Source organism: Ictidomys tridecemlineatus, chromosome 4 (genome assembly GCF_052094955.1).
Source record: "Ictidomys tridecemlineatus isolate mIctTri1 chromosome 4, mIctTri1.hap1, whole genome shotgun sequence".
Lineage (NCBI taxonomy): Eukaryota > Metazoa > Chordata > Mammalia > Rodentia > Sciuridae > Ictidomys > Ictidomys tridecemlineatus.
The window spans coordinates 43,475,083-43,547,171 of NC_135480.1; the positions used below are offsets into that span (position 1 = coordinate 43,475,083).

At 38.3% G+C, this 72,089-nt stretch overlaps 2 protein-coding genes and 1 pseudogene across 2 annotated transcripts; 2 read left to right on the forward strand and 1 right to left on the reverse strand.

The window, feature by feature from the left end:
- Positions 1-9,538: 9,538 nt before the first annotated feature.
- Positions 9,539-10,408, forward strand: LOC144376649 (mas-related G-protein coupled receptor member X1-like; annotated as a pseudogene).
- A 16,913-nt stretch (positions 10,409-27,321) lies between these two features.
- On the reverse strand, positions 27,322-28,317 carry LOC101965872 (mas-related G-protein coupled receptor member X2). Its single transcript, XM_005335970.3, has one exon. The coding sequence runs from the start codon at positions 28,267-28,269 to the stop codon at positions 27,322-27,324; it is 948 nt and encodes a 315-aa protein (XP_005336027.2). The 5' UTR covers positions 28,270-28,317.
- Positions 28,318-44,340: 16,023 nt separating this feature from the next.
- LOC144376650 (mas-related G-protein coupled receptor member X2-like) lies at positions 44,341-45,171 on the forward strand (the record flags this gene model as incomplete). Its single annotated transcript, XM_078044907.1, has 1 exon — positions 44,341-45,171. A coding segment is annotated over one exon (831 nt), but the record flags the coding sequence as incomplete, so codon positions are not given.
- Positions 45,172-72,089: the final 26,918 nt, after the last annotated feature.

Here is a 72,089-nt window from a genome sequence, read left to right on the forward strand (position 1 = left end):
CACCTCCCACACTTCCCAATTGTCAAGAGTCCTCATTTACCTTTGAAATCTCATCAGCTGAGTCTTTACTGTCCACAGTTTCCAGCTTTTTGGATTTCTGAGCCCTCAATCAGAATTGTCCATTAAGCAATTTTTAAAAAAGTATTTACTTTTTGTTGTAGTTGAACATAATACCTTTATTTTACTTATTTATTTTTATGTAATGCTGAAGATTGAACTCAGGGCCTCACAGTTGCTAGGCAAGAGCTGAGCCACACAACCCCAACCCCATTAAGAAATATTTACAGCATTGTAGTCTTGCTTTAACCAGCTCCTCCAAAGTCTTCCTGCAAACCAATTCCAAAGGCTCCTCCACATTGTTAGGTATAGAGTTACAGCAGCAACCCCACTTTTTGGTACCATTTCCTATGTTAGCCAGCCTTCAGTTATTTTAACAAAATAGCTAAGATGATCTATCTATATCTATATCTATATCTATCTATCTATCTATCTATCTATCTATCTATCTATCTATCTATATATATATATTTTTTTTTGTTCACAGTTTTGAAGTTCCAGTCATTGATCAATTGTCCCCATTGCTTTGGCCTGTGGTGAGGCAGGACATCATGGGGGGAGCATGTAGTTGAGGAAAAGAGGAACAAAAGAGAATTAGAGTCCCCAAATCCTCTTTAAGAATGAGGGCCCCCAATAATTTATAGATCTCCCACTAGGCTTCACTTCTTAAATGTTACCACCTCCAATAGGAATAGGAATAAGAATGGGAATAGGAATGGAAATAGGAATGGGAGTCCTTGTCAGAAATTCAAGATTCAAACAATTAGCACTAACACTGAATTGAAATTAGTCATATGAGATAGAAAAGCAACTGGAATTTTAGTCAATTAAACTGAGCCTTATTATCTATGCATATATGTGTACCTAGAAGATAAGTTCAGTATGCAATGAGATTTTAGACTTCCATGTTTATTTCCAAGGACAATGCCTGGCACAATGCCTGGCACAAAATTGGCATTTAATATCTGTTGAGTGAACTCATGCGATGGTTATAGAAAAAACTTCTCAACTAGGAAAACTAGAGCACTCTTTGTCACACACTTTTCATTCCTCTAATCCCCCCACAACTACATCTCATGTTCTCTGACAGCAGATCTGAATAACTGAGAGATGGGAGGACACAGGGAATCAGGAAGCAGTTACAAAAAGGAGCTGGATTTTCTAGTCAAATCAATCTGGCTGCAGGATTTCTTGACCATATAGCTGCTGGAAGCTTTCAACTGTACTAGGAAGGAAGTTCAGTGGGAAAGCACCAGCCCAATGTATTTGAAGTGCTGGACTTGATTTTCATCATCCCTTTGAGAGAAGAAAACAACCAATAATAACAACAACTTAAAAAAAACCATAGAGATATACAATAAAAACCTATTAGAAATACAATATCTACAACACCACTAATTTTGGAGAAGAGACAGAGATGATATAGTCTAGAATAAAAAGTTAAGCATTACTAAAAGTAATATTAATGATGAAAATGAAGGGTAAGAGGGGATATGAAAGAAGAAATAAAAAGAAAAAGAAAAAATGGGGGATGATAATAGAAAGAAGAAAAGAGAAAATAAAAACTAAGTATTCAAAAATACATGTTAAGCCAGGAGTGGTGGCACACGCCTGTAATCCCAGCAGCTCAGGAGGCTGAGGCAGGAGGATTGCAAATTCAAAGCCGGCCTTAGCAAAAACCAGGTGCAAAGCAACTCAGTGAGACCCTGTCTCTAAATAAAATACAAAATAGGGCTGGGGATGTGGCTTAGGGGTCGAGTGCCCCTGAGTTCAATCCCTGATACCAAAAAAACCCCCAAAACCCCAAAACATGTTAAAGTATGAAAAAATAATGAGGGAAAATAAAACAACACGGAACAAAACAAAACTACAACAAAAAGATAAAATTTATCCTTGATGAAGTATTTGAAATGGAGAAGCCTCTTTCTGGGAACTCCGATTTTGGAAGTTACCAGGTATGGGAATAGTAGGTCACAGCTGCCAACAAGTGTGTTCCTTCTCAGCTCCAGTCAAACAGGTCAAACAAGACAGGAAGTGTTATGGTTTGTATATGAGGTGTCCCCTCCCAAAAGCTTGTTAGACAATGCAGGAATGTTCAGAGGTGAAAATATTAGATTATAAAAGCTATAACCTAATTGATGGATTAATCATTTGATGGATTAATAATTTGAAAAGACTGTTATAAAGGGTGGTGACTATAGGCAGGCAGAGTATAGCTGGAGGAAGTTAGTCACTGCAAACATGCTTTGGGGGTTTATATTTTGTCTCAGGTACCTTGTGCTCTCTCTCTATGATTCCAATTTTCCTCCATCAGACCCTTTTGCCATAATGTTCTGCCTCCCTCAGGCATAGAACAATGGAATCAGTTGACCATGTGCTGAACCTTGGAAACTGTCAGCCCAACATCATCTTTTGCTTCTCTAAGTTGTTCTTGTCAGGTATTTTGGTCACAGTGATGAAACAGTGAATTACATAGGTGGCACGCAGGCTGAGTCCTGACTTACCTCGCCCACTGACACAGGCTAAGCAGAACTGTCTACAGTGGAGTTATATTCACTCTAGAGGCCTCTGCATGAGTACCTGTGCTCAGGAACATGGTGACAGTAGGAGATGTCTGTCAACCTCTTTTCTCACCTAGCTTGTGGATTGATTGGATTAATGCCTCCTTGATCCTGAGACCCTCAGCCATGCACCCAGGGCATGACAAATTCCTATCTCCTGAATGCCTCTGAGTGTTGAGATAGTGACTGAACCAAAGTGATCTACACTGGTGAAGGTATGTTTGTGGGAATGTCCATAGGAGCTGAGAATTCTGCCGACCCAATCCCAATGATCCTGGATCCAGTCCTTGCAGAAATATGCACTATGGTACCCCTCCTCATCCCAGAAGTATCATTTTTAAATGCAACCATGTTCTGTTTCCCTCCACCTTGCTATCTGGGTTTCCCACTGCCTGGCATTCTCAGAGATTTCTCTTATGGTTGCTTCCCTAGGCCCAAACTATCTCTAGGGGTAGGTGCCTGCTGAGCCAGTGAGGATAAAAGGCTGTTAGGTGTTGCAGATCTTAAAAATGCAGGGATTTCCAATCTTTTCCAATGAACACAGTAAGTTCATCTTTCTTAAGGGGGCTCCCAGTTATGGCACCAGATGAGTGTGATGGGAAGTGTAGGGATCATCTCCTGAACCAACTCACTATGCAGATCCCAGGTCTCCTGTCTCCTCAGACTGCATGTTTATCTGGTGCTGGCCTCTTACTCTTGAGGATCATTGGAAATTTCTCTTTTACTCCATTGTAGGGTACCGCCCCTTCCCTACTGAGCTGGAGGACACTAAGTGTCTGAGCTCTCTGTTTCTCCTATTATTTTCCAAGTTAACATTTCTGGGTTTCCTTTGGCCACTAAGTTTCTACTGTTGCACTTGAGTGCTTCACTAGGACCCCTACCTCCACATGCAGCTACACACTTGTTATTTAGGGTCAATCTTATGGAGCTCCAGGTCAGTGCTGACTGTCTCTAATCCATGATATTCCAAATCCAGACCTCATCGTCATGGACCCATTTCTCTTATGTGTTTAATCCAGAGATGAGCCTTTTTCAGCCACATTCTCTATTTGTGTTTCAGGGTTTTTTATTTTTAGCATTTCTTCTTTCTTAGAGTATCTAGCTCCCTCCTTATAGTATCCATTTACTCTTGCATATTGCCTACATTTGTATGTGAATCTTTAGCATATTATTCATAGTTATGTATATACCTTATTTATTTCAAATTATCTATAGCATCAAAAATCCCATTGGAGAGAATTGATGCTATATTAATACTGATGAACTGAAACAAAAATATAAATTTACTATTTAAATCTGAAATCATAACTAATATGAAATTTAAAACAACACTTAAACAAGTTATTCACTCCATGGAATAAAATCTAGGAAGAATTTTACCTTTGGTCTGGTGAACTTTAGTCTCAATTTGAAAGAACATATAAACAAACCTATAGCTGCTATGCTAACGAAAATTTGTTGACAAGGCCATGGAGGTCCTTAAACAATAAATTTTAAAAATTTAAATAAATTTTAAAAAGTGCTTCATTCTTGGTTACACAAGATCCAACTGGTTGCCATTGCTGGCCAGCTGGCAGCATGATGTTCCAAAACAGGGGTTGAGGTTTGGCTTAGAGGTAGAGTGGTTTCTTATCATGCTAAAGCTCCTGGGTTTGATCCTTAGGACCACTAAAGAAAGAGGTCAAAATCATTTGTATGGAAAGAGATCTGACTGGGTATATGCTCTACACTCTCGCTGGCTAGTAGGTTGGAGGACAGGAAACCACGAGGCTGCCCAGCATCTTGATAGGCTTCACTTGATCATCAGATTTTACTCTTGCAGTGACCTTTGCAGGGTTGAGAAGTACCCTGTAGAGACTTTCAACCCAGGCGGTTTTTCCCTCAGCACAGGACAGATTACCACCTCCAGTAAGAAGAATGGAGGAGAGATAGACTTTTTGAAGAGATTATTTTTAATGTCTCCATTGTATTTTTTTCTCTTAGTCCCAAACCACAACCTTTCACCTTGAGATGGAGCATCCAGAAACCACAGGGGCTCCAAGAGGAAGAAATAGGTGAATCCTCCTGGCAAATTTGGATGATAGCAGTCTTGTCTGTGGGATCTATGAGAGCTGTGAATGAAGAATGAATGTTCCTTCTTCCTTAATCTTCTCCCCAGCAGAAGTTTTATTCCAATTACTCAAATTGCTGACATGGTGGAAAATCTGCTTCACTCCTTAACTTAGGAAGCAAGATAGTGTACATGCATGTTCCCCCAAACAAAGTGCTGTGAAGACACCTCTCACCTGTTTTACTTGCTTTACAAAGTTTCCTTTCCTTGTGTATCTGTCAGTATGTCAGCATGAAATACCTGATCTAATACTTGGGTGAGTTTAGAGAAAATTACATGGGATGGTGTAATCCTCTCACTAGCAAGGAAAATAATGGTTTGGGTAGTTTAACATCATTAGGTTTTAAAAGACAATGGGAAGAAAACATTATCAGAATTCAGAGCTGGTTGAAACTGTAGCTATTGTTGTTTCTGTGGTTGTAGGAAATGGCCACTTGATGGATGGTATGTCCTGAGGTACAGTAATATTGTCATTGCCAACTTAGAGTATAGCAAGAGACAGAAAGGAAATTAAATGGCCCATTTGCTGTTCCATTGCTGTCCAATCTTCGGTCAATACATCCCTTTGGCCAGATGTAATCAGGAGGCAGAGCAAAAGAAATCTCATTGATGAGGCATAAATATATCTCTTCCCAGGATTCAGAAGAGGTGAGGAAGAGAAGACATGCAATGTTGCAGGAAAATGTGAAAGATCTATTTTCTCTGGTAGCCTCCCTACTATTTGTATTTTTCTAAGACCTTCTCTATCCCAATGTGATTGAATACATTTTCATTGCATCTCCTCCCAGTTTGCTTGACTCTTGTTTGTTCTAACCTCCTTATCTTGTATCATATCCTTTGAATAATCTCTCACTAAGATCATAAGACAATTAAGAATGGGAAGTAGTGAAAATAAAAGAGAAATCAGTGAAGAAGAGAAAGAGGGTTCAGGGGGAGGGAGGAGGGATGGGAAGGGAGGAGTGATGGAATGAAACTTTCTCATGGACGTATATAAACATACATAGTGAACTTCACCTTTACATATCTATTATGTACTAATGAAGAAAACTGTAAAGAAATACAATAAAGACAGGAGGAATAGAGGAAAAGGAATGGGGGAGGGAGGACAGAAGGGAAAGGGTAAGTATTGGAGACTAAACTAGAGAAAACTGTATTCCTTGCACTTATCATTGTCAAAATGAACCCCAATATTATATATAGCTACAATACACTAATAAAACAACATACAAATAAACTGAAACAAAACACAAAAGAATGGGATGCAGTTTTAAAAAGTAGAAGGTCCATAGGTATTTATAAATATTTTAAGTTTATTAAAATTGCTAGTATAAAGAGATACTAGTGATCATAGTTACTTAAACCAGAAAGTTTATTAGAGCAGGATTGGGTTTTTGAAGATGTTCAACACCAGAGATCTTTTCAGTTTGGTAACCTCATCATTCCCTAGAGATGTCCTTTCAACTTCTTGATCATACCTGGCTTCTAGCACTCTACATTGGAGGAAAAGTAGCAGGGACAGCACAATCCAAGAGTTGGGACACTTCTGCTCATCTTCCACTGGCCAGTGCCTAGTCATATAGGGCCAACATTATCAAAGAAGGTTGAGATTAGGGTCCTTTCTCTGATCTAAATCTATCCAATTTATATAATAAAGGAGAAATATAACTGGAGTAATAACAGTTTCTAAACCATGATTCTCCTTTGCATTTTATTTATTCTTTTTGTATCAGTGATTGAACTCAGGGGCACTCAGCCACTGAGCCACAACCCCAGCCCTATTTTGTATTTTATTTAGTGACAGGGTCTCACTGAGTTGCTTAGTGTCTCGCTTTTGCTGAGGCTGGCTTTGAACTCCTGATCCTCCCATCTAGGCCTCCCGAGCCACTGGGATTACAGGCATATGCCACTGCACCTGGCTTCTCCTTTGCATTTTAATATTCCATTATTCAAGAAATAGTTTCTTGGGAGTTCCTAACATAGTGAATAATGAGATAGGGAAGAGTGAGAAACAATTGGAGAGGGTTTGAGATCAGGGCTGGTATTGGACTTGGTCTTTACCATGTGATTAAAATATCTTTTGTGCTCATTATGTTTCAGGTCCTTCCTGTGATAAATGTGAAGATTACAATTGGTCTCTGAAAGACTTGTGCTATATGGTGGGGATACAAAAGTAAACAACAATGACAAAACCCAGCAAGTTTAGACATTTTGGAGATTTGAGTTTGATAAAGAAGACAAAAGAAAAAAATACAAATGGACTTAAAAATAGAGTTCAAATTGTGTTTAGTGCCATTGCCAAAAAGATAATGGAACACTGAGGAAATATGATAGAGGTTCTGTTTTTCATGGACTTGTTTTCCTTGTTGTTTCAAACTTTGCATATTCTATTATAAAAAAGTATAAATTGCTACTTCACAGTCTCTGAGAATACAAGCTTTTATCTTCCATTTCTTTCCCTATGTACCTCACATGACAGGAACTTCTGGGTTGGAGAGGGCAGCAACATTGGTGCAGATCTGGGGGCTCAAATCCAGGCTCTGTCACTGTTATGTATCAAACCTGGGGCAGAACACTCAACCTTCTTGTGCCTCTGCTTCCTCCAATGGAAGGAGGGAATAGTAATACATCATGTAGTTATTTACAGGATCAAAAGATACATCTCATTAATCAACCAGTTGCTACATTTTAACTACCCTGCGTAGTTCCTTGTTTTCCACCTGAATTGTGCATAAATATCTTTCTTTTCACCCAAAGTCCTACATCAGTGAGTCTTAAAAAATTCCCCCCTGAAAGAACTCTATCAAAAGAATACTTAACTTTAGAAAGAAAACTCTTTAGAATAAGTGGGGGAGGGTGTTTTGGGCCAGACTATATGGGCAATGAGCCTGAAACAGACTCCACTTTACCCTGAGATTCTATGACATATAAGAAATGTTTCTCCCAGGGGAACCCTCTGCCTCTATACCTATCAATAGTTGCTCAGAATAACATGTTTGGCAACACAAAATGGCAATTCTTATACAATGTAAAATTGTCCTCTCCTTGTTTCCTCCACTTTTTTTTTTTGACAATGTACCCTGTCAGAGTTTGATTTTCTAGACATTAGAACCATTCTCTAACTTGTACTCAATTAGGGTCATTTTGACCCACTTCCCTTCTGCTTGCTTGCTGCTATGCCAACCTGGAAAGTCTCATGGGAAATACCAATGTATTCCATTGTTCTGCTAACTGCTCAATTCAGCTTCATTACCCCTGCTTGCTTGCAGCTACCTCAACTTAGATGTGGTTTTTGCCTTTAAAGACCCTGAAATGCTCAGGCTCCATGCTGTTCCTTGCAGAGACAGGTATGGGTTCTGTGGGGGAACAGTTGCTGTTTGGCCAGTTTAATAAATACTCTCCAATTTGGACAAAATGGACTTGATATGTTTTCTGAGCGGTCTGCCCCATAAACAGAGGGTAATGAACAGGTTTTTTGTTACTCATCTCACAGCAAATCACTAACCCCTCTTAAATATTTTCATGACCAAACTCAGCCTCATTTCCAAATCTCTCCCTTTCTCTCTCTCTCTCTCTCTCTCTCTCTCTCTCTCTCTCTCTCTCTCTCTCTCTCTCTCTCTCTCTCTCTCTTTCTCAAACTTTCTTTTTACTTCTCAAAAGCACTAGAAGTTCAGTAGTTCATCCCTGAGTCTGTCTGTCTGTCTGTCTCTCTCTCTCCCGTTCCTCAAACTTTCTTTTTACTTCTCAAAAGCACTGGAAGTTCAGTTCATCCCTGAGTCAAGTCTCTAAACTCTTGCCTTAAATCCTTCTCCATGCTCAGTAAAGCCAGACATTAGTCTTCCTTGAGATGGAGACACCACAGTCACCATTATTACTCTTCTCTTTACATGGGGCATTCTTTCCAATACATCTATGTTTTACACAGAAGGGTTCATGAGGAATGCATTTGCTTCATTCAATTCTATATGTGTTTCCCAATGACTAATTCCACTTAAAAATTTGTGTTGCATTTAACCCAAATTTCAAGTATGCTTATGCTTCCTATTTGTTCATTCACTTGTGGATTACAGATGTCTTGACTACTCAACTGTGTCTTTCACAAGGAGCTGGGCACTGGGAAGCAGCATGGACAAGAATAAAGTGCTTCCTGTATTCATAAAACTGATTAATTGAAATATTTCTTTCTGAATAGACCTGACTGTTCCTACCTCCCCTTGTAAAATGTCACATTTCCTTCATGACTCTGAATGACATTCTTTATGCCTGGTAGAAGAACCACACTAAACCACTGTGGGTGGCCATTTGTCATTACTGAGGCCTCTGAATTCTTGCTTCTGAAAGGAAACCCCTGTGCAGAGAAATTCTGGGGGTTACCTCCATTTCTGTCCTACACAGTCTGTCCCAGCCTTTCTTCCTCCTGCTTTGGGGTCATGACATGGTCTAGGACATTCAGTGAGAGTGCTGGCATCATAGAACTTTCCCATGTCAGTAACAGACAGACCATGTTTTAGAATCAGAAAACACTGGGTTTTATCCAAGTTTCAGAACCCTCTGACTTCAATAAATTACTTAAGCTCTTCAAGCCTCTGTATCCTTCCCTGATACAGAGAGCCAGTATCTCCTATATAGTGGAGTGGTCCTTAGAATCCAAGTTCACGTGGCAGGTTCTGAAATCTTATTTGTGTTTTCAGGGGCACTGGTGGAGAGTTACTGAGCATGCATCCAACTCCCACAGCCTGTGGGACTGATTTCACAATAATCAATAAAAAAGATGAAGACAGTCCCTTATATTTTCTCAAGGAGACTCTTGACTATGAAGTTGCTGATGCTCATTATTACCCAGGTTGGGCTGGCAGGAAACGTGACAGTGCTTTGGTTTCTGGATTTCCGCTTGCGCAGGAACACCTTGTCTGTCTTCATCCTAAACCTGGCTGCTGCAGGACTTTCTTTTCTTTGCTGCCACATTATAGATACCCTGCTGTATTTTGCCATCATATTTTATTCTGTCTCTATCCACATCTATACCTTCTTTGTCATTCTGTGGATCTTTGTCTGCATTGCAGGCTTGAACATGCTCAGTGCCATTAGCACTGAGCACTGTCTGTCCCATGGCATGATAGCACTGCCACTGCCCTAGACACAGATCAGTTGTCATGTGTGCCCTACTCTGGGTCCTGTCCCTGGTGTTTAGCATCTTGGAAGGATACCACTGTGACTACTTGTTTAAGGAGTTTGATTGTGTTTGGTGTCAGGCATTTGATTTCTTCACGGTCACTTAGCTATTTTTTAAAATTTGTTGTTCTCTCTGGGTCTAACTTGGCCCTGCTGGTCAGGATGTTCTGTAGCTCCAGGCAAAGGCTGATGACCAGGCTGTATGTGACCATCCTGCTCACAGTGGTTGTCTTCTTTTTTTGTGGTCTTCCCTTAGGCATCCTGGGTTGGGACCATCATAGGTATGTTCTTATCATGTGTTCTTCCACTTCCATCTCTCCTGTTCTCTGTCAACAGCTCCACCAGCCCCATCATTTACTTCCTCATTGGCTCCTTTAGGCAGTGACTTCTGCCGTGGCAGACTCTCCAGCTGATTCTCCAGTGGCTTTGCAGGACTCTCCCAAGGAAGATGAATGTGGAGGCAGCATTCTCAGGAAGCCCTGGAGATGTCAGGCAGCAGAGGAGATGGTGATGAAGAGCCTCTGCTTTGATCAGACAGATTGGCTCTAAGACCCAACTTCTCCCATACCATGTTGGGATATTTTCTTAACTTCTCACATCCTTGACCTCTGATCTTAAAATAGTTAAGATAATCATCACCCTCGTGAGACTTAAGTGAGACAAGGTCTTTTAAACAAACATTGATTAGGATATCTTGAACTGCCTTAGGACTTTTACCCCATTAGCTTGGTGCCTTCACCAGGTCTGAGTCCAGGACTGCTTTACTTTTGTTGAATCCCTTCCTCAGAAGGAGACAGAAAGTAGAGCAAGAAAAGTCTAAATTTCTTTGGTTACTGTACTTGACAGAGACTAAATGAAGGTTATATTTTGGACAAGTTTCATTTTCTGTTCCTTGTCTGATTAAAATTAAGAACTTAAATTTCAGTTTAACCTCCAAAGAACAGTCTTCTTTAATTGTGGCAAGGCTTAGAAAATCTCTGTGGCTTGATTAGTGTTTATTGTATTAATGAAATAAATGACTGTATGAATGGATAGAAATGATGCATTTTTTATAATTGAAATTTTTTTGGTTAATTAGTAAGTAGAGTTTTCAATTTGTACCCAATTCTTAACACATAAACCCAAAGTCTTGCATTGAGATTCTTTTACAGTAGTTACTCTAGTGACTTTCCAGCTTCAAATATGGAGACTAATTTTCCTTTTGTCTCATTATCTTCTAGTGTTGATAAGTTGTAATAAAGTCCCAGTAGTGCACAATTTTATGTAATATATACTATATACTCAAATTTTTATTTGTAGCACATTAGCAAAATTATTAGAAAAACTTGACTACTGTGACCAAAGTTGTTATAGAGGCCACACAGTTCTGACAGGGCAAGGATCCAAAGAGTGGTCTTCTTTAGGAAAAAAATCTCCTAAAAATGATATGGAAATAGAAGTGACTTAAAATTTTCATAGCAAATGCCTAACTGTGACTCCAAATTGTCACAGTTTTGTATTGTAGGAATCAAAATTGACCCTTCTACCTGTGGAATGTTTGGATGACTCTCAAGACAGTCAAATCCTTCTGTAGTTCATATCCTCCCACAATGAATAACCAGTCAATGATTCCAACTCTTTAAAAAAAAATCATTTGCACTTAGGAAATGGGAAAAGACAATGTGGGATTCCTTCCTAAAAATATTGATAGAATCCACAATAGAAAGTTTATGGAACTAGCCCCTGATGCCCTTCCCTCAACAGATGAATGGTTCAAGAAAATGTGAGATATATATCATATAATATATGGAGTTTAACTCAATCACAAAGAATAATGAAATTATAGCATTTGCTGGTAAATCGATGGAACTGGAGAATATCATGGTAAAGAAAGAAGCCAGTGTCAGAAAGTCAAGGGTCTAATTTGTGTGTTTGTATGTGTGTGTGTGAAAACTAGAGTGAAGTAAGGAAAAGGTCAATGATTTCAACTCTTTAAAAAAAATCATTTGCACTTAGGAAATGGGACACACAGATCCCACAAAAACAGAGGAGGTCAGTGGAGTAGAGGAAGGGAATTGAGGGGAGAGGTAAGAGAGACAGGAAAAGGAAGAAAATGTGCAATGGAAGAGACAAAATTATGTACATATATGAATATATCATAGTGAATTCCACCTTATGTTTATCTCTAAAGCACTACTTTAAAAAATAAATAAATAGAAGGAAGACCAGTAGAATAGAGGAAGGAAATTTGGGGGAAGGAAGAGGGGAGAAAAAGAGAAAGCATTGGGGACTGAAAGGGAGCAAGTTATATTCCATGAATGTAAGATTATTTTAAAATGAACCCCTCTATTATGCCTAACTAAAATGCACTAATAGAAACATTTTAAAAAATATTGCTAAAGCTACAAAAACTTGCTTTTACAAAATATTTGATAAGATTATTTTAACAGATTGTTCAAGAAGGGAGAGAGGGAGCACTGATAAGAAATAGTACATGGTAGTTAGCAACTTGGCTTCTTTCTCTTTTGCTTGGTCAGAGGCTGGACTTTCCTTATTTTTAGTTTCTCTGTTTACTTCTTTTGTTTCTTGCTTACCCAATTCTGTCTGTTTTTCCTTCGCTACCCTTTTTCTTTGGTTGTACTCATTTTCTTAAAAGTGTATCCTTTCCTGCTGCCCTTTTTGGCTTCCTTTCTGACCTGGGCCAGTCCACCCCTCCTTAGGCAACCTGGTGGCCCCCAGCTCCTGGGAGGTCACCATATTGACGCCCAACTTAGTGCGGACACCCCATCGGCATAGCCCACTACAGCCAGAACTCCGGGACTCAAGCAATCCTCCCACCTCAGCCTCCCAAGTAGCTGGGACTACAGGGGCGCGCCACCGTGCCAGGCTGGCTTCCTTTCCATTTTTCAGAGGAATGTTCAGCTGACAACCTTGCTGATCTCTTCCTGGGCTCTCCCCACCTCGCCCCTTGACCTGACTTGTGCTTCCTTTTGCACATCTTTGTGGTGAGGAGGATATGTGCCAGCTATAGGCCACTATGTGCCGAGAGCCTTGGCAGAGCCACGCATGTGGCAGATGGGGCTCCTCCCACAGCTGAAGCTGGGACTTCTCAAGATACATTTAATGTCAATCCTGTGCTAAATCTCCACTTACCAGATTTGAATCATCATTGCATTTATAGTTTTTATTATTTTCTAGCCTTTCAAACATGAAATTAGGTTTGAAACACAGATGAATTAACATGCACACAAATTTCAGGTTTGAGGCAGGGGGTCTTGCTGTGGTTTCCTTTCACATGTCTTCCATTAGAATCCCAGGTGCATCCCTTCCTATTCCTTCCCTTGCTTTTAGAAATTCTTCACAGATTCTCCCTCTTTGGAGTATTCTAATCCCTTGTGAAAGGTTTCTGAAGGGACTTACCAGATTCTGTGTTCTTGAAACCTATGTCAAGTTTACCTTTTATTCCAAAGAACTTATAACTTTTGTTTTACTAATTTTATTATGCATAAATATTTTCCACCTTTTATAAAAGGTGGAAAACATTAATTTTAAAATAAACATTAATTTAAAATATCTAATTCTATAAGAAATTGCTAAACTACTTTCCAAGATAATTGTATTATTTCATGTCCCCACCAATAAATTATAAAAATCCAGCTGCTGCATATGGACCCAAGAAACATGGTATTGTCAGTGTTTTGAATTATAATCTTTGTAAATTAATATTTCCTTGTGTTTTAGTCTGTATTTCCCTAATGACTTATGAAACTGAGCATCTTTTTATGCACTCACTGGCTACTAATAATTATTTTATAAGTGTCTTCTTACATTTTTATTATTTCCCTTTTCCATTATTGATTAGTAGTTCAGTGCTGATTATAAGACCTTTGGTAGCTATATTCAGTATAAATTTATCCTTTGTTGGTTTGCCAATTCTTTTCATTATTTTCACAGCACTTTTATGTCTACAGAAAAAGAGCCTAGAGAGTATCCCTCCTCCTCCTCCTAGCCTCACTCATACAAAATTTCTTCTATTATTGACATTTTTGATTTTCATAAAGGTGATAGTTAGTAGTGTATGCTTTGGATTGGTTGGTTTACACACAAAAGGCATATTCCTGGGATTCGTTTGCTATATCTAAGAGCCAGCCATGCCTGGTAGGGACAGTATTTCCTAGGTCAGCAAGGTTTCTAGATGATAGAGAATCATAAAACACTGAAAGTATAAAATATGATCAATACAAGAGCAAATGTACCCTGGTGTGGGGGCCACATGCTAATTGGTGTGAAACTAGATGCTCTTCTACTGAAGTCTAGTTTTCATATTATGATAATGCTGGCCTCACAGAATGTGTTAGAAAGTAAGTGTTCACTGCTTTTAGTTTCTGGAGGAGATTGTAGAGAATATCACTATGTGGGCCTGATGCCTTCTGTTCAGGAAGATTGTTAATTCTTGAGTCAGTGTGAATAGGTATAGGTGTGGTCAGATTATCCATATCATGGTCAATGTTTTGCTAAAAATTGGCACACTTTGTCTACCAAATTTGGGGGCATAGATTTGTTTCTAATACTCCTTGATCATTCTGTCAATGTTCATGGGCTCTGTAGCAACATCTCCTTTCACTTCTGATATGAGTCATTCATGTGATATCTCTCTCTCTCTCTCTCTCTCTCTCTCTCTCTCTCTCTCTCTCTCTCTCTTCAAATTTTGTTTTTATGGATCTCTTCAAAGAACTGTGTTTTGAGGGCCCCTCTTCTCTCTCCATTTTCATTATAGTAACTTGTGTCTTCTTTTTTCTTAGCTTGATGAGAGATTTATCATTTTTTTTTCATATTTTCCTTTTCATCCACTAAATTTATTTATTATTTGTTTTTTATTTAGATATACAAAACAGTAGAGTGAGTTTTGATATATTATACATACACAGAGAATAACTTATCCTAATTAGGATCTCATTTTTGTGGTTGTACATGATGTGGAGCATCATGGGTCATGTATTCTTACTGAACATAGGAAAGTTATGTCCAATCCATTCTACTTTCTTTCCTAATCCTATCCTCTCTCCTTTCCCTTTATTGCCCTTTGTCTAATTCAATGAACTTCTATTGCTCCTCCCTTATTTTGTGTTAGTATCCACATATCAGAGAGAACATTTTGCCTGTGTGGTTTTTGGGACTGGCTTATTTCATTTAGCATGATAGTCTCTAGATATATCCTTTTATGAGCAAATGAAATAATTTTATTTTTATTCATGGCTGAGTAATATTCTATTTTGTACAGAATATTATATGTATACCACATTTTCCTTTTTTAAATTTGTTTTAATTAGTTACACATGACAGTATAATGATCCCACATTTTCTTTAGAAAAAAATTCAACATCTCTAGCAATTATAGAAATGCAAAACTAAAACTACACTGAGATTCCATCTCATTCCAGTCAGAATGGCAATTGTCAAGTATACAAGTAACAATAAATGTTGATGAGGATGTGGGGAATAAAGTATACTCATACATTGCTGGTGGGACTGTAACTTGGTGCAACCACTGTGGAAAGCAGAATGGAGTTTCCTTAGAAAACTTGGAATGGAGCCAACATTTAACACAGTTTTACCACTCCTGGGTATATACCCAAAGACTTAAAATCAGCATACTACAGTGACACAGTCATATCAATGTTCATACCAGCTGAATTCACAATTTTGTTATTTTTTTCAAAAAAAGTACTTTTGGTTTTATTAGTTTTCCTCCACTAATTTTCTGTTCTCAATTTAGTGATATCTGATATCTTTTATTATTTTTTTCTTATGCTTTTTGGATTTAATTTGTTCTTTTTTATGAGTTTACTTAGAAGTATAAATTATTGATTTTAGATCTGCTTTCCCTACAGTGTGCATTCCATGTCATAGATTATCTCCATTTCCATCCATTTTTCTGCCAATGATATGATTTCTTTTTTTTTGTTGCTGAATAATACTATATTGTGCCAATTGTGCCAATAACTACATTTTCTTTATCCTTTTAGCCACTGAAGAGCACCTAGGCTGATTCTTGGCTATGGTGAACAGTGCTGTGATAACCATGGGCATGGGGCATCTCTGTAGTATGCTGACTTGATTCCTTCAGAAACACTCAGGAGTGGTATAATTGGATCACATGGTAATTTCTTCATCCTGCCTCCAGGGATCATGACATGGCCTTACATAGTGTGTCAGGTTGTTGGGACCGTGGAATTTTTCTAGGTCAGTAACAGACCTGTGCTGAAGTAGAGATCAGGCCTTAGAGTCACAGAGTACTGGATGTTATCCAGGTTTCAAAATTCTCCATTTTTGATACATTAATTATATCTGACAGACTGTTTCCTCTGCTATTATACAGGGACAGTACTTCCTACATAGCCCTGTTGTCCTAAGAATGAGATCTCATGCAGCAGGTGCTTACATCTTGTGTCAGGAGCATAGGTAGAGGGTTTCTGAGCATGGAACCAGCCATTCCATCCTGGGGTACTGATTTCATAACAGTGAATAGAAACGAGGAGGACATATCTCATATTTTGACAAGGATATCCTTATCTGTATCCACTGAACTCACCATTGCCCTGGTTGGACTGGCAGAAGGCATGATTGTGCTTTGTCCCCAGGGCTCCCTCATGTGCAGAAATGCCTTCTCCATCTTCATCCTCAATGTGGCTGCAGTGGAATTTCTCCTCCTTCACTGCCACATTATAAATACCTTATTAAATCTCTTCACCTTCCATTTTATCTATATCTACAGGCACAACTTCTTCAATATGGTGTTGACCTTCGCTTACATTGCAGGCCTGAGCATGCTTCATGCCATTAGCAACAAACAAGATATATCTGTTCTGTTGTGCATTTGGTATCACAGCGCCACTGGAGACACATGTCAGCTCTCATATGTGTCTTTCTCTGGACCCTGTCCCGCCTGCTGAGCATCCCACTAGAGAACTCTTGTAACTTCCTGTAAGAGCATTTTGACTGTGATTCTTGTCAGACATTTGATTTTATCACAGTCATGTGGGTGAGTCTTTTGTTTGTTTCTTTATGATTCTCTCAGGGTCCAGCCTGGTCCCACTGGTCAGGATCCTCTGTATTTCCTAGTAAATGCTACTGAGTGGGCTATGGTACATGGGGCTCATACTGCTAGGCTTCCTCATCTGTGGTCTGCCCTCAGGCGTCCAAAGGTTCTTGTTACTCTGGATTTAGACTCATATAGACACATTGTCTTGGCACATTTTCCACTTCTACATATCCTGCCCTGTGAACATCGGCACCAACCAGTGGCTTCAAGGGCAGCAGAACCTCCTACTTCTGCAGAGGGCTCTGCAGGACACTCCAGAAGAGGATCAATGTGGAAATCCTCCTCAGGAAACCTTGGCAGGCAACAGATTGGGACAGTGATGAGCTTTTGCTTTGATCAGACAGATTTGCTTTGACAGCCAAATTCTCTCATAATCAGATTTGGAGATTTTCTTAACTGATTTAATTCCTAGCCTCTTATCTTTAAACAGTTAGATAATAATCATCCTCATGAGGACTGAGACAGGATTGTTAAACAAATGGTGATTTCATGTCTCTGAAATGGCTTTACTCAGAGTCTTTACCCCATCAATGTGAATTTCGACAATGTTGGGGTTCAGATCATTCCCACATTGACCAATCTGTCTTCGATCAGAAGTCTGTGAGCAATGCAGGAAAACTCTGCATTTCTTTGACCACTGCACCTGAAAGAGATGAACGTTACATTTTTAATCATTTCTTTTCATATATATCTGCATATGTCTTAAAACTAAAAGAATTAAATTTCAATCTGGGCTTAAAAGGACACTATTCTTTAATTTTGGCAGGCTTAGAATATCTCCCCAACCTAATAAGTTTTTATTTTATAAGTACCTTAAGGAATAAATAAATAAACTGGAGACTTTTAAATTCAAACCTGTGCTAAATCTCTACTCACTGGAATTGAATACTTCATCCTTAAATGTATTGCTTTCACCATTTTTAAATTTTCTTGTACATGAAGATGTGCATTATGAACAGATAACCAACACCCTTGCATATGTACATTTTGAGGTAGACTCTCTTCCCATGGCTTCTTTTCACATATCCTGCATCAGCATCCCAGGTACCTTTCCTTTTTGCCTTTAGAGATTCTCTCTCTGGGGGCTAGGGCTATAGCTCAGTGGTAAAGTGCTTGCCTTGAAAGTGTGAGGCACTGGGTTCGATCCTCAGCAACATATAAAAGTAAATAAAGATACTGTATGTTCATCTACAACTAAATAAATATTAAAATTTTTTTTTTTAAAAAGAGATTCTCTAGGTTGGTTCCACAGTCTTGCTTTTGTGAATTGTGCTGCTATGAACATCTATGTAGCAGTGTCCCTGTAGCATGCTCTTTTTAGGTCTTTAGGGAATAGACCGAGGAGGGGAATAGCTGGGTCAAATGGTGGATCCATTCCCAGCTTTCCAAGAAATCTCCATACTGCTTTCCAAATTGGCTGCACCAATTTGCAGTCCCACCAACAATGTACAAGTGTACCCTTTTCCCCACATCCTCGCCAGCACTTATTGTTGTTTGACTTCATAATGGCTGCCAATCTTACTGGAGTGAGATGGTATCTTAGTGTGGTTTTGATTTGCATTTCTCTGACTGCTAGAGATGGTGAGCATTTTTCCATGTACTTGTTGATTGATTGTATGTCCTCCTCTGAGAAGTGTCTGTTCAGGTCCTTGGCCCATTTGTTGATTGGGTTATTTGTTATCTTATTGTCTAATTTTTTGAGTTCTTTATATACTCTGGATATTAGGGCTCTATCTGAAGTGTGAGGAGTAAAGATTTGTTCCCATGATGTAGGCTTCCTATTTACCTCTCTTATTGTTTCTTTTGCTGAGAAAAAACTTTTTAGTTTGAGTAAGTCCCATTTGTTGATTCTATATGTTAACTCTTGTGCTATGGGTGTCCTATTGAGGAATTTGGAGCCCGACCCCACAGTATATAGGTCATAGCCAACTTTTTCTTCTATCAGATGCCGTGTCTCTGATTTGATATCAAGCTCCTTGATCCATTTTGAGTTAACTTTTGTGCATGGCGAGAGAAAGGGATTCAATTTCATTCAATAGATGAATGGATAAAAAAAATGTGGCATCTATACACAATGGAGTATTACTCTGCATTAAAAAATGACAAAATCATAGAATTTGGAGGGAAATGGATGGCATTAGAGCAGATTATGCTAAGTGAAGCTAGCCAAGCCCTAAAAAAACAAATGCTAAATGTCTGCTTTGATATAAGGAGAGTAACTAAAAACAGACTAGGGAAGAAGAGCACGAGAAGAAGACCAACATTAAACAAGGATTAGAGGTGGGAGGGAAAGGGAGAGAGAAGGGAAATTGTATGGAAATGGAAGGAAACCCTCAGGGTTATACAAAATTACATACAAGAGGAAGTGAGGGGAAAGGGAAAAATAATACAAGGGGGGGGAATGAATTACAGTAGTGGGGGTAGAGAGAGAAGAGGGGAGGGGAGGGGAGGGGAGGGGGGATAGTAGAGGATAGGAAAGGCAGCAGAATACAACAGACATGAGTATATCAATATGTCAATCAATGGAAGTGTAACTGATGTGATTCTGCAAGCTATATACAGGGTAAAATGGGAGTTCATAACCCACTTGAATCAAAATGTGAAATATGATATATCAGAACTATGTAATGTTTTGAACAACCAACAATAAAAAATAAATAAATCAAATCAATTACCTCTGCTCTAAAACAAAAAAACAGAAAAACAACAACAACAAAAAAGAGATTCTTTCTCTGGGAGCTCTCTAATCCCTTATGGTGGGCTTTTGAAGGGATTTACCAGATTAATTATTCTTGGAGGACAGGGTTCATGTCAAATTTGTCTTTGATTCCAAAAAGATCCCTATATATACTTCATTAATTAATTAATTTTAATTAAATCCAGTTTTCTCCATGTTCTATAAAAATAATACATTAATTTTTAAAGTTTCTTTATTTAATGCTCTTTTGTTATTTTTCCGATGGCAAAATTATAATAGAGTGATGAGTAAATATCACAATTATATAGTTGATGTTTTTTGGTAGAAAAATACACCCAGATGACCTGAAACACATTCAAGACACAAAACATTTTTATACCTCTGAAAGTTGCTTTGTTACCACATGCCCATTATCTGAGGCCACCATTATTCCTATTTTTATCACCAAATATCAGTTTTGCCCATCTTTAACTTTATTTATTTAAAAATATACTGTGGACATTTTTTATTCCTAGCTTCCTTCACTCATTATTACATTTTTTGGGTTGATTTTTTTCATTTGATTCCTTATATCATCAATATAAAACTGAGTTCAGAAGTACCACTGTTTAACCATTTTCATATTAATTGCTCTGGGTCATCTTCAGTTTTCAAGTGTTAGAAGTAAAGCTGCTGTGTACATTCTTATTCAAGGATTTTTGTGGACATATGATCTCATTTTCTTGGATTAAAAAACAGAGCAAAATTGCTGGATCATAAGATAAGTCTAAATAAGAAACTGTTCAACTGCTTTTCAAGTCACTCTACTATTTCACATTCTCATCAGCAGAGTATGGGAATCCACTTGCTGCACATGCACCTGATGAACATGGTATTGTCATGTCAGTCCTTTGAATTCTGGTCATTATAGTGAGTGTAAAGTAGCATTTTATTGTTTTAATTTGCATTTCCCTAATAATTTATGAAATTAAACATCATTTTATTCCCACAGTGGCTACTCATAATTGTTTTAAGTTTACATTTTTTATTATTTCCTCTTTTCCCTGTTAATTTTTAGGGATTTATACCAGATGCTGAATATAAGTCCTTTGGAAGTTGTGTATTACAAATATGTATCCATTTGATAGTTTACTAATTTTTTATGATTTTGAGAGCACTTTTTAGGTTTACAGAATAATAGCACAGAAAGTATGGAGGGTTTCCATATATCTGCTCTTCTCAGCTTTACCCCTATACAGTTTTTATTGCTATTGATTTTTTTCATGGTGTGGTATACTTATTAAAATTGATAAACCTATCTGATACTTTATTATAAACTGAAGGCCATAGTTACCACTAGGGTTCATTCCTTGCATTATACTGTTCAATACACTTAGATAAAAGCAGAATTATATATATTTACTATTTCAGTGCCATACGGAGTATTTTAATGCCCTAAAAATGTCTTGTGCTTCACCAACTTCCCTCTCTTTCCCCAGATCCTCAGGATATCACTGAGCTTTTTATTACATAGTTTTACCATCCTTAGAATTCTATTTAGTTGTAATCACACAGTGTGTGGCTCTTTTCAGACTAACTTCTTACACTTAGCAATATACATTTAAGGTTCTTTCATGTTTTTTATAGACTGATAGCTCATTTTTTTAATTGATGAATAAGACTTTATTTTTGGGGAGGTTCACATTTTGATAATCAGAATATCTTGGTTGCTTCCAATTTTTTTAAATGATGATGAAAGATGGTATAAATATATGTGCAGACTTTTGTGTGAACCTAAGTTTGCCACTCACTTGTGTAAATAACTAGAAACATGACTGCTGGGTCTTAGGATAAGTCAATATTTGTTAGTTTTAGAAACTTGAAGACTGTCTTCTAAAATATTGTGCCATTTTTATTCCCATCAATGTGTAAGAATTCCTGTTGCTCCATATTCTCTTCAGAACTTAATGTTGCCAGTGATTAGATTTTAGTCATTCTTAAACATATGTAGCAGGATATAATTTTTAATACATAATTCTCAAACACATATCATATACATATTTTTCTCATGCAGATTTTCCATCTATATATTTTCTTTGGCAAGAATTAAGAATTTCCTTTATTTTGTAATTTTGCTGGTTATTTTCTTATTGAGTTTAAAGGGGCATTTTTCAATTTAGATATTCATACCTTTCAGAAATGTTTCACAAACATCATAAAATTTAAGAAGGAAAATATGACCAATAAGATAGCTAATATCATCCTTAATGGTGAGGAACTATATGATATTCGTACTAAAGTTCTTGTCTAGTTTTGATATTAGGGTAATTTTGGCCTCATAGAATGAGATGAAAAATGTTCCCCCTGATTCTATTTTTCTGGAAGATACTGTAGAGTATTGTGTCTTTTCTTCTTTCCATATTTTCTATAATTCATCAGTAAAACCATCTGACACTAAACCTTTTTTGCTTAGTATGGTTAATAATTGTTGGGTCAATGTCTTCAATAGATACAGGTGTATTCAGTTATATCTTACTATTTGAGTTTTGGTAGATGTATTATTAAAAATTCAGTACATATCATCCACATTATTAACATTGGGGGCATAGAATTGTTCCTAATATTAGCTTACAAGCCTTTCAATGACAGCATGATTGTAGTGATATCAATTTTCTTTTTTTTTCTTTGGCGGGGGGACTAATGGTGATTGAACTCAGGGGCATTTGATCCCTGAGCCACATTCCCAGCCCTATTCTGTATTTTATTTAGAGACAGGGTTTCCCTGAGTTTCTTTGCACCTCAGTTTTTCTGAGGCCGGCTTTGAACTTGTGATCATTTCTGTTATTAGTAATTTGCATCATATCTTTTATTCCCTAGCCTTACTAGAGGCATATTTATTTTGTTATTCTCTTCAAAGAACTAAGTTTTGCATATATATATATATATATATATATATATATCAGAAAGTATATACATATTTATATTTTACTGATTTGTTGTATTTAATAGAACTTCTGAATGGACATGTTGTAGAATCATATTGGTCATGCGGTCACATATATACCTAAAGTAATAATGTCTGTTTCATTCTACTATCTTTCCTATCCTCACATCTCCTCCTCTTTCCTCCCATCACTTCCCTCTATCTAATCTAAGGTAATGCTATTCTTCTCCAGTCCCCCACCTCCCCATCACCTTATTGTGAATTAGCATCTGAATATTAGAGAAATCATTTGGCCTTTGTTTTTTCAGATTGGCTTATTTCACTTAGCATGATATTCTCCTACTCCATTCTTTTACTGGGAAATGCCATAATTTTACTCTTCTTTAAAGCTGAGTAATATTCCTTTGAGCATATATATCACATTATCTTTATCCACTCATCTATTAAAGAACACTTAGGTTTGTTCTATAGTTTAGGTATTGTGAATTGAGCTGCACTGATGTGGCTGCATTACTGTCATATGCTAATTTTAAGTCCCTTGGGTATAATTCAAGGAGTAGGATAGCTGGGACAATTGGTGGTTCCATTCCAAGTTTTATGAGGAATCTCTATAGTAATTTCCATAGTGGTTGTAACAATTTCCAGTTCCATCAGCAATGTATGAGTGTACCTTTTCCCTCACATCCTTGCCAACATTTATTGTTGTCTGTATTCTTGATGATTGCCATTCTAACAGGAGTGAGATGAAATCTTGGAGTAGTTTTGATTTGCATTTCATTGCTAGAGGTGTTGAACACTTTTTCATATATTTGTTGATTAGTTGTATTTCTTCTTCTATGAAGTGTCTGTTCACTTTCTTAGCCCATTAATTGATTGGTTATTTGCTTTTGTGTGTGTGTGTGTGTGTGTGTGTGTGTGTGTGTGTGTATGTGTTTGAGTTCTTTATTTTTCCTAGAGATTAATCCTTTATCAGAGGTGCATGTGGTAAAGATTTTCTCCCAATCTGTAGGCTCTCTGCTCACATTATTGATTGTTTCCTTTGCTGAGAAGAAGCTTTTTAATTAGAGTCCATCCCATTTATTGATTCTTGATTTTACTTCTTGCACTGTAGGAGTCTTGTTAAGGAAGTCAGTTTCCAGACAGATGTAGTGAAGAATTGGGCCTAATTTTTTTCTATTAGGCACAGGGTTTCTGTTCTAGTTTCTAAGTCTTTGATACATTTTGAATTGTGCAGGGTGAGAGATCAAGGTTTAATTTCATTTTGCTATATATGGATTTCCAGTTTTTCCAGCACCATTTGTTGAATAGGCTATCTTTTTTCCAGTGAATGTTTTTAGCACCTTGTCTAGTATGACATAACTATTTATGTGGGTTTGTTTCTGTGTCCTCTATTCTATACCATTGGTCTACAAGTCTATTTTGGTGCCAATATCATGCTGTTTTTATTACTATAGCTCTGTAGTGTAGTTTAAGGTCTGGTATTGTGATGCCTCCTGCTTCACTTTTCTTGCTAAGGATTGTTTTAGGTTTTCTGGGTCTCTTATTTTTTCCAATAAATTTTATGATTGCTTTTTCTATTTCTATGAAGAATGTCATTGGGATTTTAATAGGAATTGCATTAAATCTGTATAATACTTTTGGTAGTATGGCCATTTTTATAATATTAATTCTCCCTATCCAGGAGCTGAGAGATCTTTCCATCTTCTGGGGTTTTCTTCAATTTCTTTCTTTAATGTTCTTAGTTTTCATTGTAGAGGTCTTTTACCTCTTTTGTTAAATTGAGTTCTGGGTATTTTATTTTTTTGAGGCTATTGTTAATGGGGTAGTTTTCCTAATTTCTCTGTCAGTGGATTCATCACTGATGTATAGGAATGTGCTTGATTTTGGGGTGTTGATTTTATATTCTGCTACTTTGCTGAATTTATTATTAGTTCCAGAAGTTTTCTTGTGGAATTTTTGTTTTTTGGATTTTCTAGATTCAGAATCATGGCATCAGCAAATAATGAAACTTTAAGTTCTTCTTTATCTATTTGTATCCCTTTAATTTCTTTCTTTTCCCTAATTGATCTGGCTGGATTTTCAAGTATGATGTTGAATAGAAGTGGTGAAAGAGGACATTCTTGTTTTATTCCAGTTTTTAGAGGGAATGCTTTCAATTTTTTTCATTTAGAATACTGCTGGCCTTGAGTTTAGCATATATAGCTTTTAAGATGTTGAGTTATGTTCCTATTATCACTAATTTTTCTAGTGTTTTGAAATGAAAGTGTGTTGTATTTTGTCAAATGGTCTTTCTGCATCTATTGAGATGATCATATGATTCTTGTTTTTAAGTCTCTTAATATGATAAATTATGTTTATTGATCATCTTAAGAGATGCAAAAAACCTTTTGTATGTCTGAACTGGTTTTTAATAAACCTAATAAATCGTATAGCACCTATACTATTTTAAATATAAGGCTAGGAAAATTAGAGATTCAGCAGAAGCTACAAATAAGTAAAACTGTTATAAACATTATATTTTCTTTTATAAAATAATTTTCTTAAAGCATGGTGTTGCAGTTTACATTTTTTGAGTTATTTTTTCTTTTTGTTTTAATCTTGCAAATCTTGTAATAGTTTCCACATATGGTTGAATATAAGTAATGATTTGTTGTGATTTGGAAAGGATAGCACATGATAGCCACAGGGAGCTTTTGGACACCTGATTCAAATTTTTTTAATATTTTTAAATTTTTTTTTGCCCCAGACCAGGGTGGCCTCTGAACATCATACATAAAGCCATACCATAAAAGTATTTATTACTATGACATTAGTATTTGTGTCTGATAACTCTGTAAATGACTTTTCATTTAAACAAAGAATTAGTTTAGGTTTACTTTTAGTAATTGATAAACATGTTTCAATAACAGTAGAGTTAAACTTTGTATTTTCCCTTTCATTTAAAGTTTGTTGAGCTGAAACATAGGGAATTATAATCAGTTGAGCAATAGAGGATTTTTGGGTGGAGGTTGGAAAAATGGATTCCCCCTCCTTTTGCCCTGGGTTGGTAGGTTGTAATTTTTTTGAAATACAGCAAAAGGTAACTGTTCATATTTTGGTTGGTTAGTAGAATTTACAGCTAACATATGAGACTACCCTTCCTCAACAGCTTGTCCCAAACACTCAATTAAGTCAACTCTAGCTGGGGGCAGGGTGGTTGCCAATAGCCAACCACAGTGGCACTGGCAGTGAATTAGTTAAAAGAGCGTACTGGAAAGGCTCCAGAAGAGCTAGGGACAGCATGTTGCTGTTGGAGCTGCACTGATTTTAAAGAGGCCACATGTCTGGGCACAGAGGGAAAAGAGTAGGCAGATTGAGAAACAGAAGTCTTATCCATAGTGTCATGACAAAGAAACCAGGCTTGAAGCAAAGGAACAGAAGATTGTGCCTCCTCATGAAACATTTCACCTATCTTTTCCAAATCTTTTAAATTTAGTAATGCACTTTTTGGATAAAAAGGACAACAAGAGCTTATCTCTGTCAGCAAAACAGCAAGATCAGCATTATTGCGGTATGTCCAGCCTTGCTAACTAAGTAGGAGAAAAAGCTTGGCTCAATGATGTCGTTGAGGCATCAGAAAATTACCCATAGCTGACTGATTAGGGATCTGTGCCAGCAGATGAAAGACATGCATGAAAAGCCTTTTTCAGGTATAAGTAATCTACTCTCTTTCTCGGTTACCTGTCAATATCCAGAAAGGTCTCTATTAGAGCAGATTTTGTTGTCTCAAACTCTCTGTGGACTGGGAGGCTGTTTGGGGAGAGAACTCTTCTCATGCCCCAGTGTTGGTCACCAGTTGTAAGGAATAATAATAAGGGGAGACTCAGAGACAAGGAGCAGAGGCAGGAAAGTGGCTGTTTGTCCAAGCAACCATGTTTATTTATACCAATAGGTTACATTAGGTCATTTGTACCATAACCACATTATTGTTTAGAGTATTAGTAAGGTTACTTAGTCTGCAGTTTCATTTCAGTTTCAATACACAATGTCAGGAGCTTTGTGCAGCTCTTAAGAAAATCCATTGTCTAAAGTTACTGTTAAGCAGGCAGATCCAGGAGCACCAAAGCTTGGTGAAGCTTTGTAGTTATCTAGCAAGCAAGTTCCTTTATTCCCAGAAGTTATGTGCTAAGATCAAAGTCAAAACTGATAAAACTCTCAACACAGAGCTTCCTCAAGAAAAACATTACTAGTGTGGCCAGGCATCCCATGTCTTTTACACAGAAGTTTCCCACCAGCCAGGCATTCTGTACCTTTGCACAGACATTTCCTAGCACCCAGGCATTCTGTGCCTATGAACAGAAACTTCCTAGCCACCAAGCATGCCACAATCATGCTTATGGCATGCTAATCAATTATTAGAGACCCCAATCCCAAACACAGAAGCCCTACACTAAATAGAATTTATGATTGTGATAATTTCATACACATACTAGCAAGAATAAATTAATGAGTATTTTAGTTTTTGCAGCCACTTGATTTCTGTTACAATGTATTTATCTCTGCTGTTGTCATGTGAAAGCAGCCACAGATAACACATCAATAAATGGCATCTCTATTTCTATATCTCTCTCTACATATATCTATATCAATGTAAAGTTTTCACCTAATACAATCATCTATTTATCTTCCAGAGTTAATATTTCTTTGAAACAATACTTTACTTGAACTTGCATAATCACTACATTAAGGGACAACTGGACTCTCTATTGTTTCCTGAGGAAGGCTTTCTCCACTCTTCTTAACCTCGGGTATGTCCTGGAAGGCCTTCTCCAGAACCAACTTGAGCGATGGTTGCTGCCGCCAAAGGTTTTGTCCCCGCCTACAGGAGCCAACAAATATGTAAATGATGGGTTTGGCGCTGCTGTTAATACAGGACAGAAATAAAGCAGTCCTCTCAGAAAAATGCAGAATCACATCATTATTATGAATCCACAATGACAGAAAACTTAGGATGCTTATAGGCAGGCCACAAATGAGGAAGACTAGAACTATGAGCCCAATAGTTACATACAGCCTGGTCAGTGGCACCCTCCGAGAGCCACAGAGGATTCTGACGAGTAGGGTGAGGCTAGATATAGAAAGAACCATAAATAAAATTATTAGCCATGCAGCTATGATGAAACTAAATGTCTGACACCAATAGTTGAAATTCATAGATAAGAAGAAACAGTAGTACAAATCCAGGATTCTCAGTAGCAGGGACAGGGCCCAGAGTATGGCACATATGACAGCTGACGTGTGAATCAGGCGGTGGCAGCTGTACCAGATGGGACACAGGATGGACAGGCAGCGCTCAGCACTAATGGCGCTCAACATGCTCAGGCCTGTAAGGTAGGAACAGATCATTACAATGGGTAAATACTTGAGGATGAAGTCGAGAAAGAAAAGGAAAGTGAGGTTGAGTTTGTTCAGAGAAACTATAACATGAAAACAGAGAAAAAGGAAGTCGGCTCCCGCCAGGTTGAGGATGTAGACTGAGAGGGCGTTCTTATGCATGCGGAAGCCCAGAAGCCAGAGCACAACTGCATTTCCCACCAGCCCAATCTGTGCAGTGATGAGAGTTGGCAAGCCCTCGATTGAGGTCCAAAAGTTGACAGGTTGAAGATAATTCCAGATACTTCTGATAATCATTGTGAATTCTGTCCCCTCGGCTGGGGTGGTTGGACTTATGCTCAGAACCCCTCCACTGGAGCTGCTAAGAACAAAAAGAAAGTCATGAGTTCCTGCTGCATAACCTCTGAGTCCCAGGACCACCCTGCTGTGTGGGAATTACTGTCCCTATGTCACAGGGGAGGACACAGATGCTTGTAAAAATTATTTTAAAAAAGCCCAGGGAGTCTGGGGTCCTGGACTCAAACCCAGTTCATGTCGACTGTAAACGCTGTGCTGGCTGCTACTGCGCGGGTTCATCTACTGACAGGAATATTCTATGGTCCAATCATGCACACGGACCCCCTCCTGTTCCTGCCAGAGTTTATGCCATGTCTCCAGAATTTCTTGAGGAAGGAAAAGTCTGGGATAGGATCTGAGATAGCAGGAAAGAACTGTGGACAAAGGCATTAGCCTCTCCTGGGCCAGAATTTTTCTCTCAGGTTCAGAATTTTTAAGAGGCAAAGATGATTCCAGACCATACTCACAAGTAAAAATGCTGTATATAGGAGAACAAAGACTGCTTTGTGGATCTGATATGAATGAGACCTCTTGGTAGGGCAGGTATGAGGGTGATTGGGCCTGGTAGGCTAGAAATGGCTAAGTGTGTCATAGAAATGTCTCAGTGTATCAGCCACAGAGGACAGCCACACTATGTTTATCCCTTTGTCGAGATTTGGTGCTACACACTGTATTCTTAGTGGTTATTCAGTGAATGGATGCATGGATAAGGAGACTAATGGTAGCAGAAGACTTGGGTTAAATGGAAAAATAAAAATGAAATACAATTAAATGAATTAGAACATTCAGGTAAAATTAGGTGAAGAAAATTTCATTCATCATTATTCTTTTTGTGGACAACTGAGTGTGTTTAGAAGACTTACTTATGTCTATCCAAATAACTGCAATGGAAACTGATGGGCCACAAAATCAAGTAACAAAAATGGCTTTGCTGGGTACTTTGTAACAATTTGGTGCAGAATATGGGGTTAGGATGTGAGTTTGAACTGAATTGCCCAGCAGTTTGTAGGACAGAGAAATAAGAGATAAGTTCTGAGTGCTAAAAAGGTTTTTGAAATATGAAAACATCTAAAGTAAAGCTATTAAGTGATGTGCTGTAAAGTGTATAGTATAAATATTTTCCATTTTCTCTCCCAATAGAGTTTGCTTTGCAGGTAGAAGTTTGTGTGAGGGTAATCTATGAGGAGAAGTAAAAAGTTAAGGGGTTGGAATGAAAAGAGATGCTTGTATATATTTTAACTAGGGAAAGTGAACTAGCTCATAGCTGGGTGAATGATAATAGACAATGGAGAATTTATAAAGTATTTTCTCTTTGAATTCCTTTAGAGACCTCTGAGGAGAAAATTTGTAGTATTTCTATTATACAGAGAATAAAATTAGATCACAGAAAAGATGAATGCATTCTCCTGGTCTAATACTGTGGATGAACTCAGGAGTGCTGCTTCAGGGCCCACTCTTTGTCCCTACTGACCCAGCACCACAGAACTGGTGATTACATCTACATAGGTGTGGGGCAGCAGATGAATAATTCCCAAGATAAATCCAAGTTGGTTGTCAAAATTGTGTATTTCAGAAAGTCTAGTATAAACAAACTTCAGAAATTAGAGGAAGGGAAGCAAGTGAAATAAGGCAATAATGAGGTGCTTTGGAAGCCAGTCAGGAACAGATGAGAATATAGAAGCTCTCCCCTGTTTTGCAAGGGAAGCCAGGTCTTGCAGGCCAGAGAACTCACATGGACCCTCAAATGAAAAAAACAACACATGCAGAGAGGCATCAGAAGTGAATGCATCCAACTGAGGTCTTGTAGATATAAAATCTCCCACAACTTTGGTTGACCAGAAGGGGATATGGGAGGAAATCTACAACCTCTGTTATCCTCACTCTGGGAACCTCAGTTGGTACATGTGGGAGTTTCTTCCAGGAGACTAAAGGGCAAGAAGAGAGGGATTTGAATGTTTCAACTCCTGGCTCTCTTCCTGTGAGGTTGTGAGTTGCAATGACAGTGCTTTTCCTCCTACTTGGTTGTCCCCTGCTACTGCTACAACTAGTTGTTGTTCTTTCTCTCTCTCTCTCTCTTGTCTGTATAATGCTTTATTATTGCTCGCCTTAAGCTACTTTACCATATCATGTAAATTTTTCTTAACTCTACCTTTATAAACGGTCAGCTAAAGAAATTAATCACTTCATTTTGGGGTTGCCTTTTTTCTTCTTAAATATGCAAAGAAGAACAATGTTGAAAAGCAAGTAACATAATGAAAACCTTGGAGCTGGGTGTCCTGGCACACGTCTATAATCCCAGTGGCTCAGGAGGCTGAGGCGGGAGGATTACGGGTTCAAAGCCAGCCTCAGCAAAAGCAAGGAGCTAAGCAACTCAATGAGACCATCTCTAGATAAAATACAAAATAGGGCTGTTGATGCGGCTTAGTGGTCGAGTGCCCCTGAGTTCATTCCCCAGTACCCCTCACCCCCTAAAAAATAAACAAAATAAAATCTGGGTTTATGGCAGCTAAGCTCTGGGATATAATTCCTGCATGTAACTGTGATCCGCAAATGAATGTAAGTAGCAGTGTTCTCCCTATGATAATAGATTTGAATGGTCAGATAAAGGAGAGAATATGGGGGGATGGATCATAAGGGAGAATAGTGTGAAGAAGCCCTCTGAGTACATTCACTGTCAAGGATGCCAGCACCCAGTGTTCACAAAAAGGCATCATCTCTTCTACCTTTCCCTGAAGGAAGCCCATGACCCCCTGCTTGTAGCATCACAAGGTAGAAACATAGAGATATGAACTCAGTACAAAATATTAGCAATCACTGGAAACAGGAAAGCATTTAGAATATATCCTTACCTTTCTTCATTCTCTATCCACAGGAGGGGAGCTGATCTGTGCTAAGTGGAGAGTTTTTCTCGGATTAAGGGACACCAGAGAACCCTTCTCTGTCTTCTAAATCAGGAGATGCATACAGGAGCTAGAGGAAAAGGCAGTGAATAAGAAAAGCTATCAAGATGCTAAATGGCCCTTCCTTTGATTTTCTGCAAAGGATTGTGGGCAAATGAGAAACCAGAGCAGTTTAAGATGTGACCCACAGAGAAATCTTTCTGGGCATCTTCCCAATTGCCACTCATGTTCAGCCTCTCCCTTCCCACCTTCTCTTATTTACCTCTAAGTAACTGCTATTGTGGCCCTTTAATTTCCGACTGTGAAAAACAATTCAATGACAATTAGGTAGAGAAGACTCTAGGAAGCAGAGAAGGAGATTTGAGGGATAGTGTCATTTGCCAAAATAATTTTCCTTTCTTCCTTCTCTGTTTGGTTTGGCATATCAAGAGGAAGGTGTCTGTGACACTTATGAGTCACTTATTTTCATCCAACTTTCTGGTTGAATAGAGTCACAAGAATACCCCTCCCAGGAGAGGAGAGGACAGGAGGAAAGGAACTTGGGTTTTACATCTCCTGGCTCTCTGTCTGAGTCTGTGTTGGCCGAGATAGTGCCTCTCCATCTTTTTGCTCATTTTCTCCCACCTCTGCAACTGCCCTGTCTCCTCAGTGTTCCTTCCCTTGTTCTTTCCCTGTTTCACCATGCACTTGTCACTTTTCCTTAACCTGCCCATCTTTGTAAATACTTCTATCATGATGTGCTCTTCAAAAATTCCAATATGTGTCAACAGTTTCTACTTGAGATAGTAAAAACAAATAACGTTATAAAGCAAATGAAACGCGAGACCTGGGTCTTCAGCAGTTCAGCTCTGGGATAATATGCCTGCATATCAATAAATGAATGCAAGACAGCAGATTTGAATGATTGGAATAAAGGACAGGATATGGGGAGATGGATCAGAAGGGAGAATGGTCTGGTTGATCCCTTTGGTAACTCCCAGTTTTGAGGCTGCTAGCACCCAGTTTTCAGAGGGAAGCTTCTGTCTCTTGTATTTTCTTAAGGAATCAGCATGACTTCCTGCATGTAGCACCCCAAAGTAGAAACACAGGGATGCGAACAGAGACTGAAGACTGTAACTGGAAGTAGGAAAATTCTTGGTGTGTCTTCCACGCCTTCCCTCCACGCTTTTGTTTGGAGGTAAAGAATTGTTCAGTTTTGAGGGAGAAGATCCTTTCTGACTTTGAGAAATGCCAGAGGACCCTTGCTTGTCCTCAATTTGTGAAATGTCTTCAGGGAAAATGGAGTGAAACCTGGTGGCCATGGGTACCTATCAAGTTACTGGACCACCCAGTGATTTCCTGTACAGGACTTCAAGAACCTCAGAGATCCAAGCTGTTGACACAATTCCACCCCGAGGTGTTTCTTGGCATCTACCCCATTTTCACTCACAGTTCACCATCTTCCAATCCACCTCATATTCAGTACTTTTATTCTGGAGCCTTTATTTTCCATTTAGCATTGTTAGTAATTAGTATAAGTAATCCCTGCAAGTAATGGTATTTTGGAGCCTAGATAGGAATATCAAGCAATGTAAGTTTTCATTATGGGGCTTTCTAACAAATAATAAAGTACAATATAAGGCCATTCAAGGATGGCTTTTCTTTTATTTCTTTCATGTTTTCTTGGCACAGCAGTAATGCATCCATATGCACACTTTCACTCCAGATGGCAGAGAAGGGACTACATGATAAATTTCTTCTGCCATTTCCATCTATCCTCATCCAATTTTCCCCTTGACTACTCAAAGTGATGATTGGACTGATAATAGGGTACTTGCATGGTAAGTTGGAGTCATCTGTTCAAATTCCAGTTATTTGAAGGAGCTTTATCTTCTCAGAGCTGCATGTACACTCTGAGATCTCCCCCTTCTCTACTCCCTTTTCTGTGTTTGTCAATATTATCAATATGAAAGACATATGTAAGAGGATCTTTTCTTCCATACTCCACTGTAATCTCCTAGAGACCAGAAAGCAAATCTCATTAATAATAATAGCCAGCATTTATGTATTAAAGATACTGATGCACGATATATGCCATGCCATCTTCCAGAAAGAGCATCACAGCCACCCCTCTCAGTTGTAGGTAGATGCTAATAGGCCATTAGAAAATTCAACATAGTGAATTTTAATATTTCATCAGTTGGAAACTATTTGCTGAAGTTGTTTCCCATTATGAGGAATCACTTAGTGGACAGTCTCTCAGTTCTCTGAACCATGTGTTCACTCTATCTGGAAGGGTGGGTGTAATATTCTCCTCATCTTGGAAAAAAAAACAAGTTAGAACTTTTAGATCAGTCCCTCCTGTGAACACCCTTGCACACCCCCAGACATCTCTATGATTGCATGTGTCACATTGTATGGCAGTCTTTATTAGACTAGACTCCTTTATTTCATGGACTATGAACTCTCTGACAGTGGGTTCATTGTCTTTGTATCTGCAGTGCCAGGCATGAGGGTTGGAACATGGAGGATGCTATATAAGTCTTATAGAATAAACGGAGCAACTAAGTGATATTGCAGTAGGAAGCCTACTTAATGACACTTTGAGGACCACAGCTCTGTAGGTTAATTGCAAATGTACATGTAATAATTGTAAGATAAATTTGTAACATAAATATTTTAATTTTTATCCGAATTAATTCAACAAAAATGAAGAAGAGTGAATGACTTCTTTTGAGCAGGGTTCAGCAAATAGATTTCTAGCCTCTCTCTCTTTCAGGACTCATATTCCTGAAGCATTTTCTATTATTTGAAGTTCAGATTATTTAAAGTAGAGATCTTATCATTATAGAGAGAGAGCAGTGTGCACAAAGATATTTTTAAATGTTCAGAATTTTTTCATCAGAATATAGTTTTCAGACTTACAGCTATTTTACTAAGAATATTTTTGAATCTACCTTTTAGTTTTTTAACATTTACATTAGCTTTTGTTGTACTGCTACTTTGTTGATTTACATTGTGTTATGATAAAATAGGCAGCAATATTGGCAAATTCAACCAGCATAAGCATTATTGGAAATAGGTATGTATATATATATATGTGTACACACACACACACACACACACACACACACACACATCAGAGAACTCAGTGCATTAAGGGTAGAGCAAGGCACACTAAGTTCAGTCAAAGGATGTGAGAACTCAGCATTTCCAGGAATCAATCAGTGTATTTCCTAGATAGAATGTAGAGTCTACTAGACAGATGTTTATTTAAAATGTGTTTGTTATGCATGGAATTAGCAGAGTGCTTGATCAACTAGGTTTAAGTATTCATTTAATTCATGCATAAACTTCCAAGAGTAACAGCTCACACAATGTGCTATGAAGGACTCTCATATCTTTTCCTTCTTTCTAGAGAAAACTTGGTATCCTCTATGCTATACCTCAAGGTGTAACTAAGAAGAAAATCCACCACTGGTATTGAAATAAAGGAGATTCTTGGATAAGCTTTTGCTTCCCTCCATTCTTCTCCCCAGGAGAAGCCAGTAAGGCTAAATGAGGGCAAAAAGCAAGGCTTTCCTCAGGTTGGTCTGCTGCAGAGGGAATCCTCCGGTCCTTTGAGTGGTGGTGCCTGCAGGACTCCAGTGAAACCAGATGCATGAGCCACTCTTTTCAAAGTGCCCCACAACTGTGATTTTTTCAAGCAGGAGCTTCTTGAGAAACATAGATGCTGAACATCTTCCAAGTTCCAGAAACAATTTCATGCCCCAGAAATTAAAATGCATGCCCTGTGTTTTTGTCATCTTTCTCATCACTGTGACCAAAATACCTGATAAGAACAAATTAGAGGATGAAAAGATGATTTTGGATCATGGTTTCAGAGGTTTCGTCCACGGTCAGCTGACTCCATAACTCTGGGCCCAAGATCTGACAGAACATCATGGTGGAAGATTGTGTCAGAGGAATGCTGCTCAACTCACTACAGCCAGGGAGCAGGGAGCAACTCCATCCATCAAGGCAAAATATTAACCGTATAGGCATGGCCCCAGTGTCTTACTTCCTCTAGTCCCCGCCGACAACCACACCTGTCTATAGTTACCATTCAGGTTAATCCATACCAGTGGATTAATACACTAATCACATTACAGCTCTCATAATCTAATCATTTTATGTCTGAACACTTTCACATTGTCTCCCACGTGAGCTTTCGGGGACACCACCTATCTAAACCGTAAATAATATCTAATAGTCTTTTGATGGAGTGTTTAGGTATTTCCCTATAAAATTGTATCATCTGCAAGCCTACAATTTGACTTTCTGCCTTCCTATTTGTATGCCTTCAATTTCTTTCTTTTTCCTAGTTACTATCTGGCTAAGACTTCCAATAGCATATTGAATAAGAGTGAGCAGAGTACACAGCATTTTCTGGTTTCAGACATTAGAGGAAATGCTTTCAGGTTTTTCTCCATTAAGCATGATGTTTATATTGACTTTATTATATTGAGCCTCATTCCTCTTACATCTAACTCATTCAGAGTTTATAACATGAAGAGCTGTTCAATTTGATCAAATTCCTTCTCTGTATTCTATTCAGATAATGATAAAATTTTATCCTTATTCTTTTTATGTGATATATTCCATTTTTGATTTGCAATTTGAACCATCCTTTCATTCCTTGGCTAACCAACTTGATAATGATGGGTGATTTTTTTTGTATGTGTTGTTTGGTTTAATTTTCTAGTATTTGACTGAGAAATTTGAACCTATGCTCATTAGGAATATTGATCTATATTTTTCTTTGTTTTTTACTTGTTTGATTTTGCTTCATGGTGTGTGATGACTTCATAAAATAAGTTTGGAAGAGTTTCCTTCTTTTCAAGTTTTTTGAAGTGTTTGAAAAGAAATTGTATTCTTCCTTAATAGTTGCTGGAATTCAGGAGTGTAGCCACCTAATTCTGGCTTTTCTTTTTTGGGAGACTTGTTATTAATGATACAATCTCCTTACGTGTTCAGACTTTCTATGTTTTGAAGATTCAATTTTGGTAAGTTATATGCGTCCAGATTCAGCCATTTCTAGTCAATTCATCCAATTTTAGTTTATGGTTTGGTAGGCTACTTTCATGAGGATCCCAGTTGAACACCACAATGTATTTTTATTATCGTGTCTCCTTCTGTAATCACTGGCATCAGCATTGGGAGTATGGGGTAATAATTTACAGTTGTGGCAGTGGCATGCTGGTCCCAGTGAGAAGGCTGCAGCAATGGGGCTGCTGAAGTGCCATTGTGGAGTCCCAGTGGGCACATATACATTTCAGGGTAATCCCACAATTCTCTGGGAGGTGGTGGGTAAAAGGAGGATAAGGGAGAATGGGGACCAAATGTAAATTGGGTAAGTTTCCACATCATGGCTTCTACAGTGCTGGAGGCAGCACCTTTCCTGAAGCACTTGTCTCCTATAATGTAGGGCACTGCATAGGCTAGGGTGCTGGGTTGCAGTTCTACTTCTAAGTCTAGTTGCATTTGTGAGGCTACATTCATTTTTGCTAGTGTGATAGAATGTTTGTGAAACCCCAGGGTTGGGGATGTGGTCTCCTATACCCAAGAGCAGTGCAAACTCTTTCTCAAGATGGTATTACACTACCACAGACTGTCCTCTGGGAGTGTGGGGAGACAATGTAAGTTCCTTCTCTGTAGCAAAAATACCATGGCAACCCTATGGAGTTCCCCTTACTGGGCTCTAAGCCTGTTACAAATGTAGAAACCACATGTGAATAGGACTGCCAAGTAGCCAGAATGGATGGAGATAGAGTCTACTGGGATTCTTCCAATTACCCTTTCCATTAGCTATGGTCTGTGGCCACACTGGCTGATGTGCTTGTTTGTCTATGTTGACACCTTAGGTCTCTGTGGACTGCAACATTCCCACATCTCAGTTACTGAGTTTCAGTGTTCTTCCTTGGGCACTCACCTTGAAATGAATTTTTTTTTCTTTTCTTTTCTTTTTTTTCTTTTCTTTTCTTTTCTTTTCTTTTCCTTTCCTTTCCTTTCCTTTACCTTTCCTTCCTTCCTTCCTTCTTTCTTTCTTTTCCTCTTTCTTTCTTTCTTTCTTTCTTTCTTTCTTTCTTTCTTTCTTTCTTTCTTTCTTTCTTCCTTCCTTCCTTCCTTCCTTCCTTCCTTCCTTCCTTTCTTCTCTCCCTTCCTTCCTTCCTTCCTTCCTTCCTTCCTTCCTTCCTTCCTTCCTTCCTTCCTTCCTTCCTTCCTTCCTTCCTTCCTTCCTGTTGTTGATTTGGTTTTCTGTGGAGAAGGAGGCAAGTGCTATGCCTTCAAAGATATGTATTAAAATATCTTTGTCTTTTTCTTTGCTACTGTGTGCAAAGACATGATTCTATGGGATAATTTCCTTCTAAGGATTACTTTATGTCATCCCACAATTTTTATAATTTAAAAGTAATTTTTCATTTAGTTGAAATAATTTCAATTTCTCTTGAAACTTCTTTACTCTTGTGATCCACAGAACTTTTTCATTTAACCTCTAAATATTTTGGGTGTTTCCAGTTATCTTTCTGTTACTGATCTCTCAATTACTATTATCTGAAAGCATATACACTGTATGGTTTCTGTTTTCGAAATTTGTTGCCTAGCTTGTGGTTGTTCTTGATGAATGCTTCTTGTGAACTTGAGTAGTTGTATTATACTCATTAGATAAAACTTTTGAATGTCAATCAGATACAATTGATTAAAGATGGTCTTCAATTCCAACTATTCAGTTCCTACTAATTTTTGCCTGCTGGATTTGCCAATTATTGAGCGAGGGGTGAGAAAACTTTCAAATCTAAGAGTAGATTAATTTATTTCTTCATTTAATTTTTATTAGAATTTGTCTCAGACATTTTATCATTCTGTTTTTATGTTTATACGATTGTGCTATGAACTATGCTTCCTCTGGTGTCTTTCATGATTTTCTTTGTCTTTCATGTTCTGTAGTTGAATCCAACATGATTAGACAGAGATTTTTATTTTGTTTTTTGTTGCATTTATCCTGCTTGGTGTTTTCTTTGCTTTGCATTTGTGGTTTGCTGTCAGACAATCATGTGAAAAATCTCAACCTGTATTATTTCAAATATTTTCCCTTCTTTTTCTCTCATTTTATTCTGTTATTCTGAATATAAATATGTTAACAATTTTAATGGATCCAAACTTGTGAATATTCTATTTTTATTTTTATTCAAGTCTTTGTTTTATAATCTTTGTTTTTCTGATTTAGAAGTTTTTATCATCTTCCTTCAATGAGCCTATAGTTAAATGTTCATTGTATCTTTTTCTAGATCGTGCACATAATAGTGATGAGAGTTCTTCAGTGGCATTTTTCATTTCTGTTAGAGTGATTTTTACTTCTATCATTTCCCCTTAGAGTTTCCTCTCAGTGGGTCATATCCACCTGATTTTACAAACTATCCACATTTTCCATGAGAGTCTTTAGAATATTAATCACAGCTATTTTACATCCCCAGTCACTTTAAAATTCTCTACCATATCGAAAATCTTTTGTATCTTTCATGGAAATCAATTGATACTATCATTAATACAGATGACTTGATAGAAAATATACAAAATTTAACTTTATTATTTAAATTTGTAACCACAACTAACAAAAATTTAGAAGAATAAGTAAGTGAAGATATTGATTCTGAATAGGATTGAGAAAGATGGTCCCTTTCTGTGTGATGCACTTCAGTATTCAAAAAGAACATGTAAGCCAGCATGTGTGACTGCTATGACAATGAAGAAGAGTGGGCCAGGACATGGAGGGCCACAGATGGCAAGTAATTAAAATGAGATTTAGTTTTAGTTATGTAGCCTTTCAGTTCAAGCTCACATTACTTGGAATTTATGGTCTGTATGCAGCAAGAAGTCCCAAAACAAAATTAATTCCACAGAAGGAGACCTGATTGGGTGAGGATGGGCAGAGATTGAGACATGGGATTAGAGTTTGACCAAATGTCAAGAAGCATCTTGTGAGGTACATGACTCAGCAGACTCCACACTTCCATTTGTCAGCAGGGCTGTACAAGAAGCCACAGGGCTTTCTGGCATCTTGATGGTCACTGGAGCACCAGGCCTCACTCAGATTCTGCAGTCACTTCTCCAGGGCAGAGAAGTATCTTTGAGTGACAGTCAAAGGTACAGGAGGCTCTTCCTTTCAGCAGGACTTGTCACTGCTGGCAAGAGAATTGAAGAAAGGTAAGAATTTAGCAAGAACTTATTTTCAAATCATTTTTCTTTTTTTCCTTCTAGTTCATATACAAATGAGGAATAATTCACTTTACTTTGCTGTTAGGTATGAAAGGATCCACAAGGGCTGTAGCTGGAAAAGTCAGGAGATATGAAGCTCCCTCTTTATAACTTCGGTGCTCACGGTTGATTGTGGGAGAAATGAAATCTGTAAACTTGGACTACCCTGTTTTTATAACATCTGATCATTTCTCTATTCATTACAACTGTCCAAATTTACTTTAATAATGGAAAATCTTCTGCTTTTCTTAACCAAGGAAGTAGAGTGGGATATACATATGCTTTTCCAGAATAAATCCTGTGAATAAATTTATCACTTGTTTTTTCTCCTTTATAAATGTTTCTCTGTTTTATGTTTCTTTCAGCATCTCTGTAGGAAACCAATGACCTAAAAGAGATAATTGAGAAGTCTCATAAAGGAAAATTTATTAATATGGACAGATTTGGAAAATTTGCAAGGGATGGTGAGTTTCACTCCATAACCACCAAGCAACATGATATGAAGGAGCTTGAAATCAACAGTTTAAAAACAATCAAAAGGAGAAGTCACTGGGACTCAGAGATGGCTGAATAAGTAGCTGTTTTGTTTTTTAAATGTGGTCACAGGAAATGTACTACATAGAATCTGTGTCCTTAGTAACACAGTAGCACTGCCACTGCCAACTCACCACCTAGCCTAAAGAACCAGGAAATTAAAAATCACCAAATTACTCTCCTTCTGCCTTTAAATCTCCTCTCAATACATATTTTTGGGCAAGTGCAACCAGAAGTCAGAGCAAAAGGATTCCCTTAGTGGCACATAGAAATGTCTCCTTCTAGGATGCACAAGGAGGTAGAGAAGGTTGAACATGACATTCTGACAGCAAATGCGAAAGAATCCATCTCTTTGTATAGCCTTTTCATGTTTTGCATTTTGGGGGGAATTTTTCTCTCACAAAGTGATAGATACATTTTCTCATTTATCTCTTCCCAGTTTGTTTGAATGTTTATTTGTATCTCCCTGTATGGTAGCTTTTAAAAAAGTAATCTCTCACTACCATCATAAATGAACTGGGAATGGTATATAGTGAAGAAACGTGTTTCTAAGTATTTTAAGCTATGATATTTGATACAGCAAAGAGGAACCAGTTAGAGTAGTAATTTAACAAGAGGGTGTTGATCAGACCCAGAACTGGCAGCTCCATTATGGCAGGCACCACGTTACCGTGCAGTATCTACTTCCCTCTGTCTAGAGAGGTGCCCTCATCCTCATGGACCTTCATGGCCTTCAAATACATCATCATTCCATCCTGGAGGGAAAGGGAAGGAATGGCAGAACCCAGGAGTTTCCCACATCACTTCTGCCCACGTCCCATTTACCAATGCTCAGTGATATGTTGCCTTCAACAGTGAGGGAGGCTTGGACTACAGTCCTTGTTCTGGTCTATCACTCTCAGTATTGTTATGTGAGAAAGGAGGAGTATGGCTGTTTGGATCCATTTGTGGATTCCACATCTCTGATTCTTTCTCACTGTCCAGAAAGCAAGATTTTTCTCTGGAGCTCCCCTCATAATGAAACATGTGACAAAGAACAGTGACAAAACCTTGTACAGTGTTCCAGGAGACTTGAATTTCTTTTGTATTTTATCTTCATTCTGTTATGCTGAAATACGTTTTGCATTCATTTGGTCTCAGATTCTTCCTGATAAATGAGGATATTATAATAAAAGGTATGTGAAGGACCTGTACTAGAAAGCAGAAACATAGTAGTGACCAACAAAGACAGCACTGAGAACCAAGCAGGTATAGGTATTAGAGAGCATTGAGTATAATGTGAGGGACCAAAAGGGAAAATAAGACTTATACTTTGATAACATAAATGTGAACTCTGTTCAGTGGCACGAATATGTCATGAGGGAGAACACCAGAGACCCTCATCACTCATAATCTCCTAGGTCAACCAGGTCTATAGGAACTATGAGAACGTGAGAAGGATGGATATAGTCCTTGATACTCTGAAGATCCTGCCATCTCCCATTAGGATCCTTCTGTTCTATGTGAGTCTTGGAGAATCTGTACAAATGGGGGCCTTTTCAGAGTCACAGAGGGATTCCTATACACTGAGATCTCTGCTCTGTTGTCCTCTACCCAGCTCCTGTGTTTTTCATATGTCCTGGTTGTTCTTCCTGGCTGATTCCAAAATGTTCCCATTTATTTTAATAAGACAAATATGACAATTGCTGTGGGGACAAGTGCATGGAGTACTGCATACAGGGCATATATTAAGGGTGTCTGAGTAGCAAACCACTCCCCCATGCTAGGCCTGTGGGCAGCAAACCACTTACCCCATAGGGACAAACCCTGCACGTGAGGCCACATGTTGCAGTCCCTGTGCTTGCTCCACAGCCTGCTCCTTGATTGGTCACTGCAAGGATAGTTGGCCAGAAATTGTATTGGTGGCTTCCTGTATTGACTATATATACATGGTAACTGTGCAATTAAATCAGACCTGCTACTTGCTTGCTCTCTGGAGGTCTTGAATAGCAACTCCGCAGCCATACTCTCCTCTACCCTGTTCCATGGACCTCCTTGAGCGAGAGCCCAGGCAAATTGCCATTTCTGAATTTCTAGAAAACAGTGGTTTCATTCTCTATCTATGTTGCATGCTTAGTCAGCAGATCACCCTGAAAGTGGGGCTGTGGGGCTGGTGAAATTTGAACTGTGGGTCACATTCACATTCTACCACCTTTCGGAGTAAGACAAAGATCAAATTTCACAACTACCTTTTATCTCCACTTTCTCATATGTATGATGGGAACATGAATAATAATTTGCCTCATGTGACTGCTCAGAAAATAAAAAGATTAATTAATCACTTGGCCAACTGCTAATACTATTCACTTCCTTGTGAGTTGTTCCAACCTAAATTGTGCATGATTTTCTCTTATTACTGAAAGATTGTCACAAATGAGATTTAAAAAAAATGCTAGCAGAAGATGCTCTTAGAAAAATACTTTAAACTACAAAGAATACAACTCAATTTTCATGAGAGAGGGAGTGTGTGTTTTATACCACATGCCTTGTAGCAAGTTTTTTACTAACTCCCCTTTAGATACCTCCATGTCTTGATTCCTTCTATTCAGCCCCATTGCCACTTCTCTTTTGTTTCCCAAACTTGCTTTATACAACTCAAAAGTGCAAGAAATTGAGTTCATCTCTGAATCACTTCCCTAAGCAATGGGCTTATACTCTGCTAAAGGTGCTCTGTAAAGACATGTACTGACCCTCTCAGGGTTGGAGACATGACAGTGACTGTGATTAGCCTCCTTTGCAGGCATAAAGAATTTCTTAAAATGCACCAGAGCTTTCAACAGAAGGAATCATGAAGAATTACAGCTTCATTCTCTACATGCATATTTTATGTTGATTAATATCACTTAAAAATGTCTGTGTTCCCCATTTATGTATGCTATGTCAAAGTGCATAAATGTACTACTGTCATGTATAACTAATTAAAACAAATTTTAAAACATTTGAAAAGAAATGAGAAACACAAAAAGATAAAATGGTTTCAGCAAGTAATTTACATAATTCTCTAATTAAAATAGGCATTTTAGGAAAATTATTGATTATATTATTAGTAAACAGTGGTATGCCTAATATATTATTTTCTTTTGTGTTTGTTCTTTTCACATATATGTGACAATGGAGTCTATTTTGACATTATACATACATGGAGTTAGCTTATTTTAATTAGGATCCTATACTTGTGGTTTTGCACGATAATAATATTTAACACCTGGAACAAATATTTTTTTATGTTCCTTCTTCTATATGACTAGATCATGTTCAATTACTAGTCATGAAATAAAATAATAATGGCCAGAAAAGCAGTAGAGATATTGTTCTACTTTCTCACAGACCTTTGTATTTAATTTCAACCAGGTTTGAAATCATTTATGAAATTCAATGTCATTTTTTGTCCTTATAGCCACAGTCTATAGCCAAAATAAAATAATTATTAAAATATATGTTATATTACCCCAAATTTTAGTTGCCCTTAGTCTCCCAGTCTCCCATTTTACTCATTCATTCATCCACTTGTTCAATACAAATTTATTGACCACATTTTGTGATTCTCTAATAGACCTGGGTGCTAAGGACATAGAAATAGGCAAGGGAAAATTCAATCTTGTCTTCATAAAGCTGACCCACTGTGCCATATCTGGCACAAGAGGACTGGCCATCCACACACCAGTTCCAACAAGATGCCACATTTCCTTTGTGATCTTTAATCATAACTTCCTCTCTCTCCTTCTGTCAGTCACTGAAGGTGGCCATGGTTCATGCCTGAGGCTTCAAGTTTCTTATCCACCAAGTTGTGTCTTAGTGCAGAAGGATTTCTCATTTTAGAGCTCTCTTGCTGTCCCGTGGCATGTACCTGGCTTTTCTCCTCCTGCCCCCTGTGGTCATGACATAGCCTAGGACAGTGAGTGGGGACATTGGAATCAGAATTTTCCCATGTCAGAAGAGGACCTGTCTTGTACTAGAGAGACAGTCTCAGGCTAGCCCAGCAAGTTGCAGCAAGAACTGAATTTGAAGCCAAATCTGTAGGAATTCCCAGTCTTTGATGAATCACTTAATCTCTGCAAGCTTCTGTTTCACTCTTTGTGACACAAGGACAGTAGTTCCCACCTAGTAGGGTGGTATTGAGAATTAGAGCTCCTGCTGCAGTTGCTGCTCACATCTTGTTTATGTTCTCAGGGATACCAGAGGAGGGTTTTGAGCCTTGTGGACTGAAATTACAACAATGATTGGAAGTGACCCAGCTGTTCCTCCACAATGTGGCAAGGAGAAACTTATCTTGTGATTGCTGACTTTCATCATTGCCACGGTTGGGCTAGCAGGAAATGCGGTTGTTATCTGGCTTCTGGGATTATGCATACGCAGGAATGTCTTCTCCATCTACATTCTCAACCTGGCTGGGGCTGACTTCTTCTTCCTTTGCTGCCACCTTATAGGATTTCTGGTGACATTCATCAACTTCTTTCATTTAAACTCAGTCTCCATCCCAGAGTTCTTAAACACCGTGATGATCTTTTATTACATTGCAGGCATGAGCATGCTCAGCTCCATTAGCACTGAGCGCTGTCTTTCCATCTTGTGCCCCATCTGGTATCGCTTCCATCGACCAAGACACATGTCAACTATCATATGTGCTGTGCTCTGGCCCTGCCTCTGGCTGTTGAGCATACTGGAAGGGAACTATTGTGGTTTCCTGTTGAAGGATTCTGACACTGATAGGTGTCAGGCATTGGATTTCACCTGTGCTGCATGGCTGATCATTTTAGTTGTGATTTTGCTGGTCCTGATAGTCAGAATCCTCTGTAGCTCTAGGCCAATGCTGCTAAGTAGGCTGTATGTGACCATCCTGCTCCCTGAACCTGTCTCCATCCTCCTTGCTGTGTCCCTAGGAATTTACTGGTTCCTATTATATTGGTTTTATAATGATATTAATTCATTACCTTGTAGGTTTCTCCTGGTGGCCCTTGTCATGTCCTGTGTTAATAGCTCTGCCAACCCCCTCATTTACTTTTTCGGTGGCTCCTTTAGGCAGTGGCAGAGGCAGCCCCTCAAGGTGGTTCTCCAGAGGGCTCTGCAGGACACTCCTACAGCTGTCCTCAGCAATCCCTGGAGAGTCAGGAAGTAGCATCATGTAGCAATAGAGAGCCTCTGCCTTATCAGATAGACATGACTTTGAGAGGCCCCTTTTCACCATCTCTTTCTGTCAGGTCCCTGATGTCCAAATCGTTAAGATAGTAATCATTCTTGTGAGGACTGGGACAGGATCTGTCACACAGAGAATGTTGCATTGCCGTTGGAACTCACACTGAGGCATTATCCCATCCCCATGTGAGTTTTTAAGTTCTGGGGTCCAGGACTGTTCCCACTTTTGAGTAGTCTCTCCTTCAGCAGAAGGCTGAAAGTAATCTAAATTTCTAAATGTCTAAATTTCTTTGGTCACTGTATTTGATAGAGACTAAATGAATGTTTTGGTTTTGATAAGTTTCTTTTTTGGTTCTCTACAATTTATGTCTCATTAAAACTGGAATAATTTAATTCCAAACTAGCCTGCAAAAGAGCAATGTTCCTTAATCTTGGCAGGTACGTTAGGTTTTCAAACTAAATGATGACAAAGAAAACAAAGGTGGGATAGGATCTCCTATAAATCAAAGGGACTAAGGAGTGGGAAGTTGGGGGGGATGTTGGACAAAATTATAATGCTATATTGTGTGAATGTACAAACATGTAACAATAAATCCCATCAATAAGTACAAATGTAATGCACCAATAAAAATGAGAGTGAAAAAGAAGAAACCTTCATTGTATGTGTGTTTCACAGTTGAAGTATATTTGGTTGTTTCCAAGTTTTTGTCAATTAAGACATATGCTGCTATGGATATTGGTTAACATCTACTAAATTTGGATCGTTTTTTCTTGTTTTCTAGTTCCTTCAGATGCCTAATTATGTTCTTTACCTGAGATATTTCTACATTTTGATGTAGACATTTGTTGGTGTAAACTGCCCATTTACTGTTCCTTTGTGCATATTCCCTATCTATGTTTTTATTTATTGGTGCTGGGGATTGAACCCAGGGACTTGTGCATGCAAGGCAAGCACTCTTCCAACTGAGCTAGATCCCTAACTGCATATTGCCTAGCCCTTGATCTGTAGTTTTTCTATTTTCATTTTTCTTTAGAAATATTTTATTTTTTCTTTAGTTTGATCATTGATTCATTGGAGATTCAGGAGCATGTTGTTTAATTTCCAGTTGTTTATATAGTTTAAAGAATTTCTTCTCTTGTTGATTTTGTTTCATTCCATTGTGGACTAAAAAGATTCCTGATATGATTTTTGACTTTTAAAAAAATTGTTAAGACCCTTTTGTGGCCTAATAAAATCAATACTGGGGAAGTTCCATGTGCAGTTGAGAGCAATGTATATTTAATTAATAAATAAAGGAAAGAAATTGATCACTAAATACAGAAACATGACAAAGTTATAGTAAGTAAAACTGGTATTTTCACGAATTAGGATGTGGGACATTTGAAGCTATGAGACATTTCTAGGGGTATGAAAATAGTAGATGCTTTCAGAAAAAAATATTTGATAGCTTCTTGTAAATGTAAACATAGAGTAACATATGACTCAGCAATTCTATTCTGGCATTTTCTCAAGATAATTAAAAAATGTCTATCTATATAAAACCTTGCTTGTGAAAATTTATGCTAGATTTATTCATAATAACAACAAGGTGGAAATAATCCTAGTGATCAGAAACTAAGTAATCAAAGTATACTATATCCATGTAATGGAATACTAATGAGTGATTTAAAAAAAACTGTTATACACAAAACAGCATTTCAAAAGCACCTTGCTAAGTGACAGAAGACACAATTCTCATACGGTATTTTCAAAGTAAAAAATCTATGGTGGTGGAAAATATCAACGGTTTTCAGGAGAGATGATGAAGAAATAGGATTGACTCTGTAAGGGCACGAGGGAAGTTTCAGAATGACGGAAATATTTTATACCTGAATGGTAGTAGTGGTCATCTCTACTGCATATGATGGCCAAAACATCTATAAGAAGGAATTTTACTGATCAAAATTTATGTATCAATAAACTTAAAACACACACACACACACACACACACACACACACACACATGATTCCTACCACAGCTAGCATACTTAGTGGACAGAAACTGAATGCTCTGTTGTCTTTTTCTGGTCTCAGTATTTTAATAATGCTTGCTTCATGTTATGAATAGAATGTTTCCCTCTGTTTACAGTTTATGAAAGAGATAATAAAATATAGTAGTTTATGAAAGAGATAGCTATCATTTCTTCTTTCAGCTTCACTTTTTTGAAATTTAAAGCATGGTGAATTCGCTGCCCTTGTGCCTGCTCAAACACAGGGCATGTTAATATTTGAGATCCTGTCTCAGGATCCCAACTATCAACTGTGGGGGTTGGGAGCCTCCCAGCATACGGAGGTGGTGCTGTTGGTTGGACACTTACGCCCTCTGGTGATAGAAAGGTATTAGTAGCAGTCTCCTGTTGTAACTTTTTCCCTGATGGCTTTTTCTGCTCTAAACTTTCTTCCTCTGTCTGACTAGCTCGAGAGACCTTCTCTTTTACTTGAATCTTTTCCTCTGTCTAACTTGAGAGACCTTCTCTTTTACTTGAATCAATATGTCTTCTGTCTTCTCCTTCCTCTACCATTGTCTGAACTGAAGGCTTTGGACTAAGCAGACAAGATACGAACGTCCACAATGGCAATGTGCCAACTGGCAGAGTCCCTGGGCTTTTCTTTTCTATTCCTTTTAAATCTTCACCATGATGGTTCCATTGTGATATATTTAACAACTCCTCCTTAAAAAGCCATGGGCTACATTTTTGTATTGTATCAACGTATGTCCTGACTGCTCTTCATTTTACTGGGATGCCTCCTTCCTCTAACAATTTACTTAACAGCCTTTCAGTTTGTTTTTTACTAATTTCTGATCCCATATTTCTACTATAATACAACCCAACAAGATGACGCCAAACAAAGCCGAGACAGAATGAAACAAAAATGGAACAACACAAAATCATTATAGCCTTTCTATCCTCCTGAAATGTCCATCCGTTCTTTCTCCCTATCTGTTCCTCAGACGCAAATAGTTTTTCCTCAGATGTGAGCGGTTTTTCTTTCATCTCACTCATCTCCAGGGACAGGCAATTTAAAACAAAACCGAAACAAAACAAAAGAAGAATCTTAAAATGGCTACCCATCCTCTCGCCCTGCCCTCAGGGGTGAGCAGTTTACCTTATCACTTACCCTCAGTTCCCCGTGCGGCCCACCAAATACCACAGTCTGGCTGGGCACAATTCAGGAGCCACTTGTCAAAAGAAACGAACTTTATTTTTAGAACCACACACGCCAAACAAAACAGCTCTTCAGGAAAACCTTCAGAACCCAACTGCCACTACTGGCTTCCCACAAGTCTCTCAACCTCCCCCACTCCTCCTTCTCTTGAGGCCGATTGGCTGGGTCATGTGGGTGGAGTCAAAAAAAGTCCCCCAATGAGCAGCTCCATGGTCTGAAAGGGCGGGGAAACAGCCCAATGAACATCACCGCAGAGGAGCCAATCAGTTGGCAGCTAGAAGTTGCTGGGGCCACTGTGAGCCAATCATCAGCTGTCAGCTGGAAGTTTGCTGGGGCCTCTTAGGCTGTGGCTCTAAACAATGAAAGAAATAGCTATCATTTCTTCTTTCAAGATTTGGTAAAATTCACCCATAAAAATATCCTGGCCTGGTGCTTTCTGCTTTGGAAAGTTGTTAATCATTAATTCAATTTATTTAATAGGTATAGGACTATTCAGATTATCATTTTCTCCTTGTGTGAGTTTTGGTAAATGAAACTATCAGAAACTAGCATTTTCAGAACTCTAAAATACAGTTAAATGTTTATAGCCACCAAGAGTATGTGTCATGAAGAAAAAGGAAACAAGGAAATGGCAGGATAGTTTTATGGCATTTTTATTCATCCTTACCCAACCCTCTCCCCATCACAGCACAATTGGATCCTACAGAGGAGCCAAGCCCTGGTGTCAAAGAAACAGAAAAAGAAAGGTTGGGGTAAGGGGGAGAGCGAGTACAGTATAGACAGTATTTGAAAATCAATGACTATCTAGTCTTACTTGAAAGAATGTAGCAGGATACTCAACTCTGTTTTGCCTCCTATAAAATCAATTTAGAAAAGCGGTGAACATTGATGGACAATGCTGCCAGATGACTTTATAAACTGAGGAGAACAGGGGAAAAGATTATGGGTGAGATGGGCAATAAATCGCCTACAGTCCAAAATGAAGAGCTGAGGAAGCTTATTTGGAAAATTAGGATATTCAAAAGCACCCAAATTTATAAGAAAATGTAGAATGCCATCCTCATATTCAGGGCAACATTCAAGGTCAGGAATAAATGGCAGGAGATGCTGAGATTCTACCTCAGGGTAGATGGTTGGCTCTGCAAATTTTACAAGTGTTGAAGGAGAACCCAGAACAGAACCAATCTGCAAAGATTTAAAGAACTGTTGGCCCTTGCTTCCTCCCTCCTTCCCTCCCTACCTTCTTCCTCTCTCTCTCTCTCTCTCTCTCTCTCTCTCTCTCTCTCTCTCTCTCTCTCTCTCTCTCTCTTTTACTGTTTCCATCCCATCTGAATTTTTCTTTACTTTCTGTATACAGGACAATCTCTCTCAAAAGTTTTACTACTGTATCTTGAAATAACACAAGCTATGGGAGGGAGAGTCACCTTTTCCCCAATTAATATAATTATTCAAATGCCTGATTTCATCATTCGGAAGTCATTAGAGTAATAATTCAAGCAAGAAGAATCAATGTTTGCTAACACTGATAGGCTAAAAAATGATATGAGGTATGAAATTTAATAATATATTCTCTGTTTTCTCAAAATATTTGTTTTACTAAGATGGGAAAAGTATATAATAGAGGAATATGAGGGATATCATTTAGATCAGCTTTTCTGACCTGAGTTCAACAGTAGCCAGTGATCAAATTAATGCCACCACTGACGGGAAAAAAATTCACATCTCATAGGATGCAACCAGAAGAACAGAGCATCACTTCTCAAGGATTCTGACCCAAACAACCTAGGTCTAAATATGAAGAAATATTGTTCAAATCCAAGTTAATGGACATTTCAGAAGTGACTGGTCTATAGTAGCCCCAAAGTGTCCACATCATGACAGTCAGGAAAAGGCTCAGAGCTGTGCAGTTTAAAGGAAACCATTCCAACAGGACAAGGAAATATAATATGTGCATCTCATATAGACCCTTTGCCTTTGTAGGATCCTTGATAAAAATTCACTGAGGGTTCTTGAGAGAAGATATGCAAGATTTTTTATACTATTCTTACAATTTTAGTGTGACTTTGTGTCAAATTAAGTAGCAAATACCCCAAAATATCTACATTCTGATTTTTGGGAAAAAAGGAAGCCTACATCCCCTTGCAGAAGGGTCCTGAAATACAACAGTAAATGTGCATAGTAGTGATTCTTTTAAGAGATTTAGTGCCAATATTTGCATAGTCACAGTGCCAATATCTAGATAAGGTGGGGGTTAGTTCTACTGAGGACTGTTATTTGCCACTGGAGCTGATACAGTAACCAGGGACCCAAAGCCCCATCACCATAATTGTCTTCTGTTAGAGAAGTGGCACACAGGACTGGGCCAAGTTTCCTGGAGCCTATTTAATCAACAGGCCAATTGGGTCTTGTGTTGTGTCTTCTGTTATAAATCTGGATGGACTGCAGTTAGCAAAAGACTCATATTGGTTCTTTGATTATGGAGTAAAAACTACTCTTGTATGAAAGATCAAGTGAAATCCTCCTAAACTTTACCATCTTCTAATCAAAATAATAAAAGACAACATTGCATTCCAGGGAAATGACAGGGATTGGTCCTATCCTCCAAGATTTCAATTATACAGGAGTGGTTGTCTTGATATGCCCAATAATTTCATTGGTATGACACTAGTATAAAGCAAATATATCTAGCAGCTGATGGTGAGCTACTGGCATCTACAAAATAGTAGTTCTAATTGTAGTTGCTGTGCCCTATTTGGCATATTAGTGGAATGTAGCAGAATGGACTCTGTTGTATGGTTTTGCTTTTGATCTAGAAAATATGGTACTCTTAAATCCCATCAAGATTGAGCATCAGAAAATTGCTTTAGGTGTGATGGGCAGGAGTATACAAACATTATTCTCTCCAACAAAATCTATTTTGAAGGGAATTTGAACCATCTGGACACTCCAGAAAATATTGTCCTCTAGGTGATGATGAACTATGAATTAGAACTGATCATAATGGAATTATCATTTGACTCAGCTATTTCTCTTCTCTATCTCTACCCAAAGGAATTAAAAACAGCATACTATGGGAACACAGCCATATCAATGTTTATAGCAGCACAATTCACAATAGCTAAATTGTGGAAACAACCTAGATGCCCATCAGTAGATAAATGGATTAAAAATGTGGCATATTTACACAATGGAATGTTACTCAGCAATAAAAGACAATAAAATCATGGCATTTGAATGTAAATGGATGGAGTTAGAGAAGATAATGCTAAGTGAAATTTGCCAATCCCCAAAAAACAAATGCCAAATGTTTTCTCTGATAAGGTGACTGACTCATAGTGGGGTAGGGAGGGGGAGCATGGGAGAAATAGACGAACTCTAGATATGGCAGAGGGATGGGAGGGGAAGGAAGTAGGCAGGGTGTTAGCAATGATGGTGGAATGTGATGGACATAATTATCCAAAGTACATGTATGAAGACATGAATTGGTAAGAACATTTTTTATATAGAGAGATATGAAAATTTTTGCTCTATATGTGTAATAAGAATTGTAATGCATTCTGATGTCAGGTATGTAAAAAGTAAAATCAATTAAAAAAAAGAAATGGCAAGCACTCTAACTCAGGAAATAAGCATTATGAAAATTCAAAGAAGGGCCTGCATCATATGTGAAGTTTTTAAATATTCAGCAAAAGACCAAGTGTCTTTTTTACTTTCACCTACCAAGAAAGGAATGCAAAGTTAGATCAAACTATGGGTTTTAAAGGCAGCACATTTAACAGTGATTGATACTGCTCTGATCCATTTTGTGAGAGATGTGGAAGGATGCCTGTATTGAGGGGAACCCAGACCATGAAAGGGTTCTGCAACAGGTTCAGTCTGCAGCCAGACATCACTCCCTTGAGCCATATGACCCAGAGATCCCTTCATAATAGAGCCATTTGTGGTAGAAAAGAAAGGATGTGGCAGGAATGGGAAGTGGTGCATTTTTTCAAAATGTAACATTTCAATTTACGTTGTGTCCCAGCAATTCCTTCACCCAAGAGAAATATATGTTCACCAAAATATTTGTGCACATATGTTCACAGCAGCATTATTCATAGTAGCTAAAAGTGGAAACAACCTAAATGTACATCAACTGATGAAAAGACAAGCAAATTGTGGTGTGGTCACTGGGATCCCTTTTGCCAACTTGGTACACTTATTCTCAGCTGCAAACTGAATTCCTGCTAACAACTTAACTTGCAACTCCACCAATGAATTCACTTTCAGTGATTGGAGCCACACAGCTTACACTGCCCTCAACCAAGGCTGGAGTCCATTGCCAGTGAATGACCACTGTGTGGAGTGTCCAGGAGCCCAGGCCCTTGACCTGTACTGAAACAAACTCTCAGGTGTAATTCATAGTCCATAACCCCTTGCAGGATGATGTTCAGGCTAGAATTTACTGAAAGGATATTCTCACTCAGCTTCTTCCCCTTTCCTGCCCAGCAATCCTCATTCCCTTACAGGATTATCCAGAGCACAATCCTTAATAAAATCACATGCACAGGATTCCCTATCTCAGATTCTGCCTCTAGAGAACCTGGCCCATCATTACAAAAGTGATCTGAATTTCAACATGCAGAAAAGACTAAATGAAGCTTAAAAGGAAACAATGATAATTTCAGTTTAAACATCACCCTCTGGACCAGTGATTTCCAGACAACACTATGATTCGAGTCATATAGCAAAGTCCTTAAAATTCTCAGTCTTAAGTCCCAACCTAAGCCCCCTTAACAAAAACTGCACAATTGTGATCAGGAATCTCTTCTTTGAAAGTTTTTCTTATCTTTCTGTTTATCAAAATTGGATAAACAAAATGGATCAGAGCAGTATCAATCACTGTTAAATGTGCTGCCTTTAAAACCCATAGTTTGATCTAACCTTGCATTCCTTGCATTATCATTTTAAATAATTGTTTTTATATAACTTATTTATTTATTTTATTAGTTGCTCATGACAATACAATGATCTTGACATATTATACATTTGATTCAAATGGAGTATGAATTCTCATTTTTCCACTTATAGAGGTTGCAGAATCACATTGCTTATACGGCCACATATATACATATAGCAATACTAGTGTTTATTGTATTCTGTTACCCTACCTACCCCTCCCTCCCCTGCCCTCCCATCACCTCTCTCTAACCAATCTGCTTCAACACATTTCTCTCTTTTTTCTCCCCCCTCACATCATCATACATGTATTTTGTATAACAATGAGGGTCTCCTTTCATCTTCTGTGCAATTCCCCTTCTCCCTCCCATGCCCTCCCACCTCTCTTTCCTATTTAATGGTAATCGTTTTCTCATGCTCTTTCTCCCTACTCTATTTTGAGTTACCCCCTTATATCAGAGAAGACATTTGGCATTTGTTTTTTAGGGATTGGCTAACTTCCCTTAGCATAATCTGCTCTAATGCCATCCATTTCCCTGCAAATGCCATGATCTTGTTATTTTTTATGCTGAGTAATATTCCATTGTGTATAAATGCCACATTTTTTTTATCCATTTATCTATTGAAAGGCATCTAGGTTGGTTCCATAGTCTAGCTATTGTGAATTGTGCTGTTATAAACATTGATGTGGCTGTGTCCTTGTAGTATGCTCTTCTTAGGTCTTTTGGGTATAGTCCGAGATGAGGAATAGCTGGGTCAAATGGTGGTTCCATTCCCAGCTTTCCAAGGAATCTCCATACTGCTTTTGGATGCTTTAGACATAACTCTATGAGACCTTATAGGATGTGTCAAATGAACTTTTGAGGTCCCTTACAATATTACAATGTATGATTCAATGATCTAGTTATTTATAATCAACATCTCTTCACTGAAAAAAATATTGATTTTATTTTAGTCATAGAATGATTTTGTATTATAAATAGAATTTATTGTGACTTTATAAAATTCTGACATTAAAATTTCTGAATATGAGACATGATTATATGGTGTTTGTGAAAGATTGAGTCTTTTTGTACATGCTATATGTATTTCTCTACCAACTGGAATGAACCAGGTTATGGTATGGTAAAAACAAAACAAAACAACAACAAAAATCCACATGATTGAGATCCAACATGGCAGCGGGCGCAGAGAGATCAAGTCTCTGACCTCTTCAGCTGTGCGGGCATAGGGAGTTGTAAACCGTCTAAATGCTGTTTGCTCAGGATCACTAGGCAATGCTGAGCTGACATGGATCTGGGGAGAACAGTCTGGGCCTCTCAGAACACACACCGAGCCTGGATAGGCTGAATTCAAGCTCCCGTTCACCTGTTTCCCGCAGACAAACTGCTGTGACTCAGCACTAATCCATCCCGCTGAAACAACTGGTCCGGCCTTCTGATCCTATGGAGGTAAATGCCAACCGAGCCTTCATAGGCAGTGGCCACAGGATTGAAATAGGGCTTGGAAGAGACAGTCAGGACCCATCTGTTGCATTGGTCACCCAGCAAAGGGAAACGAACTGTCGCCATTTGCAAGAGATACCATCATGGCAGAAAACTGACGTCACCAGACTGCAGCGGAGGAGATAACTTCATTGAAACCGGTGGCGACAGGTGTGTAACCCCCTAGCCTTCCCTCTCCACAAAGCAGGGAAACCTTAAGGGCCCCTCCCAGCTCTCCCGTGAGCATGATAGCCAGACCGAGGGAATTGGACGTGGCGTGGGACCCGCGGCGCGGAACTCCCGGCTACCGCTCCCACCAGTGCTGACAACTGAGGTCTCTTACACCAGCTACCAGGGACATGGCTACTGGAGGGCAAGTAAAATTCGCTGAGGATTCTCAGCCCCAACCTCTACAAACTTAGGGTCTGAGGGAATGGCAAACAGGGAGAGTGTGCCCAGTCCTTCATGAAAACAGGGCTCCAGGGAGCAGCAGACCTGGCGTGTAGCCAGTATTGTGGTGAGGGCGTCACTGGTGAGAGGGGCCTGGCTTGAGGAAAAGTGGGGAAGTGACTAGACACAAGACAAGGCCCTAGGCACTCAGGATTGGAGACTTGCCCAGTCTGGGAGGAGGAGCTGCTGCACAGTGATTGGTTCCTGCCTATTGAGAGGAGAAGCTTGGCCTGGTGGGCACAGCTCCACCTACTGGAAGAGAAGTTAATCAAACTCTAAGACTGCATTTATTAGTTTTTTTTTTATTTGAGTTTTTTTTCATTTTTGTTTTTTTTTCTTGTTGTTTTTTAAATTTTTTAAAAAAAATTTTTCTAATTTTAATTGTAATTTTTTAATTATTTTTTTCAAAATTTTTTTCTTTTTTATTTCCTATTTTTTCTTTTTTTGTCTTTTTATTTCTTTTCAATTTTCTTATTCCCCCTTCCTTGAATTCTACCTACTTACTCTCATTCTCTTTAGTGACTTCTTCCCTTCCCTTCTAATACCTTTCCTCCCAAGCACAAATAAATCTATAGGAGTAAACAGTAACTCAGCAGTCAAACAGAACAAGAAGTAACATGAGAAGCATGAAAAAGCAAGGAAGAAAAGGAGTACAAACAATGCAGGACAGCCTAAATATTCAGGAGGACCTAGAGTCATCAGAAAAATGGTCATATAAAGAACTCAAGGAACACCTTAGATAGATGGAATGGAACCTTAAAGAGGATATGAGACAGCAAATTCAAACATCAAAAGAACACATTGAAAATGAATTACATAAACAGATAAAAGAAGAAGTTAAGCATCTTTAACAGGAGATAGAGATTATTAAAAAATCAAACAATAATTCTAGAAATGAAGGAAACTAAAAACCAAATTAAAAACTCAAATGAAAGTATCACAGACAGAGTGGAGCAAGTAGAAGCCAGAACGTCAGATAATGAAGACAAAATATATCATCTTGAAAAGAGTCTAGCCAACTCAGAAAGGCAGGTAAAAAATCACGAGAAAAACATCCAAGAGATATGGGATAACATAAAAAAACCAAACTTACGAGTCATCGGGATAGAGGAAGGTATAGAGATTCAAACCAAGGGAATGAGTAACCTGCTAAATGAAATAATTACAGAAAACTTTCCAGAAATAAAAAAGGAAACGAATATACAAATTGTAGATGCATACAGGACACCGAGTATACAAAATCACAGTAGACCAACTCCAAGACACATTGTTATGACGATATCCAATATATGGAACAAAGAGAAAATATTAAAAGCTACAAGAGAAAGGAGGCAGATTACATTCAGGGGTAAACCAATAAGGTTAACAACGGATTTTTCATTAGAGACACTGAAAGTGAGAAGTCCTGGAATAATGTATTTCAAGCACTGAAAAACAATGGATGCCAACCAAGAATTCTGTATCCAGCAAAATTAAGCTTCAGGTACGACAACGAAATAAAAATCTTTCACGATAATCAAAAGTTAAAAGAATTTGCAGCCAGAAAACCAGCATTGCAAAGCATCTTGAGCAAAAAACTACACGAAGAAGAAATGAAAAACAATAACCAAAACCATCAGTGGGAAGTGCCTCGGTAAAGACAGAGGGTGGGGGTAAAGCTAATCATGGAGAAACAAACTAAATTTTAAAAAAAGGATAAATAATCAAACATGACTGGAAGTACAAACCATATATCAATAGTAACTCTAAATGTTAATAGCTTAAACTCTCCAATAAAGCGACATAGACTGGTATCATGGATTAAAAAAACAAATCCAACAATATGCTGCCTCCAGGAGACACATCTGATCAGAAAAGACATACACAGGCTGAAGGTGAAAGGATGGGAAAAATATACCATGCACACAGTCCTCGTAAGCAGGCAGGGGTGGCCATCCTCATATCGAATAAAATTGACTTCAAGACTAAGGTAATCAAAAGGGATAAGGAAGGACATTATATACTGTTAAAAGGAACCATTCACCAACAAGACATAACAATTATCAACATTTATGCACCAAATAATGTGCTGTGATGTTCATAAAACAAATTCTCCCCAAGTTCAAGAATCAAATAGACCACAACACAATAATTATGGGTGACTTCAACACACCTCTCTCACCATTGGACAGATCCTCCAAACAAAAGTTGAATAAAGAAACTATAGAACTCAATATCATAATCAATAACCTAGACTTAACTGACATATATAGAATATATCAACCATCATCAAGTGGATATACTTTTTTTCTCAGCAGCACATGGATCCTTCTCAAAAATAGACCCTATATTATGCCATAGGGCAACCCTCAGTAAATATAAAGGGGTGGAGATAATACCATGCATTTTATCTGATCATAATGGAATGAAACTGAAAATCAATGATAAAAGAAGAAAGGAAAAATCCTACATCACATGGAAAATGAACAATATGTTACTGAATGATCAAGGGGTTACAGAAGACATAAAGGAAGAAATAAAAAAATTCTTAGAGATAAATGAAAATGAAGACACAACATATCAGAATCTATGGAACACAATGAAAGCAGTTTTAAGAGGGAAATTCATCACCTGGAGGCCATTCCTCAGAAAAAGAAAAAACCAACAAATAAATGAGCTCACACTTCATCTCAAAGCCCTAGGAAAAAAAGAGCAAAACAACAGCAAATGTAGCAGAAGGCAAGAAATAATTAAAATCAGAGAGGAAATCAATGAAATTGAAACAAAAGAAACTATTGAAAAAATTAACAAAACTAAAAGTTGGTTCTTCGAAAAAATAAATAAGATCGACAGACCTTTAGCCATGCTAACGAAGAGAAGAAGAGAGAGAACTCAAATTACTAACATACAGGATGAAAAAGGTAATATCACAACAGATGCTACAGAAATACAGAAGACAATTAGAAATTATTTTGAAAACCTATATTCCAATAAAATAGAAGATAGTGAAGACATCGATAAATTTCTTAAGTCATATAATTTGCCCAGACTGAGTCAGGAGGATACACACAATTTGAACAGACCAATATGAATGGATGAAATTGAAGAAGCAATCAAAAGACTACCAACCAAGAAAAGCCCAGGACCGGAGGGGTATACAGTGAAATTTTACAAAACCTTTAAAGAAGAATTAATACCAATACTTTTTAAGTTATTTCAGGAAATAGAAAAAGAGGGAGCTCTTCCAAATTAATTCTATGAGGCCAACATCACCCTGATTCCAAAACCAGACAAAGACACCTCAAAGAAAGAAAACTACAGACCAATATCTCTAATGAACCTAGATGCAAAAATCCTCAATAAAATTCTGGTGAATTGGATACAAAAACACATCAAAAAAATTGTGCACCATGATCAAGTAGGATTCATCCCTGGGATGCAAGGATGGTTCAATATACAGAAATCAATAAATGCTATTCACCACATCAATAGACTTAAAGATAAGAACCATATGATCATCTCGATAGATGCAGAAAAAGCATTCGATAAAGTACAGCATCCCTTTATGTTCAAAACTCTAGAAAAACTAGGGATAACAGGAACTTACCTCGACATTGTAAAAGCTATCTATGCTAAGCCTCAGGGTAGCATCATTCTGAATGGAGAAAAATTGAAGGCATTCCCTCTAAAATCTGGAACAATACAGGGATGCCCTCTATCACCACTTCTATTCAATATAGTTCTCAAAACACTGGCCAGAGCAATTAGACATACGAAAGAAATTAAAGGCATAAAAATAGGAAAATAAGAACTTAAATTATCACTATTTGCAGATGACATGATTCTATACCTAGAAGACCCAAAAGGGTCTACAAAGAAACTACTAGAACTAATAAATGAATTCAGCAAAGTGGCAGGATATAAAATCAAGATGCATAAATCAAAGGCATTTCTGTATATCAGCAACAAAACTTCTGAAATGAAAATGAGGAAAACACTCCATTCACAGTATCCTCAAAAAAAAAATAAAATACTTGGGAATCAACCTAACAAAAGAGGTGAAAGATTTATACAGTGAAAACTACAGAACCCTAAAGAGAGAAATAGAAGAAGATCTTAGAAGATGGAAAAATATACCCTGTTCATGGATAGGCAGAACTAACATCATCAAAATGGCGATATTACCAAAAGTTCTCTATAGGTTTAATGCAATGCCAATCAAAATACCAATGGCATTTCTTGTAGAAATAGAGAAAGCAATCATGAAATTCATATGGAAAAATAAAAGACCCAGAATAGCAAAAGCAATTCTAAGCAGGAAGTGTGAATCAGGCGGTATAGCGATACCAGATTTCAAACTATATTACAGAGCAATAGTAACAAAACAGCATGGTAGTGGTACCAAAACAGGCAGGTGGACCAATGGTACAGAATAGAGGACTCGGAGACTAATCCACAAATATATAACTATCTTATAGTTGATAATGTGGCTAAAAGCATGCAATGGAGGAAGGATAGCATCTTCAACAAATGGTGTTGGGGAAACTGGAAATCCATATGCAACAAAATGAAACTGAATCCCTTCCTCTCGCCATGCACAAAAGTTAACTCAAAATGGATCAAGGAACTTGATACCAAATCAGAGACTCTGCATGTGATAGAAGAAAAAGTTGGCTCTGATCTACATATTGTGGGGTTGGGCTCCAAATTTCTTAATAGGACACCCATAGTATAAGAGTTAATAACAAGAATCAACAAATGGGACTTACTTAAACTAAAATGTTTTTTTCTCAGCAAGAGAAACAATAAGAGAGGTAAATAGGGAGCCTACATCATGGGAACAAATTTTTACTCCTCACACTTCAGATAGAGCTCTAATATCCAGAGTATACAAAGGACTCAAAAAATTAGACAATAAGATAACAAATAACCCAATCAACAAATGGGCCAAGGACCTGAACAGATACTTCTTAGAGGAGGATATACAATCAATCAACAAATACATGAAAAAATGCTCACCATCTCTAGCAGTCAGAGAAATGCAAATCAAAACCACCCTAAGATACCATCTCACTCCAGTAAGATTGGCAGCCACTATGAAGTCAAACAACAACAATTGCTGGTGAGGATGTGGGGAAAAGTGTACACTTGTACATTGCTGGTGGGACTGAAAATTGGTGCGGCCAATTTGGAAAGCAGTATGGAGATTTCTTGGAAAGCTGGGAATGGAACCCCCATTTGACCCAGCTATTGCCCTTCTCGGACTATTCCCTGAAGACCTTAAAAGAGCATACTACAGGGATACTGCCACATCGATGTTCATCACAGCACAATTCACAATAGCTAGGCTGTGGAAGCAACCCAGATGCCTTTCAATAGATGAATGGATAAAAAAATGTGGCATTTATACACCATGGAGTGTTACACAGCACTAAAAATGACAAAATCATGGAATTTTCAGGGAAATGGATGGCACTAAAGCAGATTATGCTAAGTGAAGCTAGCAAATCCCTAAAAAACAAATACCAAATGTCTTCTTTGATATAATGAGAGCAACTAAGATCAGAGCAGGGAGGAAGAGCAGGAGATAAAGATTACCATTAAACAGAGACATGAGGAGGGAGGGAAAGGGAGATAAAAAGGGAACTCCATGGAAATGGAGGGAGACCCTCATTGTTATACAAAATTACATTTAAGAGGTTGTGAGGGGAATGGGAAAATAAACAAGGAGAGAAATGAATTAGAGTAGATGGGGTAGAGAGAGAAGATGGGAGGGGAGGGGAGAGGGGAGATAGTAGAGGATAGGAAAGGTAGCAGAATACAACAGTTACTAATATGGCATTATGTAAAAATGTGGATGTGTAACCGATGTGATTCTGCAATCTGTATTTGGGGTAAAAATGGGAGTTCATAACCCACTTGAATCTAATGTATGAAATATGATATGTCAAGAGCATTGTAATGTTTTGAACAACCAATAAAAAAAATCCACATGATTTATTTCTCAGTGACTTAACATAGTAAAAATTAATGTCTTGATCATAAAAGTCCACAGCATGTCTGGGTACTGCTTCAGGGCAATTGACTTCCAGATCCACCCCTCAGTACAGCAAGTGGTTTCCAACCCAAGCTTTCCATCTCAGTACAAGGCCTGGAGTTCACTGTTGATATTTCCTCTGGTTATATGGGTCACAAGTCACTGGCTAGAACTGGTTTTATTATCCTACAATAAGAGGCAGAGCCAATGTAGGCTAATCCTGCCAATATCCAGCATGAGAAGGTGAATGCACAGTAGGTCTAGCATTGTCTACCACAGTTCTTGTATAAAATGTGGAACTTTAGGTCTGAAAGAAAAAAACAATAAAGACCACGCACATACATTTGTGTGTGTGTGTGTGTGTGTGTGTGTGTGCGCGTGTGTGTGTGTGTGTGTGCGTGTGTGTGTGTGTGTGCATTGCATTACTAATTTTAGGTTTACTTTATTTCCTGTTAATGAATTGGAGGTAAAATTCTTTTGAGGCTGGGCGCAGTGGTACAAGCCTATAATCCCAGTAACTCAGGAGGCTGAGGCAAGAGGATCATGAGTTCAAAGCCAGCCTCAGCAAAAGTGAGGGTTTAAGGAAGTCATGAGGCCCTGTCTCTAAATAAAATACAAGACAGGGATGGGGATGTGGCTCAGTGGTCTAGTGTCCTTGAGTTCAATCTCTGGTATTAAAAAATTCTTTTGAATAATGTTTGTAATTATGCATTCTTCCTGTAGAGAGATAAGTGTATATGATTTTTAATAAAAATCTTAGTCACATTATTTGTTTATTTGTAATTACTTGTTCTCTTAATAATATACACAATTCAATGTTTTTGCTATCTCCATGGCAGTAATTTATTTAGTAAATAATAAATCTTATGTGAACAATTCCAGTATTTGTTGAGTACTATGACATATATGACATCATTAAATTGCTATATTCAGATACAATTATATATGATTGGCAGTCACAATTCGTAGAAAGAAAATCTGATGTTGTGGTGAATCTGTAATTCACCAGTTTATTTCCCCCACAAATTTGAGGAAATGTACTCGTTTTTCTACAGCCACAATGGAAAAGATATTTTTTAAAATTTATTTTTCCCAGAAGAATTTACAAAGATAAGCCCTGAGATTCTATTTGAAATCACCTCCCAAAATAGAACAAACATGAGAAACCTACTGAATATAAATATTCAGGGAACAGAAAAAGGCAAATACAACATTTAATTATGTAAAATAAGATCAATAATTTTTCTCGAATTCCAACTGTATCCTACCTCTTTGGATATGTTTTCTTATGTTTGAAGCTCTATTAATAAAATGCATTTTACAAAAAAAAAACTGAACCTGAAATAAGTGAACAAATCTTTTCAAGGGTTTAAACCCAGGAAAGAATAGTGCTGATTGTGAAACAGACTTGTCAGACCACTGTTCAAATCAAGACATTCTGTCACCTGTGATATACTCCTGTACCTGTGCTTACTTATGGAAGGACACTGTGTTGTCGGACACACTAATAGGTATGGCTTTTCCTTAAACTTTGGTATAATTTCTTTCCCTTCATAAATCAGAGAAAATCTAGGGGGAAAACAGATTTTATATTTTTCTCTCAACACCATTATCCAATTTATGGACCACCACAGAATCTCCATAAAATGGAGGTTGTGGGGAAACGTCTTCATGTCCTAAGGGCAGTTACCTATGTAGATGAAAGGGATAATAGGAGACCTTTCTAAGCCCTAGGGCAACCAGATTTTCCCCTCTTTCTTTTGCCTGTCCTTTAGGAAGAGATGGCTAAAGACTGACTGTCTCTACCAAATCTAAGAGAAATGGCCTGTTTAGGCACCAAGTTTCATACCCAGGCAGTTGTGAAATTTAGCATTTGGAAAAAATACAGATTTGTGGATGAGGACACATACTTTACGCCATTTCTGTATTAGTCAACTTTTCATTTATGTGAACAAAATATCTGACAAGAATAACTTAGGGGTAAACATTTATTTTGGATCACACAGAGGATTCAGCCTATGGGAGGCTAAAGGAGGCTGGCTATGGGAGGCTGGCTATGGGAGGCTGTCTCCAGGGCAGAATCATCATGAAAGAAGGACCTGGAGAAAATCTGCTGAGCTCATGGCAGCCAGAAAGCAGAGATAGAGAGGTAGGAAGGAGCTGGGAAGAACATAAAAGTGCAGTGCACACCCTACTCATCTGTTTCCTTCAACTGTGTCCCCTCTCCCAGTAGTCCATATAGCTATTAATGGACTAATCCACCGAAGATAGCAGAGCCCTCATGATACAACAACTGCCTAAAGTCCCATTTCTGAGCCTTGCTGCATTGGGGACCAGGCTATCCACATATGATATTTGGGGGACATTTCATATCTAAACCATAAGGGTTTCAAAGTTATACTAATTCAATTTTTAAATTCCAGCTTGTTTATGATTATTGATTATTATTTCAGGCAAAGCACTTCTTTCTGAATTCATTACACAATGTCTAAAGTAAGGATGTTAGAAAATGTTCCCTTGAAGATGCCTTCATGCACTAGTGATTTGTGAATATGCACTCTACCAGATTCCTGCACATATTCCTTTCTTCCTCTCCTTTCACCCAAGACTATAGTCAGGACAATATTATCCTGGAAAATAAAGACCTTGAACCAGCCTCCCTTAGAGTCTACTTTTGGGTTGTGTTTGTCAAGATTCTAACCAGCACCTCAATGACTACTCTGTGATGTCCAAATATCACAGGGTACTGAGCTCTGGGCCAAAAATCATTGTAAAAAATCTTGCCAAACCAACGTACTTGGAATTGATGAATGTTAGAATCTCTGATAACAAAAGAATATTGAAGATCATTTCCTCCCAATAAAATGCAAAGCTCTAAACGAGGGCATTGCTTTGTTCAGCACTGTATATCCTGTCACTTAGGAAAGTTTCTCTAACATCGAGGAAGTACTCAATAAATATTTTCTTATTCATATAAGTCAATATAAGCTTACCCCTTTCTTTTATAGCTTACAAGAGACTCACATTGGTTTCAGAGATACATGATGACTGGAAGTGGAGGGATGCAAAAGGACGCTCCCTGTGTGGTGGTTAGTCTGAACTGTCACCTTGACTGGATTGAGAGACACCTAGAATGGCCCTGCATTAAAAGCTTTCTGAGTGTGTGTGAGGGTGGTCCCAGATAGGACTGGTCTGTGGACAGCATACTGAGGGGAGACTTGCCTTGGATGTGGGCAGCACTGTCCAGTAGGTGGGGGGCTCAGGTGGAGCAAGAAGGGGAAGAGGAGGGAAGCTGCAGCAGATGCGAGCTTGATTCTTGCTGAGTGGCTGTGGCTCTTGCTGCTACATCACCTGTGGACCTCTTACTCCAGCTCGTCAGTCTCCTGACGTGGATTCTTACCTGCAGTTCTCCAGGGACTTTTCAGGCCTTCAGTTTTGGACTGAGACTGCATCTTTGGTCCCTCTTGTTCTTATGCTCTGGCTTCATGGACTGATTACTGGCTCTCCTAATTGTGGGACACTTCAGCCTGTAATCATATAGGCCAGTAAATCCTGCCTTCTATCCCATGGAAAAAGTAAGAAAAAAACCAAAAGAGCAGGAAAAGCTGTATTTGTATCAAATAAAATAGATGTTAAGCCAAAATAATCACAAGTGACAAAGGGTGAAATAGAGATTAACTCAAGGCCACTCAGGAGACCTCAGAGGATAGAGCATTGACAGGAATCATAGTGTTCCTTCCCTGTCCTGTCAGAGATAGGCACCTCAGCTTAGTGCAATGTCAAAGTTCTAAAGGAACTACATAAACAGCTGCCTTCAGTCTTGGAACTGGTGGGTAAACAAACAATTGGACAGACCCTTGGCCTTAGGGGGAAAGTTGCAATTTTCTGGTTCTTGAGGACAGTGTATTCCATTCCCTTCTGTTTTCCAACATACTATTCTCTACCATGCAGGACATCCAGAGGGCTTAGGTCACAGTCACTCTGCTGGCCAAATTGAGTTTCCAAGGCAGCTACCCCCAAACCAGTGCAGTGGAATATCTGAGGAATCCTGTGATAAGATTATGCAGGAATATCTGACCCCTAGAGCAATCCAAACTCAGATAATAGCTCATTTCTCAAGATGGCTTCTGGCTATAGTACCCTGGGTGTTCACTGAAAGGCTATGTATGATCCTTCTCCAAAGAAGGCTACTGTACAGATATCAGGCAACTTATCTAAGTGGGCTGCAAGCCTGTGAGGATTGTGAAACTATTCAGAAGATAGGATTGCCAAATTTCATACTTATAGAGTTTCCTGGAACTCTCACTTTCACCCTTAATACTGGCCATTTTATTTTTCTTGCTATGATGTTGTCCTAGGTCTCTGAACCCTATTCATTTCCAGGCTCTTGCCTACTGATTTGCAGTGCTCTCTCAAGGTCATGTTCCTAAAAATGTAGCTAGAACCCTTTTCTTTGTTTTTTTCTTTGTGGAGAAAGAAGTGCTAGATATCACTGCTAAGCCATCTTGAAATTTTTTTGTATTTTTTTTTTAGTTGTCAGTAGACCTTTATTTTATTTATTTTTCTGAAGTGCTGAGAATCAAACCCAGTGCCTCACACATGCTAGGCAAGCACTCTACCACCGAGCTACCACCCCAGCCCTGCCATCTTGAATTTTCTGTTATTCAATTTAAAAAATTCCATTATAGGGATCTATAAGCGTTGTTTAAATGGATATGTTTTTGTTATGTTTCCAGCATAGCTTTTAGCCCTCGATTGTCTCTCAGACTCTGTGATCATTTGAAACTTTTTGGGGTGCTTCTCAAGGCATGAAAAATGAAGGGGCAGAAAACAGTGGGAAAGTCTCAGGCTTGGCTCCTGGAGACCACAGCTGGTATTGGGCCTGCTCTTCATTGTGTGATCTCAGAAAAATCCTTTTGACTATTTAATCTTCATTTTTTCCTATGTTAAAGCAGAGTATTACAGTAGAGGTTTTCAAGAAACATGTGTTAGCAATATCTCCCTGAACACCCAGAAGAATGCACATCCTCTTTCTGTTTAGGTGAGTCCTCTGAATTCTGGAGAAGCGGTTGCCTTTGTGAGGCAGAGGAGTGCTCACAGGTTATCTATGCCTCATTATTTTCCACATACCCCTTTTGTTTCATACTTGATTGACTTCTCTTCTTCTTTCTGGAGATATATATATATATATTTTTCCATTTAGATTTACTACTTCTCCAGTTTCCCTCCATTTACATGTTGTTGACACAGTACAGTAGTGAACAAAACTCATATGAATTGATCTTCATAAAACATCTGATTTGATGAGGAAGAAAAATTATCACACCCTAAATATGGATTAACATACCATTAAGTGCCCTGAATGGGAATGATACCTGTGATATTTTTCTTCCTGCACCCTTTTCTGACCAGCCAGGGCTAGTTTTTCTAAGAAAGCATGTTATGGACGCATTCAGTCTTTGATTCTTATGTTAGATTTTCATCACTATAATAAATACCAGAAGACAGCTGTTCATGTTTATAAAGAAAAGAGGTTCATCTATCTCACCACGTTTTTGGAGGCTCAGACACATGTATCTGGTGATGGCCTTGTTACTTGCAGTCTTAATGAGAAACAAATTCTATCATATCACAACAGACAGGGGGCATGTGTTTTGATGTGTGTCTCTCCTGGTCTCTCTCTCTTGTTAGAAAGCCACCAGGATTCAATCATGAGGGATATACCATAATGACTTTTTCAAAACCTTATCTCCCTCCAAAATCTCCATCCCTAGACATCATAATTGCACTTGATTTTCTCTCTATTAGTACTTCAGAATGGGAAGGAAATTTCAGCACAGAAAGCTTTGGTGGACACTCAAACCCTTTCCAATAAATAGCAATATCTCCCTGAACACCCAGAAGAGTGCACATCTTCCTTCTGGTTGGTGGCCTGTCCAGGTGAGTCCCCTGAATTCTCGACAAGTGGTTGCCTTTGTGAGACTGAGGAGTGCTCACAGGTTATCTATTGCCTCATTCTTTCCCACACACCTCGTTTGTTTCATCCTTGATTGTCTTCTCTTCTTCTCTCTCTGGAGGTATTTTTTTTCCACTTGGATTTACTACTTCTCCAGTTTCCCTCCATTTACATGTCATTGACTCACTCCTGGTGGGTACAAAGGTTTGTTCTAAAAGGTGGATCCTGAGATAGTCCTGTTGGGGTCGAATCCACACTGGGTGAGATCAGGAACAAATCACTCATCCCTTTTATGCTCTAATTCTATCCTCCATAAACTGAGAAAAAATGCCAGTGCTCACCTCATGGGCTCTTGACAGGCTGGATTCAAAGAGAAAATACCCAGGAAGTTCTTAACCATCCACTGTTTCCCTCTGCAGATGTGAGTGAACTAGTCCTCTATGAACTAGTCCCAGTTTTTTGAACTAGTCCCAGTTGAAATCTGCATTAGCATCTCTTTACATTCCAAGGCCCACCATTTTTCTGTATCCCTCATAGGATTCTCTCACAAACAAACACCTTCATCAACAATAGAGAAAACTCTACTAAATGTCTTCTGGAAGAGAGAAAGGTGCAGAACAATATTGTATGTACCACAGCCCATTATTTAATAGTTCTTCATAGATATTCCCATACTAGCCTCAATATGCAACTACAAATGTTTTCTTTCATTCTTCTTTGTGGAGAAGAAAGTGAGTGCTGGGCATTTCTGCTAAGCCATCTTGAATTTTCTGTTGATGTTTTCTAAAAATTGAACAGTAATATTTCATTATAGAAGTGTAATAAGTTTTATTTTTATTTTCACAAATGGTTAGGTATTTGTTTTGCTTCCAGCCTTTCTGGAATTCCTTTAAACCATAAGTAGAGCTGCTAAAAAACAAAACAAAACAAAACAAAAAAACAAAAACACAAAAACAAAACCGAAAAAAACCCCCAAAACATTGTATACTAATTTTTTAAGTGAGCATCAGGAATTGAAAAACCCAAATCCCTCTTGCCCTCCAGTCTCCTAGCAGCATCTATCATTCTTTTCACTTGGGGCCACTTATCCACGTGAGTGCTCTGCACTCCAGGGCCCTGGCTGCTCTTATGAAGCAGGGAAGAGTTTCTGGATTCTGATCTTCTGATTGGTTTCCATGCACTTCTTTTTTTGGTCTTCATTTCATTGACTTCCCTTTCTCTCATTTCTGAAGTTTATTTATGCCAGATTTATTTAATTCACAATTTTGACTGCTAATTTGAATTTAAATAGGGAGTTACTGCTCCATTTTCCCCACATCTATGTGTAATCAACAGTTCTGTGGTTCTAAGTCTCATTGAAAGGGTGAACTCTGAGGTAGCACTGCCGAGTTTAGTCGATCATGTTGGGGCAGGAGAAATTATTCATGTTCTCTGTGTTCAACTCCAGCCTCTATAAAATGAAAATAATGCTAATATTTACTTCATCATCTCTTAAGAGGATTGAAAGAGAAAACACCCAGTAAATTGATGTTATTTACCCAGGTGCAAGCTGTTTTTCTTTCTGCTGCTAAAATCTGCACTCTCTCTACTTGACTTTGTGCTTTTTCTATTTACCCTCATAAACTCCTCTTGCACGAAAGCTTTCATATACAAACAAAACCCTATAAAGATCTCTTGGGAAGGAGAATGGAGTAGATTTACAATGTACACACCACTTAGTAGTCCTCCACAGACAGTCTCACATTTAAATACCTCCTTCAATGACACATCTCACCCTCACTCCCTCATCCTTTATATTGCTGGACAATTCAGTTTGGACACAAATCCTACTCCCATGTGCAACATAATGCTCCTAAGTACTTAGCAAACCGTTTTCAATCCTTACTTGAGAGGAAAAACTGTGGCCAGCTTCATTTACTTGGGCACATATGAATAATTCTTCTAAACACATAGATATTTCCAAAATTATAGAATGAAGTTTTTATCTCATTTTTTCCTGGGTTTTCTAATAGCTATTATTCCATTTTTATTTTAATTTTTCCCTTTAACCTAAACCACTCACTACCATTATACTTCTCATCCTTGCATTCATTCACACTTAAATATTGAGAACAGTGTGCCCAGAAACAGGTTGATACTGAGGAAGTGAACAATGCTCCTGTCCTCAACGTCTGCCACACTGAGCCATTTCCAGCCCATCAGGCCCAGACATCCTCACACCTGTCTGGCAAGAGGCCACATTGCCCACATGTCCCTATAGCAATGTCTTCTTTCTGCTACATGAATAGACCACTCTTAGTCATGGGCATGGCCCAGATCATTTTTTGTCTTTTTAAAGTTCTTCACCTGAGAGACTGTTTCTGGCCCAAGACAGGTGAATTCTATCTGAGATCTTATTCCAGACTTTTCCTTCCTCAGGAAATTCTGGAGACATAGTATGACCTCTGACAGGAATTAGGGGGGTCAGTGTGTATAACTGGGAGAGGAATATTCTCTCATCAGTAGAGGACCTTTCAGTGGTAGGGAGATCCCATCATTTAGAATCAATAAAATTGGGTTGGAATCCCACTTCCAGGATCTATGACTTTGACAGGCTACTTAATTTTTTCAAGTCTCTCTTTCTTTCCCTATAAGGAGATGATAACTCCCAATATAGGATGGTCATGAGAACCAGAGCTCACACTGCAGGTGCTCACTTCTGTTTTTATTCCCAGGGCATCAGCAGAGGCTTTCTGGGTATGAATCAGCCATCACAGACAGAAAAAAACAAAACCAAAACCAAAACAACAACAACAAAAAAAAACACTTCAAGTAATCTGCCCCTTCCTCAATCTTTCACTAGGATCTTGGGCTCATTGACCCTCATCACTGCCTGAATTTTAGCAGGAATCAGTGGTTGTGCTCTGGCTCCTGGGCTTCTGCAGGTGCAGGAATGCCTTCTCTTTCTACATCTCCAAACTTGTTAGGCCAACTCCCTCTTTCTCTGTGGCCACATCTGGTTTCAGTAGTAGAAATCCTCTCCATCTCCACATTTGATTTCATCACCTACTTACTTACAATTATTGTCTGTTTCTGCATCACAGGACTCGGTATGCTAGTACCATCAGCACCGAGTGCTGTCTGTTAGTCCTGTGGCCAATTTAGCACTGTGTTGACCCAGAAACACATCAGCTGTCATGTGTGCCCTGATCTGGGTCCTTTTTCTGCTACTGAGCATCCTGGAACACAACTATGTGGCTTTCAGTTTAGATATTATCCATGCCAGAGATTAAATTTCTTTCGTGTTTGTGTGGCTGATATTTTATTTGTGGTTATCTCTGGGTGTAGGCTGGGACTGCTGGTCAGGATCCTCTGTGGTTCCCCAAAGATACAGCTGACCAGGCTGTATGTGACCATCAGGCTATCAATGCTGGTCTTACTCCTCTGAGTCCTGCCTGCAGGCATCCTGGATTCAGATGAACCATAATTCTGAGAGAATTGCTTTATTTCTATATGATATTAACACTGGTGACAACCTCATCTACTTCTTTGTTGGCTTCTGTAAGTGGCAATAGCGTTAGTAGAAGCAGCAGTACCTGAAGTAGGTTCTGGAGAAGGCCTTCCAGGACATAGCTTATGTGGAGAAAGGTTTCCTCAGCAAACTACAGAAAGTCCAGCATCTCCTTAATGTAATGACTTTGTAGCTACCAAGTGCATTCAGAGAAATTGTACCTCTAGACGATTACATAGATGACTATGTAGATACAGATAGATATAGATTAAATAGATAGATGTGCCCATTTACATATTGTCTGTAGCTGCTTTCACATGACAACGGCTGAGTTAAATAGTAACAGAGACATTAGACTACAAAGATTAACATGTTTAGTAATATTATCTTCACAAATATATTATGAGACACAGATAAATAGAGACAGAAACATAGATAGTTCACATTAACAAACACATTTGTAAGTTCTTTTTATATTGTTTCTGTAAAGATGTTATCTCATGCTAGAGATTGAAATCTACAGGGCAGGCTTGAACCAAGAGAACATGAGCTAAATTCCTGGGAACAAACTAGAACCCTATTAGTCTCTTTTCATATCTGTAAGTTTTATGATACGAATGTTCTGCAAGAGAAGTTGGTTCCCATCACCATGGTGCTAAACACACATTGGGACCAATCTTCAGAGCAGCCGAAGAGGTTGCCAAGTGTGGGAGAATCAGCTGCAGGGCCAGCTGCCGGCTCATGCCAATGAGGTGCCAATAGGGAAGCAACAACATGCTGATCATCCTGGTACCCCTGCACCAGCCTTCCAGAACCAAAACTTGATGCCACCCTAACCAGAAGCTTAAAGAGAAGGAGATTTGGGAAATGTGCAGCCCAGATGAGCTGACACTTTCAAACCAATGCAATCTATCCCTTCTCAACTTGCTGCCCCAAACTCTTAAAACCACAGCTAATTCCAAATAAAGACAAGACTGAAATCAAGCCTCTTCCTATTATGATATGACTCTCTAACCTACAACTCAAAGCATGCCATTTCCCCCAAAATGTGGACATCTTTTCACGTGCTTAATGGTCATTCATATGTCTTTGTATGAATTTTCTGCTTAAGACTGCTTCTCATTTTTATATGATTTTTCTTTATTTCTGTTTTTTAACTGTTCTTTTGATGTTCTTTGTGTATTTTAAATAAAAACCTTTATGGATATTTGTAATGCAACTATTTTTCCCAGTCTGGAACTTTTCTATTTGTTTAAAAATATTTTTAATGAGTAGACATTTTTATTTTTCATGAAGCCTATTTTAGCATTTTTTTTCTTTTATGGCTGATGCTTTATGTATCCTGAGAATTACTCCTAG

What these genes read in the sequence shown, in the direction of transcription:
- LOC101965872 (XM_005335970.3), bottom strand. Translation starts at nt 28,269, where the DNA reads ATGATTATCAGAAGTATCTGGAATTATCTTCAACCTGTCAACTTTTGG.